Source organism: Periophthalmus magnuspinnatus, chromosome 11 (assembly GCF_009829125.3).
Source record: "Periophthalmus magnuspinnatus isolate fPerMag1 chromosome 11, fPerMag1.2.pri, whole genome shotgun sequence".
Lineage (NCBI taxonomy): Eukaryota > Metazoa > Chordata > Actinopteri > Gobiiformes > Gobiidae > Periophthalmus > Periophthalmus magnuspinnatus.
Genome location: NC_047136.2, coordinates 3,041,038 through 3,113,126, shown reverse-complemented (window position 1 = coordinate 3,113,126; position 72,089 = coordinate 3,041,038). Strand labels below are relative to the sequence as shown.

Here is a 72,089-nt window from a genome sequence, read left to right as displayed (position 1 = left end):
TGTCCTTAAATGCACCGTTCGCAGTGCTTGTCAAAGGGCACTTGCGTCACTTCCGGCGCGACAAGGGCTGTCCCATTTCGGCAAGATGGTGTCTACATTGAAGAGCGGACATTTTCGGCCCGGTACTTTGAAAGGTACTTCGAACGATGCATTTGACGTATAGAGACACGGCCTACATATATAAACGAACGCGCTTCTGGCTCCATCGACTCCAATTCACTTTCTATTGAAAAACTGCGGCTCTTCTCTCTCATTTTGGTCTTAAATGTTCGTATTAACCCGCCCTACAGGATCCTGGAGTTTTTGTTTCACTATTGCATCCATAAATCAAGATATGAACATTAAAAAAAGACAAAACAAGTTCCTTTTTTTTTCCTAAGGTCGCTCCTGCTAGCGTTGGCAACAGGTTTGATTGACAGTGTTGCTAAGCGCCTGCTCCCTGCTAAACAAGCGGCATGAACGGGAACAGCCTCGCTCCTGATTGGCTCTTTGGTTGCTATGATACTCATGAACGCTGTGGGTGACGTCGCACTCACTTAGATTAATTCGAATTAAGTCATTGAGAGTAATTGAGAATGATACGCTCTTTAAAACAGTAGACTCTCAGTACATTGCAAAAGAACAAATTGATGTTTTTAAACGACTCAAAGACACATTTTCGCGGTGGGCGTTGAGGCGGGGGTTGCGTCGTCAGCAGTGGTGAGTGTGTGGCTCGTACACACAGGGACCTCGCTGCAGACAGATCATCGTTTCTGTATTGACCCGGGCTCGGAGCAGAACCACATCATGGCTGCTCATTGATCGCAGGCCTGTGAGATGCCTGTGTTTGACGCCGACACATAACTGCTCCTGTGTATGTACAAACACACACTGAACACACACTGAACACACACTGAACACACTAATGACTCGAGACCCGGAGTCTGGAGTTATGTAATGTTACGGTAAAATACTGTGATCGACTCAGCACGTTCAAAATTATAAATGACTTTGTGTTTTACTTTTACACAGAGGCCAAACATAAAAATCAAGAGGCGTTGGACAGGAGCCTTATTGGGACATTTGTATTTGGATGAAAATGAGACGACACATTTACACAACATTAGACTATCCAGTTAGACCTGTTTTAAAATACAAAAATGATATCCTCATTATAAAAGACAAGGCAAGTTTATTTGTTCAGCACAATTTGTACAGAGTCATTCAAAGTGTTTTACAGAATAAAAAAAGACATTCAAATCACAATACAACTAATCAAAACATAAATAATTAATATAATAAAATGTATATTAAAGGAGAAAAGTGCAGAGTAAAAATCTTTCAGTGGTTCTGAGTCTGGATTTAAACATTGTCAAAGTCGAGGTCTGAGTCACATCTTCAGGAAGAATGTTCAGGTTTAAACTGAACAAAACAAACACTGATTCAACATGTTTAGTTCTGGTTTACTCCTGGTTCAGTCCTGGTTTAGTCCTGGTTTATTCCCACTTTAGTCCATGTTTAGTTTTGGTTAAGTCCTGGTTTAGTCCTGGTCTAGTTCTAGTTTAGTCCTGGTTTAGTCCATGTTTAGTCCTGGACTAGTTCTGGTTTAGTCCTTGTTTAGTCCTGCTTTAGTCCCAGTTTAGTCCATGTTTAGTCCTGGTTTGTGCCTGATTTAGTTCATGTTTAATCCTGGTTTAGTCCTAGTTTAGTCCTGGTATAGCCCTGGTTTAGTCCTGGTTCAGTCCTGGTTTAGTCCTGGTTCAGTCCTGGTTTAGTTCATGTTTAGTCCTGGTTTAGTCCTGGTTCAGTCCTGGTTTAGTCCTGGTTTAGTCCTAGTTTAGTCCTGGTTTAGTTCATGTTTAGTCTTGGTTCAGTCCTGGTTCAGTCCTGGTTCAGTCCTGGTTCAGTCCTGAGCAGCAGTGTTCTGGATGCTCTGCATTTGTCTTACAGTGAGAGGTCGTTACATTTATTTAACCTACTGGACACAAACACTCTCCAGTTTCTCCAAGTCTGATTTAGACAGTATATCTTTGATTTTTACAATGTTTTTAGACGTTAAAAACCTGCAGATGTTATTGATTTTAAATAAGTCTTTTCCAGAATCAATATTGCCTGTTATAAACACCAGAGACGTGACACTGTCCATTTTGTCCTGTTTTTTTTGGCACTTTTGATGTTGCTCTGTATATTTATGTTTATATGTCCACGCAGCCTTCATAACAGAGCTGTGACATAAGTAGTCTTTGACAAAAATATGCGTTGCACAAGAGCACAGCGTTGCCTTATGAAAATGTGTCACATAAGCCCGGGAGCAGCTGTTTCGTTCGCGCGCACTGGCTCTTTAAACGGCGGGCGTGGCTCCTCTACTACGGCCCGCCTTTTATGCATAACAGCCAAGTCTCTGTGCAACGGCTCTCACAGTGCAGTGGTCTGCTTAGAAAGTGGAAGCCCCATCCATCCTCTGACTGCGACCACACGGACTACGCGTTTATTGACAATCAGAGAAGTATTCCAAACGGACGGAACGCTTTTACGCACAGCTTTACGCACAGTTTTACGCACGGCTCAAACGGCACCGGCGTCATTTGGACACGTCATTTTTTTTTTTTTTTCCTCACAGCGGATCTATGAGGACGCAGACAGGTTTTCTGCCTCTTCCAGGTAAGCTGCGACTTTCTGAAATGGGATTGCTTCGTGGCAGTAGTTCTACGTTGCGCGCCTGCATATGTTTTTTTTGCGTAAATTTGCTATGCGTAATTAGCACTTTTCCTTCGCGCTGAGCTGTGGAAGGCGAGACCACAGACGCGCAACTTGTCCTCACCAATTGCTTAAGCTGACAATAATAACTTCTGTCTCCCTAAACGATCTACTTTGTATCTAATTAGATGAGCGTACTATCAGCTGAGCAGCCAGTGAGTGAACCCGCCTCTCCTCCTCCCATCTCCTCCCCCTCTTCCTCCTCCTCCTCCTCCCTGTTTGCCCGCCTGACACAGTACACTACTAAAACACTGTTATGTAATGAAACCCTTGCGAAACTTGAACTTCTCAGCGGCAACAAAAACGCGGTAGTTTAAGTTTAACTAAGGCTGGGAAGACTTTAGGGAAGGATATGAAATACCGCGGGGCACGCACTGGTACAAGAGACACAATGTTCTCGTGCGCACTGGAGTCTGCAGACAGTGGGAGCAAGAGTGCAAAAAAGCGCACGCTCCAAACTAATGTGGGAGTGCAGATGTGTGGTGTCTGAAGGATTTGGTTTTTGACGCACAATTCCAAACAGAATCGTCATAAACTCTTTTATCAGTCAGTCATAAATCAGTTTGTGGGTTTGTTTTTCCCGTTTCATCCTTACTTCATGTGACCCTGTGTGGTGGTGTTTGCAGACTTCAGGAACAGGGAGTGACCCCCTGCCTCCCTCAGCCTGCCTCATGCCGGGCGTCAGCTCCACCGCGCCCCACTATGACCACTGGGACATGGACCACCTGGACCACTACCAGCACTACTTCTACGACGACCCCGATGAGGATTTCTTCAAGTCCACCGCCCCCAGTGAGGACATATGGAAGAAATTCGAACTGGTACCAACCCCACCCATGTCCCCCATAAGGGCAGTGGAGGGGTCCGCTAAGGTTGGGATGCTTTACCCTACGCTGGGGGACAAACTGGAATGGGTGTCTCAGTTTTTGGGGCAGGATGACGAGGAGCAGGACACGCCTTGCAGAGTGGCCGCCTCCACGGAGTCTTTTGGGAACCTGAGCTCCATCATCATCCAGGACTGCATGTGGAGCGGCTTCTCGGCTGGACAGCATCTGGAGAGGGTGGTGGCGGCGGGCGAGCGGCAGGCCAAACTGTCCGGGGGCGCACCTGTTGTGGCGCCCCCTGCTGTGGGGAAAGGCGGTCAGTGCGGGGCTGGGGACGCGCCCTCGCTCAACGCTCTGACTGCGGACTGCGTTGACCCGGGAGCTGTGTTCACTTTTCCCCTGGGTGGAGTCAGTAAGAAGCAAGTGTCGTCTGGATCCGAGTCGCACTCAGAGTCTTCAGGTCAGTGGGTCGTTCAAAAAAATCACGAGTGTTGAATTTTTAAGCTGTGAAATGTCACTTTTTATCTAAATCTATATCCAAGTATAGTTAGATGGCACAACACAAAAGTTCTCTATACACTAAAAGAAAAAGCCATAATTTGATTTTTTATTATTATTTATTTGTATTATTATTACATTATTTCTTATTTATTTTAATTCATGATTTACATATAATTTAAATGGTTATTAGAATATTTTTTTTCAGTGGTAAAACATTTGCAAACCCAACTTTTTTATGTCACAGTTAAAAACCAAATGGACGACTCCTCCCTTCATTCATACATACAATATCTATAAATTTTACTACTTAGGCATAAAAAATCACTGTTTTAAGATCCTAATTCCCTGCACTACCCCCAAAAATCACTTAAGTGTCTTAACTTTCTACCCATCTCCTCAAATCTCCACTTTTTTGGATTTTCTAAACTTACTTCCGCGATATTTTATTGACCAGTTGCCATGCCGATGAGCCTGTAGCACATGATGACTGCATTGCGTTACCTTGGTGCATGCAACACATGCTTGAAGCTCCCGGAGTGACACGCCCATTCGAACATCTGCTGCCTGGCACGGCTCCAGCTCCTCCAGCTCCTCCAGCTGCTCCTCCTACCCCCCCCTCTGCTCCTCCAGTCCGACTTATGATAACAGAACCCTCCTCTCCGCCGCCCCACGCCTCTGATCCGACACCAGTTCAGTCAGGGCGCACTTAACAGGAACTTTATACATTTATCAGCTGAAGGAAAAACTCCAGGCTTTTGTAACATATTCATATTTAGTCACCGCTAAGACCTACTTTTCTTTTTCCGTGCCACATGCTCGCGTCTGGTATGGAGCCGCTGCCGTCATGTGATGTTGAGCCGTGTATAATGTGTGTGGAATGCTACAAAGGGAAACTTGTTGCTGCATTCCTGCGCTCCACAGGCTGCAGGGCCAATTGTGTCAGTGGGCCCGGGATGTGAATAGAGCGGATTAGACCGTCAGGGGCTGTATAGGCTCCTGCAAAGCTTTGACCGCAGTATTTCACACCGTTTAGGAGCATTATGTGTTTTTAAATGAGCGCGGGGGACAATGGCTAAGGTGAACTCCAGTGGTGCTATTACAGAGTCGGTGCATGTAATGTTAATGTCAGCTTTTGTTATTATATGTGTAGAGTTAAGTGTTGCTCGTTATAGGTTTAATTATTAATTCGACCAAGTGACAAAAGGCGTTTATTATTCAGGGGATGTGGATGAGAGTTGGGGGAAATGTGAAGGACCTAATTGTGACTTTTACACTTTTAAAAACAAAGTATAAAGGAGCTTTTTATAAGATGTTCTGCGCTGGAGGCTGTGGTCACTTTACTTTTGCTCATATTGTTTATATTCCCCATTATCTGGACTCTACAAATACTATTTTATGGGGGGTTACGTTCTAAAAGTAACCCGCAATAGGCGAAATCCGCGAAGTATCAGCTTAATTTTTTTATGATTCTATATATTTTTTGCTGTAAAACCCCTCACCACACACTTTATACACTTTTCTCACACAGGCGTTAATGTTTTCTCACATTTCTCTCTCGTTTAAACTCTCTCAAAGTTCAAACCTTCGTCGGAGAACGTTTCATCGACATTGTGGGTTTTGTCGAGGAGAAAACAAATTGCAAACGTACAGCACTTCAGAGTCACACTGCGATCCAATATTTACGTAAATGTTTGACAGGAAATGCGACATGGAGGAGATTGATTGGACAATGGTCTACAGTCCCTTAGCCAATCAGGACGCAGAACAAAATGCACATTCAGACGCTGTAAAAAACAAAAAAACATGAAAAATTGCACAAAAAAATCAGAAACAGTGAAACCGTGTTATAGTGAGGGACGACTGTAGAAAAGCAGCTCTCGAGGGATTTAACAGACGTGATAATTATAACGGTATTAAGCTAATCATCAAAACGACAACATTTCATGCACGCACAAGTTCTCGGTTTATTCCCTAGTGATGCAATTTATAATCTGGTAATGAGCTTTTATACAAATTCACCAGTTTTTAATGTTTTATATGGACTTTATGCTTGTTCTCATTGGGTTCTGCTGTCTAAATGAAGCTAAAGACGAAAGCTTACATCTGATTTCCTGTTTTATCGACTTTCGTGCTCATGTTGTGTCGTGTTTTCAGACGATGAAGATGAGAAAGAGGAGGACGAAGAGGAGATCGACGTGGTGACGGTGGAACACAAGCAGCAGAAGAGAAAGCCTCGTCGCTTGGTCAACAGCAGAAAACCTGTGACCATAACCGTGCGAGCTGACCCCCTGGACCTCGGCCTGAAGCGTTTCCACATCTCCATTCATCAGCAGCAGCACAACTACGCCGCGCCCTCGCCGGACTCCGCCCCCGCCGCCCCGGAACCCCCGAGAAAGAGGGTGCGACAGGAGACCGGGGCTTACGGGGCGCAGAACTCTCAGCAGCAGCAGCAGCCCCTCCCCGGCCACGCCCCTTTGAATCTGGACAGTAGACGGTGTCACGTGACCTCCGGCGCGGTCAGGTCGGAATCCCCCGACTTCAGCGCTTCCTCCCCTACCTCCTCCGCCGCCTCCCCTTCCTCCCCTTCGTCCTCGTCCCAGACCTCGCCCGTAAAGCACCTCCCCCCGTCCCACCTGTCCAGCCCCCAGTCGTCCGATTGCGAGGACACAGACAAACGCAAGGCACACAACTTCCTGGAGCGCAAGCGTAGGAACGATCTCCGCTCCCGCTTCCTCTCGCTTCGGGATGAGATTCCGGGATTAGCCGACTGCCCCAAAACCCCCAAAGTGGCCATCCTAACGCGGGCCACGGAATACCTCCAACAGCTTCATATGAGCGAGAAGCAGAAGAGCGCGGAGAGGAAACAGCTGAAGGCCAAGAGGCTTCAACTCCTCCACCGACTGGCCCAGCTGAAGCGCTCCTGAGCCTCACACTTCTTCTTCTTCAGAGACACTTAACGTTCACTTTGGGTTGATCACGGTAGAATGGTGCCGGTGGATTGTTTTTTGATTTTTGTGGTTTGCACATTAGCTTCTTGAGTGATTGACAAAGGCCATACAAAGCCAGGTGTAAAGCAGCGGACTGGGGAGCGTGGGCGGAGCAGATGAAGCAGATGTCCACGTTTCTCTCTAAAGCTTTTGTAAGAATTGAAGTACCCTAATGACAAACGGTTAAAAAGAGTTTAAAAAAATTTGCTACAGGTTTGCTGTTTCAGTACTGCATGGTCCGATCCGACGTCTGTGTATTCAAAAGCCAATTACGCTCAGTTGTGTTGCAAAATTTGTTTCCAGTGGGTGCGATGGACGGTATGATTGTAGCTAACAAACGGAAACGGTGAACAATAGGTGCGTTCGTTTCTGTTTAGCTAGCGTCTCCCTTCAGATACATAAAAGGCAGTGTCCAGCAGCAATCTGACCACAACTGATGAACCGATTGTAGCTAACAAACAGAAACCGTGAACAATAGGTGTTTTAGTTTGTTTTTGCTAGCATCACCCTTCAGATACTCATAAGGCGGCGTCCAACAGCACCAGAAGCGACTTCGACGAGCAGCGAAACATCTCCTACTCCTACAACATTTAGTAAAATATTCAAATCTGTCAACTGGACTACGGTATGATTGTAGCTAACAAACAGAAACGCTGAACAATGGGTGCATTTGTTTCTGTTTAGTTAGCATGTCCCTTCAGATACATATAAGGCAGTGTCCATTAGCAATCTGACCACACCTGAAAAGGCGATTTCGACAAGCAGCGAAACGTCTCCTCCTCCTACAACGTTTAGTCCAGTTGACAGATTTGAATATTTTACACCTCTATGATTGTAGCTAACAAACGGAAACTGAACAACGGGTGTGTTTGTTTCTGTTTAGCTAGCATCTTCCTTCAAATAGATATAAGGCAGTGTCCATTAGCAAACTGACCACACCTGAAAAAGCAACTTCAACGAGCAGTGAAACATCTCCTACTCCTACAACATTTAGTCCAGTTGACAGATTTGAATATTTTACTACAGTATGATTGTAGCTAACAAACAGAAATGGAGAACAATAGGTGTGTTCGTTTCTATTTAGCTAGCATCTCCCTTAAGATACATATAAGGTAGCGTCCAGCAGCAATTTGACCAGAAGCGACTTCAACGAACACACGAAACGTCTCCTACTCCTACAACATTTAGTCCAGTTAACAGATTTGAATATTTTACTCCACTATGATTGTAGCTAACAAACGGAAACTGAACAATGGGTGCGTTCGTTTCTGTTTAGCTAGCGTCTCCCTTCAGATAGATATAAGGCAGTGTCCAGCGACAATATAACGGCAACTGAAAAAGTGACTTCGAGCAGCGAAACGTCTCCTCCTCCTACAACGTTTAGTCCAGTTGACAGATTTGAATATTTTACTACGTTATGATTGTACTAAACACATTCTCAGGCTTCTAGCTGTAACAGAACTCCCAGGATTCAATGGGACTCGATGGGCCTGAAGCTTCCGTTGAAAGAAAAGACCGTTCGTTAGACCGTTTGGCGACCGCGCTTGGATCTCGTGGTAAAAGTCCCCCGTCTCTTTCCGTGTTAGTGTTTTTTTCTGTGTTTCTTTGTCAGTGGCTTATCTATTTAACATTCAAGGCAAGTGACGTCGCAGAAGGACTTTTTGAAACTTAATTGTTACGAAAATGTGACAATACACTCTGCACCTTTTTTGGAAAATGGTTGTGCCTGTCTGTTCTGTTGAAACTGAAGTGTTTTGTTGTTTTTTTTTTTTTTTGCATGTGGGATGTTGTCATAGCAGCTCCATGCCTGCAGAAACAGCCTGTTTGTAGCTCCGTTCTCGTATTTATTGCCACGTGGGCCAATCCTATTTAATGCAAAAGTTAAAAATTGTCTTTATTGTGCCATGGAAACCAGCCAAAAAATATGAATTGGCTTAAGAAACGAAACAAAATTCAAAAGCTGTTCTATATTTCACAATGAATGAACCCTAAGCCTATATTACGCCTATGTTATTTTGCTTTATTTTTGTGTTAGCGTAGCCGCATTTCTTGGATCTAAATGTACATAGCCCTTTATCGCCCAAAACTCACCTATAGGTTGTGGTTGGTCCGTTTCCTGAACCAGGGCCAAACTTGCTGGCATTTCAAAGAAAACTCAAAAGCTTATATATATTTTTGTTAAGAAAAAGAACTGAAAAAGTAAAATAAAACACTCATGATCACACTAGCCACTTTGTCACATTCTTTCGCGAAGCCTACTTTTGTTTTTCTCTCTGTAAGCTAACGAAAATTTGATACTATATATTTTCCTACAGAGCTACGTATGTTCTGAACCGTGTGAGCTAACGACTGTTTTGTTCTCGTAGCTGGCAGGGATGCGTGTGGTTTTGCGCCGGGAAAATTAGCGCACATCTTTTGGCCCTCTATGTGTGAAGAATCCAATCCCTTTAGCTGTAGCATTTACGGGTCGGGTGCAGGGGAAAGAGGATCTAGTGATTAAACTTTTGGCCGGGTGTAGCCCTAGTGACCTTTTACAACTGCTCTATTGTGTTCAAGCCATGTGACATACAACACTGTAGCCCTCAGACGAGTACTGTACCAATGACGGCAGAGTAGGCCACTGCTCATTCTCAGGAAACCGCAGGGAGCTTGTGAGGACAGATCTACGGAGTCTCCCACGTAGAGGGCCACTGCGATGTACGGTCTGCTAATGAACGGCACGAAACGTCATCAGCCCCGTTTGTTAATATTGTTGTTGGTTTTTTTTTTTATATTAAAGTGAACCCTCGGCGTTGTGGTTCATGGTGTGTTTTGTATGTTTTTGACTTGTTATCGTCTGCTCTTGGCTATGTCAGTGTAGCAGTGAACATTTGCTTACTTTAACCCGGTCATGTTCAGAGCCTTGTTTCAGCACTTTGTTTTTCTGTACCTCATTGCCTCTATATAAAGAGCTGGAAAATTAATAAAATGTAATTATTTGACATCAGCATGTGTCTTGTTTGTTTTCAATTTTGTATTTTATTCCAAGTTTTGTTGATACTACGAGTGGTAAGTCTGAATCATGAGCGTGAGAGTCATTTAGACTGAATGGGAGTGTTGTAGTCTTAGCTAGCTACACTCCTCGCTCTCTACATTCACCATTCACCTGCGCGGTCTCCACGGCAACACATGATAGCATCTTCACCATGGTAACAAGCGTCTTCAGCTTCTGCATAGATACACAGGAACAATTGGAGCCTGTTGTAATAAATGTTCTGGCTCATTTATCACCACATGCTAATCTCTTCAGAACGCTAATCTGTGTGTTCATAATGCTAACCTGTTCATAATGCTAATCTATTCATAAAGCTAAACTGTTCATAATGCTAAACTGTTCATAATGCTAATCTGTGTGTTCATAATGCTAACCTGTTCATAATGCTAATCTATTCATAATGCTAATCTGTGTGTTCATAATGCTAACCTGTTCATAATGCTAATCTATTCATAATGCTAATCTGTGTGTTCATAATGCTAACCTGTTCATAATGCTAATCTATTCATAATGCTAATCTGTGTGTTCATAATGCTAACCTGTTCATAATGCTAATCTATTCATAAAGCTAAACTGTTCATAATGCTAAACTGTTCATAATGCTAATCTGTGTGTTCATAATGCTAACCTGTTCATAATGCTAATCTATTCATAATGCTAATCTGTGTGTTCATAATGCTAACCTGTTCATAATGCTAATCTATTCATAATGCTAATCTGTGTGTTCATAATGCTAACCTGTTCATAATGCTAATCTATTCATAATGCTAATCTGTGTGTTCATAATGCTAACATGTTCATAATGCTAAACTGTTCATAACTTGTTCATAATGCTAACTTGCTCATAATGCTAATGTGTTCATAATGCTAATCTGTTTATAATGATAATCTGTTCATAATGCTAACTTGTTAATAATGCTAATCTATTCATAATGCTAACCTGTTCATTATAGTAATATGTTCATGATACTAATCTGTTCATAATGATAATGTGTTCATAATGCTAACCTGCTCATAATGCTAAAGTGTTCATAATGCTAATTTATTCATAATGCTAATGTGTTCATAATGATAACCTGTTTGTAATTCTTATCTGTTCATAATGCTGACCTCTCCATAATGCTAACCTGTCCATAATGCTAACCTGTTCATAATTCTTAGCTGTCCATAATGCTAATGTGTCCATAATGCTAACCTGTTCATAATGCTAATGTGTCCATAATGCTAATGTGTCCATAATACTAACCTGTTCATAATGCTAACCTCTCCATAATGCTAACCTGTTCATAATTCTTAGCTGTCCATAATGCTAATGTGTCCATAATGCTAACCTGTTCATAATGCTAATGTGTCCATAATGATTCTGAATCTAGTCTGGTCTATTTCCATCTTCAGTCACAAAGTCTCTGCTCTGACACCTTCAAATCAAAATGTTCTCACCACATTACGTGAGACACCATGCTCTGTCAATCAGCGTTACCAGAGCAACGCCTTCTTGTTGCTAGGTAACTGTGTTCGCCGCTCATCTCTGAGGCTTGTGCGCATGCGTCCTGCGGTCAGGTGGTACAGTGCGGAAGCAGCAGCATGGCGGCGTCCTCTGTGTGTCTGCAGCGCGCGGCGAGGAGAGCGATGAGACCGTCGTTGGTTGTGATTCTGGGAGCCACGGGGACAGGGAAGTCCAAACTGGCCATCGAGCTGTGCCAGCGGCTCCACGGGGAGGTCATCAGCGCAGACTCCATGCAGGTAGGACACGCGACAGGCCGGGCTGTCCCTGTCCCGGACAGAGGACAGAGCTGATACATGAGCTGATAAATGAGCAGAGAAATGAGCAGAAAAAATATCAGGGAATTTAACAGACACATGGGAGCGCGCAGTGTATAAAACCTGTGGAGGAGTTAACTTTTATTTTCTACAGATATAAGTAACGGGTGCTTCAGTCTCACAGCGAAAGTGTCGACTCTGGCCCACACGACACGGCCTGATCAGGACTCTGCTGTTTACCAGACCTGTCTCTCTTTTTACCTGTATGTCTTTTTACCAGACCTGTCCCTCTTTTTACCAGACCTGTCTCTCTTTTTACCAGACCTGTCTCTCTTTTTACCAGACCTGTCTCTCTTTTTACCAGACCTGTCTCTCTTTTTACCAGACCTGTCTCTCTTTTTACCAGACCTGTCTCTCTTTTTACCAGACCTGTCTCTCTTTTTACCTGTATGTCTTTTTACCAGACCTGTCCCTCTTTTTTACCAGACCTGTCTCTCTTTTTACCTGTATGTCTTTTTACCAGACCTGTCCCTCTTTTTACCAGACCTGTCTCTCTTTTTACCTGTATGTCTTTTTACCAGACCTGTCCCTCTTTTTTACCAGACCTGTCCCTATTTTTACCAGACCTGTCTCTCTTTTTACCTGTATGTCTTTTTACCAGACCTGTCCCTCTTTTTTACCAGACCTGTCCCTCTTTTTTACCAGACCTGTCTCTCTTTTTACCAGACCTGTCCCTCTTTTTACCAGACCTGTCTCTCTTTTTACCTGTATGTCTTTTTACCAGACCTGTCCCTCTTTTTTACCAGACCTGTCCCTCTTTTTTACCAGACCTGTCTCTCTTTTTACCAGACCTGTCTCTCTTTTTACCTGTATGTCTTTTTACCAGACCTGTCCCTCTTTTTTACCAGACCTGTCCCTATTTTTACCAGACCTGTCTCTCTTTTTACCTGTATGTCTTTTTACCAGACCTGTCTCTCTTTTTACCTGTATGTCTTTTTACCAGACCTGTCCCTCTTTTCAGCAGATCTGTCTCTGTTTTTACCTGTATCTTTTTACCAGGCCTGTCTTTCTTTTTACCTGTGCCTCTTTTTACCAGACCTGTCTCTTTTTCACGCGTTTATTTGTTTGTTATGCATCATTTTAAGAACACGCTCATTTAAAAACTCGCTTTGACACATTTGTTCTGATCATCTCCTGTCTTAAAGTTCACTACACATGGGGTGGAATGTTCAACAGTTTGGCATTAAACTTGAAAATCCTTAAAAAAACCCCATCTTTCATACTGTAAGCAAACTCACCCCTCCACAGATCTGACATCGTGTCGTTAGCCTACATTACGAGACTCAAATTGGGACTAACACAAGATGATTTTGACACAAGGAGAACAACGTAAACATCTGTGTGGTTATTGTTTCCAGGCCGACTATTACGTGTTTATGGTAATAATTTTGAGAAGATTTTAACACTAAAAAGCTCGTTTAGTTTTGAATTGTTGGGTCTAATTTCATGGCCGTGTGGATCATCATTGTGAACGTCAGGGCTGTTGTTATTTTGCAGCGTGACCCAAACCTTATCTGCTCCTCATGGACTGTGGCGACTTGATTAATGCTCATAAGTGTGTCCAGCCTATTCATCTATAGTTCAACCCATTGTATAACCTGTCTCACCCCAGCCCGAGGTCATCCATGTCCTGGAGAGCGTATCCCGCCGCACTCCCCTGCTCGTGGGTAAACTGGGTTATCATTTGTGCCTAGAATATCTGCACAGCTCTGGCTCTCGTGGTGAGAAACAGCGCCCTAGTTTCAACCTCTCCACAATCCCTGTCCCTGTTAGACGCCGCCGCCGCTGCTGCTGCTCGTGTGACAGGGAACCGAGGGAGACGAGCTAACAGACTACAGTTTAAGAAGCCCCCGTGAATGCGTCCGCGTACGGGCCAGAGCTGTGTTGTCTTTGGGAGAGGAAACAGTCTGAGCTTGTTTGGTAGAAGGCCACATTGTGCTGAGCTGGTGCATAGTCGTTGCATGCAGCACTGGCCCAGCAGCTGAGCGTGAATGCCTCACTGTGGCCATTGGGAAGTGTCTATTGTCCTACAGAGAATCGGTTCCCACACTCCCTAACGCTCCTATTGTATGCCCCCCCTCTCCGCCCCTCCTGCCCCTCCTGCCCCTCCTGCCCCGCGCTCATGGCCTCGACTCAAAGTCCATCAGACATGCTGGGGATATTATTCACTCATTAAATGAACATGGTATAATCCCTGGCGCACAGTATCTGTACTGTTAGAGCCTGAACTGGGACCGTGTAACTCTCAGCTCGTCTGGGTCAGCGGGCGTCCTACAGCGCCCCCATCGAAACTGTCTCAAATGTACGCCGCCGTCCTGATGTGTTCTGGTGATGTGTTCATCTTTAGGCCTGTCATAATAATAATAACTACAGCAACTTATCGTTCAATATGTGACAGATGGGACAGTAGTTTTTGGGGAGTTTGGTTATTTTTTCTGTAGTACAATGAGATTTGAGCTGGAGAAAGATGAATAAATAACTTCTATGACTCATTATAGACACAAACTAACTATTTAAGTGTTGTATTCAGCTCAAATTGTGCTAGTTTCAGTGTCGTTAGCTCCTCCCTTTTTTTTAACACAGGGATAATTCTGCTTATGCTTTGGTTTCAGTATTGTCTTTTATCGTCTGTATTGACTTGCAGTTATATCGCACTTCAAAATGTGTTATCGTTTCTCTGTAAACCTGGAGGAAGCGGCAGACTGGTTTGTTTAAATGTGTCCATGGCAACTGGACTATTGTGTTGTGTTAATGGCGTCTTACAACCCCATGAAAGGCCTGGGCATATTTGTATGCAGGACACAATAATAAAGTAGACTAATGTTTTTGTCTGTTACATTTGCACAAATAATTAATAACTTTGATTGGAAATGGTGAAAAACTCCAGAGGTTCTGAGTGTGTATGTGCAGCATGTGTACATGATAATGTCCATGTTAAGTTAATAAGGTAAGTAAATAATAAGACTGGAAATGGGACCAGGTGATTTAGCTTGAAAATGAAATTGTAATGACATTTTTTTTTTTTTTTTTTTTATTTTAATTTTATCATTATGTATTTATTTTATTTTATTTTAATTTTATCTTAATTTATTAATTAAATTTAATTTTTTAATTTTATCGTTACTCATTTATTTTTTATTTATTTATTTAATTTTTTTAAATTTTATCTTTATTTATTTATTTTATTTGTATTTATTTATTTTTTATTTTTATTTATTTATTTACGTCACTGATTTCAGGACAGCGCTGCTTGGCTTGATTTGATTTGAACTTGAAATCCGATTACAGTCGTCCCTCACTATATCGCGGTTCACCTTTCTCGACCTCGCTGTTTTGCAATTTTTCATGCTTTTTTTTTACACCATATGAACGTGCATTGTGTTCTGCGTCCTGATTGGCTGTTGGACTGTAGACCATTGTGTCGTGCGTCCTGATTGGCTGTTGGACTGTAGACCATTGTCCATCAGTCTCCTCCGTGCCGTGTCTCCTGTCCAGTACAGAATGTGTTCAGACAAATTTACATAAACGTTGGATCTCAGTGTGACTCTGAAGTGCTGTACGTTTGCAATTTGTTTTCTCCCCGACAAAACCCACAATGTCGATGAAACGTTCTGCACCGACAAAGACGCCTACGAAGGTTTGAACTTTGAGAGAGTTTAAACGAGAGAGAAATGTGAGAAAATGTTAACGCCTGTGTGAGAAAAGTGTATAAAGTGTGTGGTGAGGGGTTTTACAGACAAAAACATAGAGAATAATAGTCAAAAATAAAGCTGATACTTCGCATTGTGGGTTATTTTTAGAACATAAACGAGGGACCAGTGTAATTAAATTTTTTTGAATAAAACTGGAGATAAACTGGTCCAGAAACTTCAAACTTTGCGTGTGAGTGTTTTCAGAGACGAGGTAGAAGATGCAGGAGATGTGCTCTGAGACATGAAGTAATTTTAAAAAGTTTGAAATGTTTATGGTTTGTTCACACAGTTTTTTAAGACTTCCACATAAACTTTTATAAATGAGATGGAGGCCAGGACACTTCACTTAAAGATGTGTTTTGAAATCAGAGGTGAGGCTGGTGCTGCTGCTTGTGGGCGTCCCGTGCTGGGCTGTGGACACTGGGGCCGTGGCCTCTGGTCTCTGGGGTCAGTGAACAGGTCAAACATGGTGCGTTGTTGTGGTGTGTGAGTCTGGTCTTCAGGGCAGGGGACATATTGGTGAGTGCTGACCCCAGATTGAAGGGAACGGCCTGAAAGTGTCCAAAAGTGACACAAAAGCATCATTACTCAGACTGTGATTCATGGGATTCACGTGGGAATGAGATAGTGATGTGACATTCGTGAACGAGACGGCTCTTTTGAACGGCTCCTTAATGTGAACTGTTGGAATTTGATCTTGTTTTTTTAGGAGAAACAGATATTTTTCTTTCTAGTTTTATGCATTTTTATACTGATTAAACCTGAACCAACACAAGAATCAGAAACAGAGCAGGTGTCACGAGAGATTTGTCCACAAAAAACATGTTTGGCATCGTAATAACTTTATTTATTTATTTATTATTATTATTTTATTTTTATGTTTTTTTTAATTTATGTATATATTCATTTATTTTTTAATTAATTTATTTATTATTATTATTTTATTTTTATGTTTTTTAAAATTTATTTATATATTCATTTATTTTTTAATTAATTTATTTATTATTATTATTTTATTTTTATGTTTTTTTAAATTTATTTATATATTCATTTATTTATTTTTTAATTAATTAATTTATTATTATTATTTTATTTTTATGTTTTTTTATTTATTTATTTATATATTCATTTATTTATTTATTTTTTAATTTATTTGTAGTATTATTTATTGTATTTATTTATCTTATTGTATTTTTATTTTTTTATTTTTATTATAGTGCAGTGTCTTATTCTGATTGTGCATCATTTGAAAGCGTAATCCTCCTCCCACTCTCCGTCTAAACACATCTGAGCCGTGGTTGTTTCTTTCTGTCATTAGTTTGTTGTTAAATGAGTTTTCACATCGGCTTCTGTCGTATAAATAAACAGTAAAAGAGCCGGCCCTTTGAACGGCTCTTTGAAATGAATGGATCCAACAGATTCAGATCCCACAAAAGAGCCGAAAATCCCTCCACTAGAATGAGCTGTGTGTGATGTGATTTTACTCATGTTTCCTGTTGTGAGACTGAAACATTTTAAACTGTGCAAATTAATTAAAACAAATGGTGTAGCTGCTGTAGTTTCTGTAGTTGCTGTAGTTGCTCTGTTGCTGTAGTTTCTGTAGTTTCAGTAGTTGCTGTAGTTGCTCTGTTGATGTAGTTCCTGTAGTTGTAGTTGCTGTAGCTACTGTAGTTGCTGTAGTTACTCTGTTGCTGTAGTTTCTGTAGTTTCAGTAGTTGCTGTAGTTGTAGTTGTTCTAGTTCTTCTGTTGCTGTAGTCGTTGTAGTTGCTCTGTTGCTGTAGTTTCTGTAGTTCTTCTGTTGCTGTAGTCGTTGTAGTTGCTCTGTTGCTGTAGTTTCTGTAGTTCTTCTGTTGCTGTAGTCGTTGTAGTTGCTCTGTTGCTGTAGTTTCTGTAGTTCTTCTGTTGCTGTAGTTGTTGTAGTTGCTCTGTTGCTGTAGTTTCTGTAGTTCTTCTGTTGCTGTAGTCGTTGTAGTTGCTCTGTTGCTGTAGTTTCTGTAGTTCTTCTGTTGCTGTAGTCGTTGTAGTTGCTCTGTTGCTGTAGTTTCGTAGATGCTGTAGTTTCTATAGTTGCTTTAGTTGCTGTAGTTATTTTGCTGTAGTTGGTGTAGTTGTTGTAATTGCTCTGTAGTTGTTCTGTTGCTGTAGTTTCTTGGATGCTGTAGTTTCTATAGTTGCTGTAGTTCTTTTGCTGTAGTTGTTGTAGTTGCTGTAGTTGTTGTAATTGCTCTGTAGTTGTTCTGTTGCTGTAGTTTCTGTAGTTTTGTTGCTGTAGTTTCTGTAGTTGTTTTGTTGCTGTAGTTGTTCTGTTGCTGTAGTTTCTGTACTTGTTCTGTTGCTGTAGTTTCTGTAGTTGTTTTGTTGCTGTAGTTACTGTAGTTCTTTTGCTGTAGTTGTTCTGTTGCTGTAGTTTATGTAGTTGTTTTGTTGCTGTAGTTGTTCTGTTGCTGTAGTTTCTGTAGTTGTTTTGTTGCTGTAGTTCTGTTGCTGTAGTTTCTGTACTTGTTCTGTTGCTGTAGTTTCTGTAGTTGTTTTGTTGCTGTAGTTACTGTAGTTCTTTTGCTGTAGTTGTTCTGTTGCTGTAGTTTCTGTAGTTGTTCTGTTGCTGTAGTTACTGTAGTTCTTTTGCTGTAGTTGTTCTGTTGCTGTAGTTTCTGTAGTTGTTCTGTTGCTGTAGTTTCTGTAGTTGTTCTGTTGCTGTAGTTACTGTAGTTCTTTTGCTGTAGTTCTGTTGCTGTAGTTTCTGTAGTTCTTTTGCTGTAGTTACTGTAGTTCTTTTGCTGTAGTTGTTCTGTTGTTGTAGTTCTGTTGTTTCTGTTGTAACCTCTTACAGCATTTTTAACAGACTGGTTTTGTTTTTTCTTGTTTGCAGCTCATAAGTTTCCAGCATCACTTCAGTATCACAAAATGTTCATGGATGTCCTCAACACTTCCCACACGGGGCCGGATGTGCGCTACAGTTAGACTCTCCTTCCTTTCTCTGCTCACTCTATTCTGTCGTGCTCTCTTTCTCTCTCTGTCTCTCTTTTACTGGCACTCTCTCTTTACTAGACGCACACTCTCTCTGTCTCTCTCTGTCGCTCATTCTGTCTCCCTCTGTCTCTTGCTCTCTATCTCTCTCTTTATCACTAATTTCTCTGTTGTTCTCTGTTGCTCTCATTCTGTCTCTCTCTCTGTCGTTTCTTTTCTCTCTTCATCTGTCTCTCCCTCCATCTCTGACTCTCTCCCTGTCTCTCTCAGTTGCGCTGACAATCTCTCTCTTTGTCTCTCTTTCTCTCTCCCTCTGTCTCTCTCTCTCTCTCTCTCTCTCTCCTCTCTCTGTCACTCTGACTCTCTCTCTTTGTCTCTCTTTCTCTCTCCCTCTGTCTCTGTCTCTCTCTCCTTCTCTCTCTGTCACTCTGACTTTCTCTCTTTTTCTCTCTCCCACTCTTTTCCTCCCTCTGTCTCTCTCTCTCCCCCTGTCTCTCTGATTCTCTCCCTCTGTCTCTCTCTCTCCTCTCTCTGTCACTCTGACTCTCTCTTTTTCTCTCTCCCACTCTTTTTCTCCCTCTGTCTCTCTGATTCTCTCCCTCTGTCTCTCTCCTCTCTCTGTCACTCTGACTCTCTTTTTCTCTCTCCCACTCTTTTTCTCCCTCTGTCTCTCTGTTTCTCTCCCTCTGTCTCTCTCTCCTTCTCTCTGTCACTCTGACTCTCTCTCTCTTTTTCTCTCTCCCACTCTTTTCCTCCCTCTGTCTCTCTCTCTCCCCCTGTCTCTCTGATTCTCTCCCTCTGTCTCTCTCTCTCCTCTCTCTGTCACTCTGACTCTCTCTCTTTTTCTCTCTCCCACTCTTTTTCTCCCTCTGTCTCTCTGATTCTCTCCCTCTGTCTCTCTCTCTTCTCTCTCTGTCACTCTGACTCTCTCTCTCTTTTTCTCTCTCCCACTCTTTTTCTCCTTCTTGTCTCTTTCTCTCTCTTGTCGTTCTCTCTCTCAGTTCGTTCATCCTCTGTGACTCTGTCTGGCTTTGACGTGTCCTTGTGTGACGCGACGTGGACCCCCGTCGCCATCCTCCCACATCATCACATGTCGCTCTCTCGCTATCTCTCTATCTCTCCATCTCTCTGTCATTTTCCCTTTCTCTCAGTCCACTCCGGCTCTGACCTGTCTGTCTCTGACGTCTCTGTGTCTCTCTGTCTCTAAAGTGGACCCTCGTCACCCTCCTCCCACATCATCACATGTCTCTGCCTCTCGCTTTCTCTCTCCTTCTCTCCCTCTATCTTTTCCTCTCTTTCTCTCCGTCCGCTCCGGCTATGACCTGTCTGGCTTTGACGTCTCTGTACGTTGCGACACGGACCCCCGCCGTTCCCCCGTCCTCCCGCCGTCCTCCCCCATCCTCACATCAGACGCACAACACGCTCTGAACATGTCTCTTATCTTTATTCCGCAGTGTTTTAGACCGAAGTATTCCAGCCCGGCGCTACTGTAAAACGGTGATGAAGAGGAAGGGTGGAGGAAAACGGGAGGAGGAGGAGGAGGAGGGAACAGTGCTATGAATGATTTATTAGCCTGTTCCCTGCGGAGGGAGGAGAGGAAGATGGAAGGATGCGTTTGTTGAAAGACGGAGTCGTTCGGGACAAGCAGAAACATGATGGAAGAGGGTAGAGCGCATCTTGGTATTTAGTTGTTTGCGTAGGTGAGGAAATAGTTGATTTGAAGTGGAGGAAATACAAAATAAACATGACCTAGTTTCCACGTAGAGGTCATAATAAAATAAACCATTGTGCGGCTTTATATTGTTTCAGTTTTCTTAAGATTTTTGGTGGATCTGACTTACAATAGAAAGTCATTTAAAGGTTAATTTGTGTAACTTTTCTGGTTTAAAGAGCACCACACTCGCTGGGGCACCCTGTCAGGAGCAGTGGAGACCATTGACTGTATATATAAATGGACGTAGCTAACATGCTAGCCGCCGCCGTGCTTCCAGTTGCATCGACTCTGGCTTCAATTCACTTTCTATTGAAAAACTGCAGCCCCGCTCTCTGTCTCTGCTGCTGTCAGACTCGTCATTTTGGTCTTAAATGTTCGTATTAACCCTCTACGTGATCCTGGGGTTTTTATTTCACTATTGTGTCTGTAAATCAAGATATGAACATTAATAACAGACGAATCAGGCGCCTTCTTTCCCCGAGGTCGCTCCCGTTTGTGTTAGTAACAGGTTTGATTGACAGCGTTGCTAAGCGCCCGCTCCCCGCTAAACCAGAGGTGCGGGTGGGAAGAGGCGTTACCTTCATCAACCTCGCTCTAGGTTTGCTCTTTGGTTGCTATGATACTCGAAGTCGGCATTCCTAATATGAAACTCTGCTCCAAATTAACCGCTATAACTGCTAGCCTCGATTAGCTTCATTCGACTGAACGCTGTGGGGGGACGTCACGCTCACTTAGTCCACGTCTTTATACAATCTGTGATGGGGACGTAGCTCCAGATGCACCTCCCTCGCTCCATGGAGATGTTTACACGTTTACCTGTAATGTTCCACAGTCTGGCATTAAACTTGTCTGTCTACCAAGCAAGTGACTCTCCGCCTGAAAAGTTACAGTACATCGTGCACCTTTAAATAGGATCTCTGTTGAACTCATTTAATACTTTGTGTTCTTGTGCAATGTGCCAACGCTGTTTTATGTGCCGGTGTTAAGTGTCTGGATGTGACGGGACGTGTAACAAAATGCACTCGTTTGCTTTGGGATCCATTTAAAAATAAGGGCAGAACTCCTCTCTCTGCAGTATTGATACACTCTCAGTTGGTGTTTTTGGAAGTTGACAGAGGTTGGAAACAAGAAAAGTGAAGAAAAACTCAAATATTGGACAGTAATTTATGCCGTTGTAATACACCGTCTAACATTTAAGTGAATGGAACCTCCGCCCTGTTTGGTGTTTGAATTGTAGAGATCGACCTGTCACGAAAACATATTTTTAAGTTCAATATGTATTCTAGACGATGAACGATAATATTGAAACTAATTTATGCCACTGACACAACAACCTAATAGCAGATTTAAACCACAAAAACTATTATAAATCTACAATATTGTTAAAAATCATGAGCTGCAATAAATAAACAGCAGAATGAAACAGTTTAGTTCAGGGGTGTCAAACTCAAGTTCACAGTAGGCCAAAATTCACAGGTCAAACTCAGTATTTATTGAAAAATTGAGTGCACCTAATGTGTAATGTTTAACCTTTTCATACAGAAATAAACTTTAATTTTGCTTAAACACAAAGTCTGGAACAACTCAAGCTTGATATTACAAAAATGTGAGAAATTAAATTTGAAATAAAAGACACACAAGTAGTATTCATTTCTTATTTATGTCTCTCTGTAGCAATTAATTTGGCCGACATGACCACGCATCTTGGTTGCTAATGAGTTTCAACAGAAAAGGAGGGGCATTTCCTGGTCTCGACTGCAGCGCACTAGCAAAGCATTCTGGGATTTGTAGTATTAGTGTTACATGCACTATATACTCACGGGCCAGCTGTAATGCACATTTCATATGATCTCAGGGGCCAAATATAATTACACCGCGGGCCAGATTTGGTCCCTGGGCCTGAGTTTGGCATATGTGCTTTAGTTCTGTAATTCATCTGTAATGAGTCAAACAAGTTATTTATTCAAACGTTTACAACTTAAATCTTATCATATCATCAAAAAATAGTAAAAATGTGCCAGTACTGCAAATAAAAAGTACACATGATAAATATTGACCCCAAAAACTATTGTTCCAGCTTCATATCCTGAATTATAAGATGATTTTGTGATTATTGAGACAGACCTAAACTCAGGCGCCTCTTTGAATGGCCGCGCTGTTTCCAACTGGGGACAAACTTGAGATTTGTGGGTATGATAATGTTTCCCAGTCAAGCCTATAGTGTGGGTTCAGCTGCCTCCTCCCAGTCAAAGTGGTTGTGAATGGATGTCCGTGGCCAGTTTGCGTGCGAGTCCAAAGCATGTGTGTGTGTGTGTGTGTGCGCTCCTGCGGGTGTGGGGACAATGAGCGCAGTGTTGGGGCTCCGTGGAGCCTGCAGCCGGCCGGCCTGCCCCAGCCTTATGCCCTGCACGAGACAGCTGTTCCTCTGCCACATAAATAAAGAGGAGGCACTGCCCAAATAAAGCAGAGGGAAAAAAGAGATGTGCGCAGAACAAACACATGCATTCACCCAGAAGGAACACTGGACAAAGGGAAAGTATAGACACATGAGAACACATCGATTCATTTGGGGCTAGTAAAACAGCGCCTTGAAAGGTCATTTTAATAGAGATAAAGGCCCGATGTGCACGTTTTAGCGCATCAACTATCAGCTATCAACCTTAAATCTCCAACAAAGGCTGATATTTTGTTTTGGTTGAGCTGCCGTATATAAAAATCGACATAGCTAACCTGCTAGCTGCCACGTCCCAAATAAGAAGTGATCATGGGCGCGCTTCCGGCTCCATCGACTCTGGCTCCAATTCACTTTCTATTGAAAAACTGTGGCCCCTCTCTCTGCAACTGCTGCTGTCAGACTACTACCGCTCTTAAAATGTTCGTATTAACCCGCTCTACATGATCCTGGTGTTTTTATTTCGCTGTTTTGTCCGTAAATCAACATGAGCATCAATAACGGGCAAATCATGCGCCTTCTTTCCCCGAGGTGGTTTAAATCTGCTCTTGGGTTTTTGTTTCAGTGGCATAAATGAGTTTCAGGATTATCGATCATCGTCTATATTTACTTCAGTAATATGTCACACTTCAAAATGTGTTATCGTGATTGTAACCTGGATAAACCAATGAAAAAATGGAAGAAATTAGTTACAGAGTTTAGGTTACTTTTGGATTTTTCTACCTTTTTTTTGGTTGATTCAATAATTTTGAGGTGACTGCTGTTGTGTTTTTGGGGCTCTATAAAAAATAAATTGAATTGAAAATGTATATCCTATTAAATTTTATACAAAAATGCAAGATCTTATTCCCGCTATTGCGCTGTAAGACTTTTCTGTCACATAGACGTCGTAAACATTTTAAAGGGCCCATATTACACTAATGTTGTTTCCTCGTCACAAACAGACCTGGAGTTGTGTTTTTTTGTTTCATTCTCACATGTTTAACACACAAACCCTGCGCATTTAGCCTGAGTTGTTTTTCTCTTAATCTGAAAACGCTCTGTTCCACCTCGTGATGTCATCGTGTGGTGATACAGGAAGTGCCCCGCTGTGTTTTTAAACTCCACCCACCTTCATTTCTAGAATCATTTGGATCATTTCAGCTCTGGAATTTCCGATCTCCGTTGAGCAAAAAGGTAAAATGCAGCTGTAAACTTGAAAACTACCACATCATGACATCACAAGGTGGAACAGAGCATTTTGAGCTTTGGAGATGTAGACAGACTGATAATAAAGTGTGACTCAAACATGTGTGAATGAAACAAAACACAACTCCAGGTCTGTTTTTGAGGAGCTAACGTTATAACATGACTTGTAGCTAACAAAAGTCAATTTTGTGTAATACAGGACGTTTAAATTATGTGAAATTGCGTGTTTTTTACCCTCACTCTGATCCCTCCGTACTACTGCTACCTGTCATTTCAGCTTCTTTCAAATGTCTGACAAACTGAACCCATCTTTCATCTCCATTTTCTGTCATTTTCTCGCAGAGACCATACTGTTCTGTAAGAAGTACACACAGCTCTTTTGCCATTTCATTACTACTCATCTTGTACTGTATTTTAACACGTTCTAATACTTTTTTTTTTTTTTAAATGAATATTCTTCCGCAGTTCTCTGGGTCGATTTATACATAGACTGTATAAAGAAGTGGACTAATTAAGTGTGACGTTACCCGCAGCGTTCAGCTCCAGTCAAAATGAAGCTAATCGGGGCTAGCAGTTATAGCGGCGAATTTACAGCCGAGTTTCATATTTGGAATTCCGACCAGGAGTATCATAGCAACCAAAGAGCCAATCGGGAGTGAGGCTGTTGAAGGTAACGTCCCTTCTTGCCCACGCTTCTGGTTTAGCACAGAGTAGGCAGTTAGCAACGCTGTCAATCAAACCTGTTGCTAACGCTAGTCTCGGGGAAAGAAGGCGCCTGATTTGTCTGTTATTAATGTTCATATCTTGATTTACAGACGCAATAGCGAAATAAAAACCCCAGGATCATGCAGAGCGGGTTAATACGAACATTTAAGATCATTTTAAGATATTTTATTTAGTATTGGAGTAAAAATGTGCGTAAAAATTCAAATTTCGCCTCATTTTTCGGAGTTAAAACTTGAGAATAAGTCAGACTTGGAATTAGTTATGAAAAAATCCTTGTGTATGTTTTGACAAATCAGGCGCCTCAGTTGTTTGTTGTTAATGTTCAAATCATGAATCACGGACAAAAAAGCGGAATAAAAACACCAGGATCATGTAGAGCGGGTTAATACGAACATTTAAGACCAAAATGACGAGTCTGACAGCAGCAGTTAGACAGAAACTGGCCACAGTTTTTCAGTAGAAAGTGAATTGGAGCCAGAGTCGATGGACCCAGAAGCGCGCCCATGATTTGGAACGTGACGGCTAGCGTGTTAGCTATACCCATTTTTATGCACAGACTATGGTCCATCCCTACTCGCGCCGGTGTCGTGCAGAGGGGGCTTAAATTATTTAGTTGTTCTGCTCGGCCGTGTTCACCGCAGCTTGAGACGAGTTTATGTACAAGCAACAGCAAACAAAACAGCTTAATCCAAACTCTGCTCAACTTCAAGCTAAACATTGAAATGAAAGCAAGAAGCTAAAGGGTTTTTTTCTTTCATGCTGGTTCCAGGTTCACGCCTTTACCTTGGGATTATCGTTTATGATGCAAGGCTGTTGAAATGAGACTTGGAAGGTTTTCTTGGATCCAGCGAAAGTGTGCGTTTTACATCCGTCTTTTGAAATATAAAATGGGATTCACACAAGGACAAACCTACATACTGTAATACTGGGAGGTGGTCGATACTTTTACTCTTTAATCTTTATCCTTGACTACGCTTCAGTCAGAATAACCAATGTTTTTCCCACTCCTGAGTTCTTTTTAACGCAATTATAGGTGTTAATGGTGTTTTTTAACCTTTCAACTTGCAAACCTGTTCATTTATACACATCCAAGGCCTGGTTTAGTCACAATAAGTGCAATAGTCAAACGAATGTAATGAATTTAACATAAAACTGAACAACTAGGCATGGGATGATAACTGAAATTTGCTGTCGCATTTATCACGTTCAAAGTAATTACGATTAACGATAATATCACAATAATTATTAAAGTTTCTGACAGTTTAAAATGTTATCTATATGAATAATTATAATATTAATGTTATGAATAGGCTCCATGTTTGAACAGCTGTTATAGTATTGTAAAGTTTTATGTATGAGCAGGGCCGTCGCCAGAAATTTGGGGGCCCCGGGGCAAGAAGCCTCACATGGCCCCCCCTCTAATTCAAATTAACAACAGACCCATACCCGTCGACTCCCCCCGGTGGATAAGTACCTTTTCTCTGCACATTCTCGCGATTCTCACGATTATCTAAATGTCAAACGAGCGATTACGGTCGACCCTTTTTATCACGAGAAACGATATTATTCTTTATCGCCCCATCCCTACTTAGGCCTGTCAAGGTAATTACTCTATCGACTGGAACAACATATATTTTGGGACTGTATTCATCATGTGGACAATTTCTTTGCTAAAGTGCGGAGATTTCTGCCCTTTTTATGTAATTTGGTAAGAGTTGAGCTGTAGGGTAGAAAAAATAACTTCTACAGCTGATTATTAGTTCATTCTGCTGTTTATTTCTTGCAGCTCTGGCGTTTTAATGAAAAAAAAAAACAGTTTCATGGGATTATCCTGCTTTGTATCAGTGCCATTAAGTAGTTTCAATATTATAGTGATATATCGTGCTTCAAAATGGGTTATCGTGATGATCGATATGGGTTTTTCATGGCCGAATCCAGAGCAACTGATCGCTGATAAGATCTGCCGATATTTTGAGCCGATACGTCCGGCCAATTTGGATTATTTTACCCAAATTACTCACCCACCGCCCTCTTTTACAGACCTTAGTCACATATTCTGCAATTACGAATTTAAAGTGATAATATAAAGCTTTATGTGCACTAGGGATGGGATGAAAAACAATAATATCATTTATCGTGATAAAAAGAATTGACAATAATCATTTGTGGGACTTTTTATATAATTGTAATGATTGCCAACAAAGATAATCGTAATTATATCATCTGAATGTGCAGAAAAAAACAACTTATCCACAGGGGAGGTCGACAGGAGGGACAAACGGGTCTGTTGTCCAGGGCCCCGGGCTTTTAGGGGCCCCAAATTGGACCCTCTTCCTATTGATTTGTCTTACAAGGGGCCCGTGTGAGTCTTATTGTCCCGGGCCTCCAAATTTCAGTTGACAACCCTGCGCATCTATAATACTCTCTGTTGAATTTCATTATCATTTTATCATTATATAATTGTTAATCGCAATTATTATGGCGATTATTTTGATATTATCGTTAATCACAATTATTTTGTTCATGATAATCGTCACACAAAATTTCAATATTGTCCCAGGCCTAATATGTACTCTTTAGGCAGCAGATCGGACAACACTAAATATCGACCTGTGCTGGAGATTTAAGACTGATATTTTGGCAGATGTGCTAAAACGTCCAAATATCGGCCAACAGATATATTGGTCCATCTCTAATTAGTAGTTACTTACGTTACTTTAGGTTTAAATATTCTCCAGCTTCATCATGACCTCAGCAACAAACTAACTGCCGTGAACAGTCTGAATAATTCATAGCTGTAACCCGTTCTTCCACTTTGAATGTTTTAAAATGTTGTAGAGATATGGACACCGGCCTTGGTCTGTCGTCTCCTCTGGTCTTATTCACTTTACTCCGGAAGTTCCCGCGGGCGCCGCCGTCATCACTTGGGTTGTATTATTTAATGTGGAGCTGCAAATAAATTCTATCGGGACAGAGCCGTTTTGAAGCCTCCCGGAGAATCGCTGCAGCGTCGACTTGTTTTTGCACATAAACATTGAACATTTGACACGAACCAACCGACTTTATATAAATATTTCAGCGCTGAAACTTTTCCCAACTTCTCCATTGGAACCTGAAGTGTTACTACAAAGAAAGAGGAGTTTAGTCGCGTTTACGTGCGATGGAAATTTAAGTGTGCTCATTGTGTAAACGCAGAGGCCAGATTTTAACACGTGTAAAGGCTCTGTCCCGTCCTCCAGGAAAGTCTTTGTTGTCTTATTTGTCCTCAAGTGTAAAAGTTCATTATCTCATGGGTGTGAAACAAAAGTCACTGCTTTGAAATGTGAACCGCCTGGCCAAAAAAAAAAGTCACAACCTGGATTTAACTGAGCAAATAGGTCCGAGCGTCCTGCAGTTGGTCCGGTCGAGGTTCAGCAGAATGAGGTTAGCTGACACCGGAATATACTGAATGACCAGGTTATTACATCAGGGGATTTTTGGGAATATTCCAAGACGACAATGTGAGGATTTATCAGGATTAAACTGTGAAAGAGAGAGACAGGAGCATCAGAGAGAGAGAGAGAGAGAGAGAGAGAGGGGGGGGGGGAGGGGGAGGAAAAGGGAGAGAAAGAGAGGCTGAGAGGGAGAGAAAGAGAAGCAGAGAGACAGAGAGAGAGGGAAAGAGGGAGACAGAGAGAGAGAGAGAAATCAGAGAGAGGGAGAAACAGAGGTGGAGAGAGAGTACACAGTGAGAGAAAGAGGGAGAGAGAGGAAGAGAGAAATGGAAGCAGAGAGGGGGAGAGAGAAAGAAAAGCAGAGAGAGGGAGTGAGGAAGAGAGGAAGGAAGAGAGAGAAATGGAAGCAGAGAGGGGGAGAGAGAGAAAGCAGAGAGAGGGAGAAACAGACAGAGAGAGAGATGCACAGTGAGAGAGAGAAAGGGGGAGAGGGAGAAAGGGAGGAAGAGAGAGAAATGGAAGCAAAGAGGGAGAAACAGAGGCAGAGACAGAGATGCACAGAGAGAGAGAGCGAGAAAGAGGGAGGGAGAGAGAGAAGCAGAGAGAGGGAGAAGCAGAAATAGAGAGACAGAGAGAGGAAAAGACAGACATAATTTTCACACATGGATTGTCCACCACAGAGTCCAGACCTTAACCCCAGTGAGAATCTTTGGGATGAGCTGGAGAAGCTGCAGCGTCAGACTCGACCATCATCAATGCAACATCTTGGTGAAACATTAATGCAACACTGGATGGAAATAAATCTGTGACGTTGCAGAAGCGAAATCGAAACAATGCCACAGTGAATGTGCGACGTAATCAAAGCTAAAGGCGGAACAACCAAATATTAGAGTGTGTGACCTCTTTTTTTGGTGGCAACTTTTTTTTTTTGGCCAGACTGACTATTTATACCAGAATGCAAAGCTACATACACTGAGTTCAGCTGCTCTGGAGACTAAGGGCCAGGGGGGTGAGATGATGTACGACGGCAGAAGGTCTGGGCCTGTATCTGCTGTAACAAAGATTAAACCTTTTGTATTTCAAAACTCACCAGGCTTCACAAATGGATTATTATTCATCAAACTAGATATAGTCATTTTTCAACCACATAAATAAAAGTGCTCGGGGCAGAATAAGGTCAGTTCTCTGGGCTGTCTGGGCTGTAGTGGTTAAATGTTATGAGTTTTGTTATAAATGTGTCCATAGAAGGCGCTGCTCAGCCCATGACTGACACCCAGCTGTCACATTCCTACAGGGAGCCCCTCCACTGCATTATGTAAACCTGACAGAAGAGCTGTGTTAAACTCGTGCTTCACCTGGTGTGGAGCTGCCACTTCTGCTCCAACTGTTGCTCTGACACTGATCTCCACACACTCCTACGGTTACAATATATTAAGTTTACAAGCAGTGAACTTTTTTAGTGCCTCTTTTAATGGCGCATTACTGGGACATTACGTCTACACGCGAGAGATCGACGGACGCATGGGTTGGCTTTTTAGTGAATCGAGATGGCGGCACAAAATGTGACTGCACAGCTGTCTTATAGGTTTGTGGTAATAAAAGGCCTTGGGGGGAGTTTGTAGTCAATTTTAAACACGTAGTTTGGGGAAAGTAATCTAAATTAACCGAACATATTGTCCCAAAAAACTGATTATCGTATTTTCCAAAGTATAAGTCGCACTGGAGTATAAATTGCACCGCACCGGAGTAAAAGTCGCTCTGGAGTATAAGTCGCAAGTCGCACCATAGTATAAGTCGCAAGTCGCAGCGGAGTATAAGTCTCACCTCAGCCAAACTATGAAACTATGAAAAACTAAAAGTATAAGTCTCAAGTCGCTCTGGAGTATAAGTCTCAAGTCGCTCTGGAGTATAAGTCTCAAGTCGCTCTGGAGTATACGTCTCAAGTCGCTCTGGAGTATAAATCTCAAGTCGCACCGGAGTATAAATCTCAAGTCGCACCGGAGTATAAGTCGCAAGTCGCACCGGAGTATAAGTTGCAGCGGAGTATAAGTTGCAGCGGAGTATAAGTTGCAGCGGAGTATAAGTTGCAGCGGAGTATAAGTTGCAGCGGAGTATAAGTCGCAAGTCTCACCCCCAGGCAAACTATGAAACTATGAAAAAGTATAAGTCGCAAGTCGCTCTGGAGTATAAGTCGCTCTGGAGTATAAATCGCTAGTCGCATCTGAGTATAAGTCACACCCCCAGCCAAACTATGAAAAAAAGTGCTACTTATAGTCTGGAAAATACAGTACTGATTACTCTGGATTCTGTGAAAACCCATATTAGTCCATCTCTTCTACACACTAGAACTTACCTCCTTCAATATCAAAACAAAAGGACTTTGTAACTATCTTTGTCAGTTTTTTCCATAACAAAATGATGCCATGTTGAATTTGGTATCGGATTTTAGATTTTTATTATTTATGAATAAAAATTGTCTTTTGTGTTTGTTACCAATAATTTTCTTTTCATATACTATATTTTTGTTCACAGTGCCGTTGCCATTTCAATCAGAAAGTTAGACATTTTTCTAGGCTTAGGACTGATCTAAAATGTCTCAATGTCTCTTCCAGGTTTACCACGGCCTGGACATCATCACTAACAAGGTGACAGCGGAGGAGCGTGCCCAGTGCAGACATCACATGATCAGTTTCGTGGACCCTCTCGTGAGCACATACACCGTGGTGGACTTCCGAAACAAAGCTCTGTCTCTTATATCCTTTTCCCTGTTAAAATCCACAGACATCACTACCATGACTGACAAGGCAAGGTAAGGTTATCTGTACGGTACAAAGTAATTCAAAGTGATTTACAGAATAAGACAGATGTTAAAATCACAATACAGCAAATCAAAACATGAATAATCAAAAAAAATTTATATTGAAAGAGTCATTTCAGTCAATGCACAGATAAACTGAACTGAGTCTAGATTTAAACATTGTCAAAGTAGAGGCCTGTCTCACATCTTCAGGAAGAATGTTCCAGGTTTTAGCTGCACAAAACTGAAACGGGGAGTCAGCCCCATGTTTGGGCCTGGTTTAGTCCATGTTTAGTCATGTTTTAGATCATTTTAGTCCTGGTTCATTCCTGGTTCAGTCCTGTTTTAGTCCTGTTTTAATCTTGTTTTAGTTCATGTTTAGTCCTGGTTTAGTCCTGGTTCAGTCCTGCTTTGGTCTCTTGGTTTTGTCCTGGTTTACTCCTGCTTTAATCCTGGTTCAGTCCCGCTTCAGTCCCGCTTCAGTCCCGCTTCAGTCCCGCTTCAGTCCCGCTTCAGTCCCGCTTCAGTCCCGCTTCAGTCCCGCTTCAGTCCTGCTTCAGTCCCGCTTCAGTCCCGCTTCAGTCCTGCTTCAGTCCCGCTTCAGTCCTGCTTCAGTCCCGCTTCAGTCCCGCTTCAGTCCCGCTTCAGTCCTTCTTCAGTCCCGCTTCAGTCCCGCTTCAGTCCTGGTTCAGTCCCGCTTCAGTCCTGCTTCAGTCCTGCTTCAGTCCTGCTTCAGTCCTTCTTCAGTCCCGCTTCAGTCCCGCTTCAGTCCTGGTTCAGTCCCGCTTCAGTCCTGCTTCAGTCCTGCTTCAGTCCTGCTTCAGTCCTGGTTCAGTTCAGCTTCAGTCCCGCTTCAGTCCCGCTTCAGTCCTGCTTCAGTCCCGGTTCAGTCCTGGTTCAGTCCTGCTTCAGTCCTGCTTCAGTCCTGCTTCAGTCCTGCTTCAGTCCTCAGAGTATGAGATGGTTCATGACTCTCACATGTGATAGCTGAACCTGGTGCACTTCTCTCTTCACCTGTTCTGGGTCTGGCTCATGTGGGTGGTGTCTGTGCTGTGCCCTTGTTTAGCCATCGCTGCTACAGATGCTGCAGTGAAAAAATAGAGATCACTTGGGATGATTTTTTTTATTTTTTCAAAATAAGTTCTCACATCGGAGGCAGCCCACCCCTCTCAGTGCTCGCTCCCATTCTCCTGCAGACACCGGCTGTCACACAGATGTGGGCAAGGAGAAGCGATAACTAGAGATGGTATTAATAGATCTGCCACGCACGCACACACATACACACACGCACACACACACACACCCCTACACACCCCCACATACACACACACACACACATATGTACATACATGCACACATACATCCACAGAGGTGTGGCGTGAGGATGCGGTAAAGCTCCAAGAGTAGTTTGTTTAGATTTTTATTTTTGTATTGGTTTATTTGAAAGGTCCCGCTTTAGTCCCGCTTTAGCTCTGTTTTAATCCTGGTTCAGTCCTGGTTTAGTCCTGGTTCAGTCCTGGTTCAGTCCTGGTTCAGTCCCGGTTTAGTCCCGGTTTAGTCCCGGTTTAGCTCTGGTTTAGTCCTGGTTTAGTCCTGCTTTTGTCCCACTTTAGTCCCGGTTTAGTCTTTAGTCCTGCTTTAGTCCTGCTTTAGTCTTGCTTTAGTCCTGCTTTAGTCCTGCTTTAGTCCTGCTTTAGTCCTGCTTTAGTCCTGCTTTAGTCTTTAGGAGACACTATACAGCTAAGCTTCCAAGTTTCGTCTTTTATAGTTTAAAAAGCAGCACAAAAAAAAAAGAAGTAAAACTGAAGAGGCCATATCGTGCTCTCTACAAACGCACAAAGACGCACACTCGCTGCTGGATGGAGGGATGAGAGAACTGGAATGATGTGCACAGATTAGCGAAGGACAATCGTAAATCAAAGAAGAAGAAGAGGAGGAGGAAGAAGAAGAAGAAGAGGAGGAAGGCAGGGAGAGAGAGAGAGAGAGAGAGAGGGAGGGAGAGCCGAAGAGAGGGAAATGCCCTCTTAAACGCAAATAACGGACATAATGACGCATCATCAGCTATCAATCGCTCGCTCAGCAACGCCGGCTATTCCCGTGAACTCCCTCCTCTGTGGTCAGCGCGCTCTCAATCACAAGGTTCAGTTTTGTTTTTGTTTTGGGTTTTTTTTTTTTTTCGCTTTCTAGTTTCAACAACCTCCCGCACCTTATCCTGATGCAGACAGTGATGCGGCAGCCAGTGTTGTGTCTGTGCGAGGGAGAAGGAGGGAGGGAAGGAGAGAGGAGAGCGGAGGGAGGGAGGGAGCGAGGGAGGGAGTGTGACTGGTGGCAATTGCCTTGATCTTGTAAGAGTGCTTATTTAATTATGCCTGTAAGAGAGAGAGGCGGCGCGGGGATCCAGAGAGAGGGGGAGGAGGAGAGAGCGAGAACTGCGACAACAGAGCCATTTTTGATCTGTTCTTAGAAATGACGGAACGAAAGCAGCTGATTAGTTAAAAGCCGTTTGATTGTGCACATATAGCACATTCAGTCTATACGGGACGTCTTCCGTTTGTACGTCGTGGTTCTGATGAATACTTAAACTTGTTTCAGATCGTCATTCACTCGGCGTATCTCAAACTGCCGGCTGGTTCAAGAGTAGAACTTATAACCCGACCTGCGAATGTCGAGAAACAAAACAGCTATTCACCAAAAATCACTTAAAACAAATTAATACAGCTCCATATTTTTAAAGCGCAAATGTCACGGTGTTTTCTGATTTATGTTCTAATGTTTCCTCCGTCAAAAACAGACCCGGAGTTGTGTTTTTGTTGCATTCACACTTCAACCCTGCGTATTTAGGCTGAGTTCTTCTCTCAAAACGCTCTGTTCCACCTTGTGATGTCATCGTGTGGCGATACAGGAAGTGCTCCGCTGTGTTTTTAAACGCCACACACCTTCATTTCTAGAATCATTTGGATGGTTTTGAGCTCTTGGAATTGCCGATTTCTACTAAATAAAAGGTGAAAGGTTGTTGGTGTTAAATGGAGAACTACCACTTCGTGACATCACAAGGTGGAACAGAGCGTTTTGAGCTTTGGAGATGTTACAGACTAATAATAAAGAAACAAAACACAACTCCAGGTCTGTTTTTGAGCAGGTTAACAGCATTATTGTGTGTTGTCCTCATATGTGGATGACACATTTTGGGTTGTCTAGGCCACAATGCAAATTTTTAGAAGAAGAAGAACAGCTACAATGCAAAAATGTTCAGTTTAGATTATTTTTAAGAGTTTAGAATGTTCAGAATGTTTTTTTTTTTGTAAAAGCATGTGTCTTCCTGCTCCTGTCAGCAGCTCTTCATATAAGACACTTTGTTCCAAGAGCCACAGTTGTCGTCTCTCATTTTGTTTTTACTCAGGACAAATGTTGCTGTGTTCAGGCACTTCATAAATAGTTTTTGCAAATCATTATTCAAACGTTTTATCAAACTGATTAAAACGTAGAAAGATTGTCCTCATATGTGGACTTCATTTTTCTCATAATGTAAAAAAGATAATTATTTGTTTTTACACTCATCAGGTCCAATCAGCCCAAATAACAAAGAGAAATTAATAAAGTCGTGTAAGAGCTCGGGTCCTAGGAGGATAATATAGGCCCTTTTAGAAGGACGCTACCCCAGACGGTATGTAATCTCTCAACAACAGACTGAACTCCTCAACACATGTGCTGTGATTGGCCCCTACACGGCTCTGATAGTCCTTCTCTTAGCACTTCTATTTTAGTTTATTGAGTAGCTGAGGCTTTTACCCTTGATTGGCTGCACACTGTGTTAATAGCTTCAGTCATTTGTGCGCAGTTAACATCAATTTTCTACTTTGTATTCTATATTAAACTCATATGATTAGTATGTTATGAGCTGTGTGCTCTCCAAAGCCTGTACAGCAACGATAATGTGATTTCATCTGTCTAAAAGTGATTTAAAGCAGACACATTGCGCTTCTGTGTCGCTCTAGTTATAATCTACGACACCCGTGGGTCATTATGTTATAATTTGCACGTTTTAAAGCGCAATATTCATCTAAAAACGGCTTCATAAAAGAAACAATGCCCAACGGGAGCTGACGTCGCCGTAAACGTCATCATAACAAAGCGCCGTGTAGCTGTCGGCGCCCCCTATGGACAGCTGCACGTCACACTAGAGAGAAGCCAGTTTGATTTGTACCAAAATGACGACGCGACGCTGCTAAATCCTACGAGTGTCATCGATTAAGAAAATAAAACTGGAGAAGGAAGTGCGTACGTAACAGCGGGCGTGTTTCGTGACGGTTAAATCGGGAGTTGATCGGCAAAATGGTGTCTTGAAAATAGTTACTCCTCACTATATCACGGTTCAGCTTTTGCAGACTTTTGCGTGACTCTGAAGTGTTTGAAGATGTTTGCAATTTGTTTTCTCCCTGACAAAACCCACAGCGTCGATGAAACGTTCGAAGGTTTGAACTTTGAGAGAGAAATGTGAGAAAATGTTAACGCCTGTGTGAGAAAAGTGTATAAAGTGTGTGGTGAGGGGTTTTACAGACAAAAACAGAGAGAATAAATTGTAAAAAATAAAGCTGATACTTCACGGATTTGGGCTTTTGCAGGTTATTTTTAGAACGTGACCCCCGCGATAAACGAGGGACCACTGTAAGCGATTAAAAATGACTCAAACATGAATCTCTCCAAATATAATTTCGAGAGTCAATGAGAAAAAATCAACTATAACGTGGTCAAAAGCTCTGAAAATATTGTCTAATTTTGCAGATTAAGTCAGTTTAAGCATTTTTATTTGATTCATCTTTTAGTTTGCATCTTGTAGAAATGAAACTTAAACCAGTGAATCTTTTTTTCCTTAACTTGTTCTTCAACATTGAGGATATGCACAGTAGAAACACGCTGCCAATTGTCGTGGGAGGAACAAACTATTATATCGAGTCTCTGTTGTGGAGAGTTCTGCTGGACACAGGCGTGAGTCAGAACAACCAAACCACTTAATGGCAAAAGGTGATTTCCTTGTTCCTTTGTTTTTATTCTCGACTTTACCTCTCGCCAGGACAATGAGGACTCAGGTGATGGCGAAGACGCGGTGCCCAACAGGAAACTGGAGCTGGAAAAACTGGGTGGAGCCGAGTTACATAAACAACTGATGGAAGTCGACCCCACCATGGCCGCCATGCTGCACCCCAATGACAAACGCAAGGTCGCAAGGTAAACATGGGGGTCGGTTTGGTTAAAAAAAAGTCATTTCAGCGATGATGTGCACATATTGATTTATTATGGTTTGATTTTTTATTATATTTTTATTCATATTACATAAAATATTGCCTGTATTTAATTAAAAAAGACGTAATTCACATTTGACGGTCTGTTTTATGATCAATAGCCACATTTTTATGCAGCGATTTTCCACCTTCAAAGCGCTTTACGTGAAGGAAACACTCACACATTCACACACTGTATGTAAACACTGGGGGTGAAGTGTCTTGCCCAAGGACACAATCATAGCGTTCATTTGTGGGAGCTGGAATTGCACCGCCAACCTGTGGGTCAGTGGATGTGACCGCTCAACCAGTGATGTTTATGTCCAGAGCGGGATTTGAACCTCTAACCTTCAGGATCTGAGCTACTATTTATCAGTTTAAAGTGTAAAACATTTTATAAATTACTCATTAAATATCTCATTTGGGAAAAATTATATATATTTTTCTATTAACCTGGATGCTAATGCCTTGCTCATAGTTTGTGAGTGTTTTCATTTCAAGTTAATATCATTTTTTTTATTTTCGTAGTAGCTTTAAAAACATTCTTCTCAAGGAATTTCTTTTAATTAATGGTCCTTTATTACGCAGAATTGACTCTCGTGAGCGTTAAGCCATGTTATAATGCTGTTACCTCCTCAAAAACAGACCTGGAGTTGTGTTTTGTTTCATTCACACATGTTTGAGTAACATTTTATTATTTGTCTGTCTACATCTCCAAAGCTCGAAATGCTCTGTTCCACCTTGTGATGTCATCAAGTGATAGTTTTCAAGTTAACAGCTCCTTTTACCTTTAGTTCTATAGAGATAAGTGGCAATTCCAGGGCTGAAATGATTCAAATGGTTCTATTGAAGGTGTGTGGAGTTTAAAAACACAGTGGAGCACTTCCTGTATTACCACATGATGACATCACAAGGTGGAACGGAGTGTTTTTTTTCAGTTTGAGAGAAGAACTCAGCCGAAATGTGCAGAGTTTGTGTGTTAAACGTGTGTGAATGAAACAAAAAACATAACTCCAGGTCTGTTTGTGACAAGGAAACACATTAGAACATAAAAAACAGCTTGATACGGGCCGTTTAAAGCCTGCAGTTCTTCTTACCTAAAGAGAAGCGCAGGTGTATCCGTCCATTTTGTTTCTCCGTCTGTCACGGAGCTGATGAGGAGTCGTCCTCTGAGTGAGCAGGTTAGGTTACCCTGCTCTTATGCCTGACAGGAGATGACAGGAATGGTCTTGTCTTCATAACCTCAGGGGCAGTGAAGCGCGTTTAAAAGGGCTGACTGGGATTTCAAGATCAGTGTTTTAAAAGTTTGTGTAGGTTTGTTTTAACACAGGTCATGTAGGCCTGTCAGGATGATTACTATATCAACATATCATTCCATATATTAAAGCTGGAACAATATTTTTTAGGGTCAGGATTTATCTTGTGTGCTTTGTCGTTGCGCTACTGGGAACATTTTGGTAATTTTTTTGCTATACGATAATATTTAAGATGTAAAAGTTTGAATTACCGTATTTTCCAGACTATACGTCGCTCTGGAGTATAAGTCGCACTAGCCAAAAAATGCATAATAATGAAGATAAAAACATGTAAGTCACGTTTTTTTGGGAAATTTATTTTACAAAATCCGAGACCAAGAACAGACATTTTATCTTTAAAGGCAAGATATAATAAGAATAAAATAGAGAACAACAGGCTGAATATCAGTACATCACGCTAACGCTAACGTAACATTTATATTTATTCAGCGACATGAAGCACAGACAGAACTGAACACGTGTCTGGTTTGTTAACGTAAGATATTAACAGTTAATCAGATAAATAAAGCAGAAAAAACAAGCAACACGTTTACTCTGGATCTCACTCCAAATCACTAAATCCGTTGAATTCTTCGTCCTCGGTGTCGCTTCTGAACAACTCCACCAACTCCAGAGGAAGATGAAGCGCCACTTCCTCTCCACCTCTTTCTTTCTGCTGCTCGATTCACATTTTTGGCTGCATATTTTACTACTTGCAGCTTGTAAACTGCAGAATACAATTTTCTTTTAGGGCATTTTTGTTCAGTCTTTCTCAGATGTTAATAATGTTGAAATTTTGTGGTGTCAGTGTGACAAAAACGAAGATGTGAAATTATATATTTTAATAATTTCATATATAAGTGAAAATATATATATATATAATATGAAAAAACGTCCCTCTTATAGTCCAGAAAATACAGTACACATACAAACTAAGTACTAAAGTGTTCTGCTCGTTCTGCTTTTTATTCATTGCAGCTCATGATTTTGAACAATATTGTCGATTTAGAGTCGTTTTTGAGGTTTAAATCTGTTATTTTGCTTTTGTGTCAGTGTCATAAAGTTTGAATATTATCGTTTATCATCTGTATTTACTCCATTGATGCATCACACTTCCAAACGTGTTATCGTGACAGGGCTAAGGTCACGCCAGTTGAGAGAAAAAGGCGAATTGCGACGGCTGTTCCATTATTCACACATGCTAACCGGTGTCGTAAGAAGCTAATAATCACTCTTAACACACTCAAGTACGCTGCGGCGCTGGCTTTGACCTGAGATTATATTAAAAGTTCAGCTTCTGTTCATTTTAATTGAAACAGAATGCTTCAGTGATCCCATTATCGCTCTTACTGACGTTGGCGGTGCTTTGTTGGCGTCAGTCGGGCGGTTTTGTTTGTATGTCGAAACACGGCTAATCTTATTAACTTTGACTGGTCAGTTATTCAAATATTCATTAAGTAATTTGATAATTGACGTGAGCTGGAGTATGTTTACATCTGCACATTTGCCTTCATCTTAACACGATAAAGACTATATCGACATATTGTTCAGTTTATTTAAGTTGGAACGATATCTTTTGAGGTTTAGTGTACAATTTCTTTGCAATAGTGTGCAGATTTTTGTGATTTTTGTTGAAATATGATGAGATTTGAATTGCAGAGGGTAGAATACATAACTTTTTATCAATCAAACCTGTTGCTAACGCTAGCGGGAGTGACCTCGGGGAAAGAAAATGCCTTGTTCACCTGTTATTAATGTTCATATAGTGATTTACGGACAGAATAGTGAAATAAAAATGCTAGGATCGTATAGAGCGAGTTAATACGAACATTTTAAAGACCAGAATGACGAGTCTGACAGCGACAGTTACAGAGAGAGGGGCCACGGATTTTCAATAGAAAGCGAATTGGAGCCAGAGTCAATGGAGCTGGAAGCGCGCCCGTGTTCTTTTCCGAAATCTTCCATCTAAAGCAGGGGCGTCAAACTCATTTTCACCCAGGGCCAAATCAGCAAAACGGCTGCCATCAAGGGCCAGATGTGACTGTGCGGCAGGATAAATGTCACTAACTGTGAACAAATGTCATGTAAAATAAATGTAACTACTTTTAAACTTGTTGAATAACTGTTTCTGTATTTATTACTTATTCAAGTTGCAAATATTACGTGTCTGTAACTCCGTGTAACTGTGTATTTCCTGATAAACAGACATTTTTAAAAGTGTGTATCTCGACTTTTTTAGCCTTTTAATTATTGGACAGTTTGTTGTTTTTCTTGCAGACTCACTTTTTCATACTTAGCTCCGTGTTTGGTGTCAAAATGTCGACGTAGATTGTACCGCCCCCGCCTCATAACACAAAAAACATACAGATTTTCTCCTTAAAGCACAAACTTGTATTCACCTTTAGCGTCTTTCTTGAAACTGCCTTCCACGCCGACAATTTTCCTCTTCCGGAACAATTTGTGATGATTATTTGCAAATATTTCTCAGTGTCACTTGTTGGGAAAATCTCATTAGTTTATTGTCAATGCACACATTAAAGCAGCAAAGGTTTATTTTAAAATGACGCCTTAATTTACCTTCTCGCGGGCGACATAAAATGACGTGGCGGGCTGCATTTGGCCCCCGGGCCTTGAGTTTGACACATGTGATCTAAAGGAACGGGATTTCCACTTAACCAGAAGTGCTACTACAAAGAAAGCGCGGTTTAGTTGCATTTACGGGGCGGAATAAAGTCAATAACCAACACTTCCGTCTCCAGGAGTCTGCAGATTCACCAGGAAACGGGCATCCCTCACAGTGTGTGGCTGGAGGAGCAGAGGAGGCAGGAGGGTGGAGGAGGCCTGGGGGGACCACTGCGATACCCACACCCTTGTATCTTCTGGCTACACTCTGATATGGAAGGTAAAGTTTACTCAGAACTGACTTAAATATTGTAGTGATGTGGCATTTTGTGTTTAGTTCAGAGTTGGCACCTTTTGTTGTTCATGTCACTGCTTTTGTGTGTGGCACTTGGTTGCTATGCCGACGAGTTGATGTGAAGTTTCGATTACTCAGGTCTGTTTGGAGCATCGACTGTTTATATAAATGGACATAGCTAACCTGCTAGCCGCTACGTTCCAAACAGGAAGTGATCATTGGCGTGTTTCCGGCTCCATCGACCCTGGTTCTAATTCACTTTCTATTGAAAAACTGTGTCCTCTCTCTGTACCTGCTGCTGTCAGACTCGTCATTTTGGTCTTAAATGTTCGTATTAACCCTCTACGTGATCCTGGTGTTTTTTTTCTCGCTATTGTGTCTATAAATCAAAATATGAACATTAAAAACAGACAAATCAGGCGCCTTCTTTCCCCGAGGTCACTCCCGCTAGCGTTAGCAACAGGTTTGATTGACAATGTTGCTAAGCGCCCACCCTGTGCTAAACCAGCGGTGTGGGCAGAAAGGGGCGTTACCTTCAACAGCCTCGCTCCAGATTGGCTCTTTGGTTGCTACGATACTCGCAGTCGGACTTCCAAATATGCATCTCAGCTCCAAATTCACCGCTATAACTGCTCTAGCCTCGATTAGCTTCGTTTGACTGGAGCTGAACGCTGTGGGTGACATCACACTCACTCAGTCGACGTCTTTACACAGTTTGTGGTCACTGGTCTGTTTTGGAGACTGGCACTAGGAGTTAAGAGGCTCTTGTTTCGCTCTTGTTTTGGCGTGGGTTACGGACTACAGTAGCCCCTGTGTTCAGAAAATGAACGTCCAGAAGAAATTCAGCACAGAACGCTACAATATTTTCTACTGACAATCTCTTTTAACATTGTTTTAACATTGTTTGATGAAATGACCTTAACTTGTTCGATCCCCAGCTCTGGACAAACGTTTGGACGCTCGGGTGGATGAGATGCTGACGGCAGGACTCATAGATGAACTGAAAGACTTCCATGTTCGCTACAATCAAAGGAAAATCCAGGATGAGAGGTAACAAGCAAGTATGGACCAACCCTTTCTTTCCATTTGCGTTGTATATTGAACAGTTTACACCCCGTTGCACAGTTTATAAGCTCGAAATATTGCTACAAAGATATACAACGATAAACGGTACTACTGAAAGTACTTTATGCCGTTGATAAAATAACAATAACGCAAGATAATCCCTGTACACCATTTTTAAACAGCACTTTTTCAACCCTCAACAGCTCAATTTGTTCCCTTAAATAGGTATAACTTCTTCAGACGCATGTTTTCAGTATCAGCTGGTCTGGCAAAGGTCTCGGCGTTCTAAGACTGAGATCATCTCCCACCCACTCTGTGAAGTAATGCCCCAGACATGTGTCCACACTCAGAGTAACTCCCCTCTTTGTCTGTGTAACTCCGCTATTAACATTAAGTGAACCCAGCCAAGCAAGTGTCTGTGTTTTGTTTCTACTCTTCGCTGGGACGGGTTAGGCTGTGCTTTTTGGTTTTTAGACAAAGCTGGCAGTGTTGTGGTTTTTAAGACAAGTGGGAGACATATTTCTTTTGGTGTTATTGGGAATGAAATGTTGCTAAGCCTGATTTTAAACCGTTAGCGTGAGCAGCACCTGGGTTTCCTCATAGACTGTACATATAAATGGACAAAAAAATACAAATAAAATGAAATATGTTGACATAGCTAACCTTCTAGCTGCGGCGTTCCAAATACGAATTGAGCATTAGCGCTTCTGGCTCTTTTGACTCTGGTTCCAATTCACTTTCTATTGAAAATCCATCACCCCTCTCTCCGTAACTGCTGCTGTCAGACTCGTCATTTTGGTCTTAAAATGTTCGTATTAACCCACTTTACATGATCCTGTTTTTTTTTTATTTCACTATTATTCACTATTTTCACTATTTTCACTATTACTATATCACTATTTTGTCCGTAAATCAAAATATGAACATTAAAAACAGGTGAACAAGGTGCTGTCTTTCCCTGAGGTCACTCCCGCTAGCGTTAGCAACAGGTTTGATTGACCGTTATTTAGAAAGTCATGTATTCTACCTTCTACCTTCAAATCTCATCATATTACAACAAAAATAGCAACAACCTCTGCACTATTGCAAAGAAATTATAGATGAAAGTAAATGTGTAGATGTAAACACAGTAATAAAAATAAAATACATTGACATAGCTAACCTGCTAGCTGCTGCTTTCCAAATAGGAAGTGAGCATTAGCGCGCTTCCGGCTCTTTTAACTCTGGTTCCAATTCACTTTCCATTGAAAATCCGTCACCCCTCTGTCTGTAACTGCTGCCGTCAGACTCGTCATTTTGGTCTTAAAATGTTCGTATTAACCCGTTCTACACGATCCTGGTGTTTTTATTTCGCTATTGTATCTGTAAATTGAAACATCCACATGAATAACAGATAAATCAGGCGCCTTCTTTCCTCGAGGTCACTCCTACTAGCGTCAGCAACAGGTTTCAAAACCAAAATTGCTATAAACCAGTGGTGTTGGCGGGAAGGGGGCGTGACCGTCAACAGCCTCGCTCCGGATTGGCTTTTTGGTTGCTATGATACTCACGGTTGGAATTGCGAAATGCGTAACTCTACTCCAAATTCGCCGCTATAACCGTTAGCCTCGATTAGCTTCATTTGACTGGAGCCGAACACTAATCCACTTCTTCATACTGTCCATGTCTCAGCCGCAGGAACGACCCCCTCTCTCTGCTGTATACATTGTTGTCTGGTACAAGTCGATGTTTAAATACGTAATTGTGTTAGAGATTGATTTGGTAATTGTGTTACTGCGTCAGGACAAATACTGTGAGTAATCCTGACATTTCCCCACATTATCTTTAGTCCATTGTTGTCTGCAGATATGGATCCACTGCCATAGATTCCAGAGTACATTTCTTTGACTAAACCTTTTTCAGTGTTATTGTAAGAACAAAAGAGAACAGATGTCTAGCAGTTTTCCAAATGCATGAATATTTGCGGTAAGATATTCAGTTCAAAAGTGTTGTTTGTTTGGTGGACGTAACATAAAAATAGTAAAGTACAGTAAGTATACATTTTAGGCAAGTGGGTACTTTTTACATCTGCTCCACTACACTCGAGAGCAGTATCTGTACTTTCTACTCCACTACATTTTAGAATTGGACTGAAAAGTTAAAGTATTTGTTTTAATTTTTGTTTGCTCAAACTCCAAATGTGTTAAAAAATAAACCTCTCAGCCTTTTCAGCAGGTTTCAAACAATCACAGAAAAACAGCTAGGAAAAAAATATTGATTCAGTTGTTTCTAGTGAATAAAAGTCAGCACAAACCTTTGTCAAAATCACTACATTTGAAGCTTTGTAATACCTCGAAATCAGCGTGAAATACTCCGCACACACTTCCGCACACTCGCATCTGCGCACGCATGCATCCACACACGCACACGCACACATGGGCATCCACACACTCACATCCACACACTCCCATCCACACTCACGTCCACACACACATTCGTACTTACATTTGCACTCGCATCCGCACTCACATTCGTACACACACACATTCCTACTCACATTCGCACTCGCATCCACACACTCACATCCGCACACACATTCGTACACACACACATCCACACACACATTCGTACACACTCACATCCACACACTCGCATCCACACATACATTCGTACACACTCACATCCACACACTCGCATCCACACATACATTCCTACTCGCATCCACACACTCACATCCGCACACTCACATCCGCACACACATTCGTACACACACACATCCACACACTCACATCCACACCCACATTCGTACACACTCACATCCACACATTCGTACACACTCACATCCACACACTCACATCCACACACTTCAAAAAAGCCCTGAAAACTCACCTGTTCAAAATTGGCTTAAAACACAAATGAACGAAACAGTTATTTGCTCTGTCGTGAAGTTGTTGTAGTCGTAGTTAGTGTTAGTAGTAGTAGTAGTAGTAGTAGTAGTCGTCGCAGTCGCAGTCATAGTTTTAGTCGCAGTCAAAATTTAACACACATTTTTATTTCTCTGCAGAGGACATAACATTAGCTACTAATTAACTGTAGCCTTTGTGATTCGCTGATTCTGACCACTGGCTTTTCCACGTGAGGCTCTGAATCTCGCACAAACGCCTTAAGAACAGAAACAAAGACCTTTTTTGTATTTTATTATGCTGGTTCTGAATTACTATCCTGTATGTGAATAAAACGCCTCATAAAGTCGACAATTCTCCTCCCATTACCTTAGCTAGCCTCAGAGGACCGCAGCCTCCTCCACACCGTCCTCCTCTTCCTCGGCCACTGTTTCACTTTGAGCAATTTGATAGCACGCACACACACACACACACACACACACACACACCTCCTCAGTGGAATCCTGTCTCCTCTCGGCTGCTGTGGCGGGACATCAAGGTCAAACACTCAGACTCAGTGCCCTCCATTGACTCAACATTTCCTGTTCTCCGTGGCCCGTCTCACATTTCAGCCTCTTCTGTTTGGTCTCATTTGTTTTAGCTGTGACTGTAGCGTTCTTTGGGATTTAGGACTTTAATGGGTCAGTGTGTCAATATCTTACATCCTTTTCACGGAACCAGAGTCGATTATCTGTTCAACTTATTCAAAAATCAAAGTTATAACATAGACGATCTGAATTTAAAGCCAATTCTGAGCGTTTACTTCAAAATATGTTGTTTTGTAACGGTGTAAAAGAAAAGGTGTTACGCAACCACAGCGTTCGGCTCTAGTCAAATGAAGCTCGCCGAGGCTAGCAGTTATAGCGGCTAATTTGGAGCCGGGTGCCATATTTGGAGGTCCGACCGCGAGTGTCATAGCAACCAAAGAGCCAATCTGAAGAGAGGCTGTTGACGGTAACACTCTTTCCTGCCCGCACCACTGGTTTAGCATGGAGCAGGGGCTTAGCAACGCTGTTAATCAAACCTGTTGCTAACGCTAGCGGGAGGAGCGACCTCGGGGAAAGAAGGCGCCTCATTTGTCTTTTATTAATGTTCATATCTTGATTTACAGACACAATAGTGAAATAAAAACCCCAGGATCATGTAGAGGGTTAATACGAACATTTAAGACCGAAATGACGAGTCTGACAGCAGCAGATACAGAGAGAGGGGACATGGTTTTTCAATAGAAAGTGAATTGAGTCGATGGAGATGGAAGCGCACCCATGATCACTTACTATTTGGAACGCGGACTTTACGCTTGTACCAGTATGAGTTGTTCAGAAGTGACACTGAGGATGAAGAATTCAGTGGATTTAGTGATTTGGAGTGAGATCCAGAGTAAACGTGTCGCTTGTTTTTTCTGCTTTATTTATCTGATTAACTGTTAATATCTTACGTTAACAAAACCAGACACGTGTTCAGTTCTGTCTGTGCTTCATGGAGCTGAATAAATATAAATGTGTGGCGTTAGCGTGATGTACTGATATTCAGCCTGTTGTTCCACATTTTATTTTTAATATTATAACTTACCTTTATCGATAAAATGTCTGTTCTTGGTCTCGGATTTTGTAAAGTAAATCTCCCTTATAGTCCAGTGCGACTTGTATATGTTTTTTCTTCATTATTATGCATTTTTCGGCTGTTGCGACTTATACTCAGGAGCGACGTATAGTCCAGAAAATACAGTATATCTACAGTCTATCTATGCAACATTATCCTCCTGTCTAATATTTCCATGTTCCTGTTCATACTCTGTCTATAGGTTATACACAAATGCTAAGTTCATGGTCAAATAAAACTTCTCCCTTTACCATCTCGGGTAGTTACACATCCTGAGCAGTGTGGCAGATCAAAACTAGTAGAACACATTTACACAGAGAATAACTGAGTGTCTATAGCCAATATAACTCCATAAACGTCCTCGCTTCTCTCCCGTGTCTTAAAATGCCATTCTGCCACTGTCCCCAAAGGGCCTCATCTGGTCACAGCTTAAGATTGAGCCGAAATGATTGAAAGAAATGGCCAAGTGAAGATGGAAAGTAGAGAAAAAAAACTCCTCTTTTTCCTCTGCTGTGCTCTCAGTCAGGACTATCAACATGGGATTTTCCAGTCCATTGGCTTTAAGGAGTTCCATGACTACCTGATCGCTCCAGAGAGCAGCAGCCAGCAGGAAAGAGACGCTCTGCGCAAAAAAGGTCAGCGAATCGGCATTAGTCAAAGATTAATATTGATGGAGGAATGTAATAACCGTATGGCCTGCTCTCGTGTAGGTATAGAGGCTTTGAAGATCGCTACGAGACGCTACGCTCGCAAACAGAATAAATGGGTGCGGAACCGCTTCCTTAAACGTGAGTATTCTCGAGATAGGGTGTTCAAGGGAATCCGGTTTGAGCACAAGTAAACCCAGGAGAGTGGTGCGAGTTATCCCGAGTACGAAACGTCTCGCTGAAGACTTGAAGCGGTTTAAATCTGGTTCCTTCCTAATCATTTTGACACAGCCTGTAAAGCAGAAGTTGTAGGATTGTTTTGTGCAGATCGTCGCATAACGAAGTCGCTAACCAGCAGTTCAGTTTTCTCAAGTCCATTTTGAAGTTTGATGAGGTAATAGGCGTTGGTCATCATATAAATTGCTCAAAGGAATCGAAATGAATAGATTGGTTGTAAACATAGACTGTATAAAGAAGTCGACGTCACCCACAGCGTTCGGCTCCAGTCAAATGAAGCTAATCGAGGCTAGCAGTTATAGCGGCGAATTTGGAGCCGAGTTCTGTGTTTGCAATTCCGACTGAGTGTCATAGCAACGTAAGAGCCAATCTGGGGTGAGGCTGTTGAAGGTAACGCCCCTTCCCGCCCGCACCGCTGGTTTAGCAGGGAGCGGGAGCTTAGCAACGCTGTCAATCAAACCTGTTGCTAACGCTAGCGGGAGCGAGGCACCCGATTTGTCTGTTATTAATGTTCAAATCTTGTCAAAGTTATACTAGAAACAGCGCTCGGATGTTTACCGCAGGCTAAATATCCGTCTATAAAGATTGCGCTTGTTTTAAAAAAATATATAGTAGTAAAATATCTGCTGCGTACATTTGTTTTATCAATGTGTTTACACCCCGGAGATGCTTTTGAATGGCTGTTTTACAAGTTAGATTAAAACATTTCAGGTCATATTTTGGTCATATAAATAGAAACACAATCGGACAAGGATCGACAAATACAAGTCGCCATTAGCTGAGCCCAGATACATCCACTCCACATCAACTCAAGCAGCATTTTTCCCAAACATAAATAAGAAAGACGTGACAAAATGGTGTCCTCCAACGTCCGAACTCCTCTCAAACCCACACGCTTTTCATGACGGGGAATGTGCAGTAGACCTCTTGATTAAAAAGACCCAAGCGTATCATTGACGATTAGAACTGTCTGAATCTCCATCTCGATTAATTGCACGGCTCTAACGGCTTCCCGGGCAAATATTCCAGCTCAATATTCACATCTTACAGTTTAAAGAGCCCATATTACGCAAAATGGACTCTTGTGAGCTTTAAGCCTGTTATAATTGAATTGTGTTTTGTTTCATTCACGCGCGTTTGAGTAACTCTTTCAGAAAACGGCGTAATCCGAGCCGTTTAAACGACATGATCTGGTACGGGGACTTTCTCAGGCCGCTCCAGACGTCTTGCGGTCTTTAAATGTAGACGTCTGCCCACGGGAGCTTGCCCTGCAGTAACCCAGCCGTCTAATCTCTTTAGGCCCAATTGGCTTAGGTCCCACCAGACCCAAAACCTAATGCCTCCTCCTGAGAGATGCCTGCCCACGACTCACCATATGGCCACCGTCACATGTGCATATCTGCGCTAGGCGTGTTTACCGTGTAGAAAAAGGACTGATCCAGAACATGCTACGCTAAAAGACCAGGGGCTGTCGTCTGGTTTGCTTTTTGTGACGTAGTTAAAACAGGTTTAAAGGGCCCGTATTATGCTGTTTTCTGATCTGTTATAAACGCAAACACACCTAGAGTTGTGTTTTGTTTCATTCACATGTTTAAACCCTGCAGATTTAGGCTTCGCTCAAACAGAAAACGCTCTGTTCCACCTGGTGATGTCATCATGTGGTAATACAGGAAGTGCTCTGCTGTTTTTTTTTTCTTTTGTTTTAACTTCATACACCTTTCAGCCTTGGAATTGAATTTTACCTTTTGTTTATTAGTGATTGGCAATTCCATTTATTTTTCAATCCAATTTATTTTTTGTAAAGCCCAAAATCACAGCAGCAGCAGCAGCAGTCGCCTCTTAGGGCTGAACATGAGAATTGATTTAACTAAACAGAAAGTTAGAAAATCAACAATGAAACAGAAACAGACAAGCAAATTAATCAAACAAGTAAATGGAGAAGCGTCTCAGAACATCCCCCTGTCCTTAAATCCTCCTTCTTGACAAGGAAAAACAAAAAAAAAAACCCGGAAAAACAAAAAAAAAAGGAGCTGTTAAGTTGAAAACTACCACTTTATGACATCACAAGGTGGAACAGAGCGTTTTGAGGTTTGGAGATGTTACAAACTAATGATAAAGAGTGTGTGAATGAAACAAAACACAACTCCAGGAATGTTTTTGAGGCGGTAACAGCATTATAACACGACTTAAGCTCACAAGAATCAGTTTTGCGTAATATAGGCCCTTTTAAATTTTGTGTAGTTTGCGCTTTTTTACTTCCTGTATGTTTCTGTTTATGACTTGCACCAACATTTTCCCCACATGTATCTGTCGACTGCTGCTCTGGATTCAATAAAAACGTTATTCGTATCAGCCATGAACAAAGAGATGCAATATTTGGAAACAGATATGACAGATTTTGATCGTTTTACTGAACTTAAATGACATCGTATGAGATTACAATGATCTAACTGGCTGTTTAGATAGATTTTTTTATTTTATTTTACGCTGGCTAAGGCACCTGTTTCATAAGAACTCTCTCTTCTTCATGCTCAAATCTTCAATGCTCCGACATGTATTCAAACTGTATTGTTGTTTGAACCTGTTTCACATTAAATTGTACATGTATTTCCTTTAGTTTGGACGTCGAACAATCAAAAAAAGTGCAAATATCAGCCATTCATAATGTGTAATACGAGGCCCCTGTGCGTTTCCAGGTCCACTTTGATTCTAACCAGTACAGACTGTTATTGCTACTTAACTGCGTGAGAGAATCTGGAAAAATTTTGCTCTCGTAGGCTCCACAAATGTGTTAAACTAGTTCAAATCGTCCTGCTCTGTGGCCACGGGGACGGTCCCAGGACGTGCTGTGCTCTATGCCCATTTCAGACCCAATGCACCAGACGATAAAACAACAGTGCTCGGGTTTTTGGAGGATGAAATGTAAAGTTTCATGTCTCTGGAAGATATTTTCTATCATATCATTTTTATCTGCAGTGGAGTCATAATGCCCGTCTAATTCAAGTTATTTGGCTGAGCGTGTTTTGAATTTTTAGCATAAGATAAAGTTTTTTGAGATAAGTTTGGTATTTCAAGGTCGTTATTTTTTGTGAAACATGCGTGGGATTCTTTATTTGTAAAACACAGTTGCAGTTAATACCTGTGGTGGAGCGTAATGAAGTAAAAGTGGTAAAAAGTACTGGACTTAAGTAGAATTTTTAGGTACATTTTACAGTGGGTACTTTTTACTTTTACTTGACTACATTTGAGAGCAGTATCTGTACTTTCTACTCCACTACATTTTTGACTGAAAAGTTAAAGTATTTTTTATTATTGTCTGAGATTTGCTGAAAAGGCTGAGGGTTTATTTTAAAATGTTCATTGAAAATAAAGTAAAAAAAAAACAAACAAAAAAAACTACAAAAAAAACAAACAAAAAAACTGGTAAAAAAAACAAAAAAAAAACCCAACTTTAATTCAGTTGTTTCTGTTTTAAAAAATTCAGCTGAAATCTTGATCAAAATCACCACATTTGAAGCTTTATAAGGCTCAAAATGCGTGAAATACTTTTACTTTTCACTCTTAAAGTACATTTTTAAACTGTACTTTAATACTTTTACTTAATTCGATTTTTTCAGGTGATACTTTTACTTTTATGTGAGTATTTTTTTTGCTCGGGTATGTGCACTTTTACTTGAGTAACACAACACTTTTTTTTCTTTTTCTTTTCATAGTTTGTCCGGGGGTGCGACTTATACTCAGATACGACTTATATGTGACACTGACAACCTGGCAACCTCGTTTTTTTCCTTCATTATTATGCATTTTTTTGACTTATACTCAGAAAATACGGTATTTCTTCCACCTCTGGGCAGCACACACAGCTTCTTTACAGTTCATCTATGCGTTTGTTTAGTTTCTGTGCTCAGCGGAGTTCAGTTTATCTCCGTCTGTTATGAATAATCATATATTTGATTTGCATCGCTCTATGACACAGTTTCTCTACAGCTGTGACCTCATTAATTACGTGAATGGCTTAACGTTTGGGTTCAGTCGGGGTTAAAGTTCGGCCGCGCGTTTGTAGCGGTTGCGTAGCGCTCACCTTATTGTCCTTAGGTGCCTGTTCTCCCGTCTCTTTCTGTGACTGTTGACCTAATTTTTCCTTCTTGCGTCTGAGCCGAGCGCACACAGGCATTCCAGGAGGCCTCAGCTGAGCGGGCTAATCTCTTGAAGCATTACAGAGCCGCCGGGAAAATGCCCCCGACCACACAAACCCGGGTGAACGGGGTCAACAGGGGCTGCGCCGGTGACCCGAGCGTATACAGACCGGCGGGTCACAGGCGAGGCATAAATTAGAAACGGCGCTGTCAGCTCGGGACAGTGAATTAGGTTGGCGCGGGGGCAGAAAGCGACCTGATTATGGGGCTGTAATGTAAACGTACGGGTGGAGACGTGGAAACAGGGAGAGGATGAGTGTTTAAAGGGAATAAAATGAACAAAATGAACATCAGATACAAAAAAAATCTGAAATATTTCTGGAAAAAAAGTCACATTTTTCACAAATCTGATCCACACAATTGATACAAAAAAGTGTATGGATACGAATGTTACTTAAAGGGATCGTCTTACGCCATTTTCTGATCTATGTTATACACTGGTCCCTCGTTTATCGCGGTGTTACGTTCTAAAAATAACCCGCAATAGTCGAAATCAGTGAAGTATCAGCTTTATTTTTTAATTATTCTCTATGTTTTTGTCTGTAAAACCCCTCACCACACACTTTATACACTTTTCTCACGCCGGCATTAACATTTTCTCACATTTCTCTCTCGTTTAAACTCTCTCAAAGTTCAAACCTTCTAGAGTCCAACAGCCAATCAGGACGCAGAACACAATACACACTCGTATACTGGGAAAAAAAAGTAAAATTGGACTTTAAAAAAAAATCCATGGAACAGCGAGGCCGCGAAAGGTGACGAACTGTAATAGTGTTTCCTCATCACAGACCGATCTGGAGTTGTGTTTTGTTTCAATCACACATGTTTAACACAAACTGCCAAACTGAAAACACTCTGTTCCACCTTGTGATGTCATCATGTGGTGATACAGGAAGTGCTCCGCTGTGTTTTTAAACTCCACGCACCTTCATTTCTAGAATCATTTGGATCATTTCAGCCCCTGGAATTGCCAGTCTACTACAGAACTAAAGGTAAAATGAGCTGTTAACTTGAAAACTACCACTTAATGACATCACAAGGTGGAACGGAGTGTTTCAAGATTTAGAGATGTAGACGGACTAATAATAAAGTGTAACTCCAGGTCTGTTTTTGAGGAGGTAACAGCATTATAACATGGTTTTAAGCTCATAACAGTTAATTTTGCATAACATAAAACCTTTAAACGACATATTTAAATATGTTTGCAATATTCAAATTCAACTATGCTAATGTGGTGCTATGCTAATGGAATTCCAAAAATCATAACACAACATGAATTACAAAAAAGATGGCACGTTCAATCTTAAATACTTCTACCCTTAAAATATAATTAAAGGTCTCATAATGTTTTTTTAATTGAGCAGCGAGCATCAGCCATTAGACGACTTTCCCATTATGTTCTGCAGTGTTTCGCTAATTATTTGGGAATCCGTGTGACCGGAATACGCGCTGTTTTCCTTGCTACTGGAGTCGTGGCTGAATGGATTTAGAGGTCATGGGTCAGATAGCTCAAATTAAATCAATCAGTTTGTCTGTCCTTTCATGTCTGCGTGAGTGTGTCTGCTGTCTGACTTTCAATAGATTTAACCGGCCATAAAGACGAAACGTTCTCCTTTATACAAGTGTCTGCTCTGATGCAAATGGAAACTACCGAGGGGGTAATTTAGTACGGCAAAGTGGTGGAAGCTGGAACCGTATATTTTGAGGGTCAGTAGTTCTAGTGTGTATAATTTCTTTGCAATAGTGAGGAGATTTTTGCCATTTTTATTTGAGGCTGAGGAGAGTAGATTACATAACATCTATGGCTCTTTATTGTTTTTTTTTCTTGTATATTTGCAAAAACTGTGCTGTATTTTCCGGAGTATAAGTCACACTTTTTTTTCATAGTTTGGCCAGGGATACGACTTATATTCAGATATGATTTATATTTGAAATATGTTTTTTTGTTGTTGTTATTATTATGCATTTTTTTGGCTGGTACAACTTATACTATGTGTCAAACTCAAGGCCTGGGGGCCAAATGCGGCCCGCCATGTCATTTTATGTGGCCCCGGACAAGGTAAATTTAAATGTATGACTGTCTTAAAATGTCAGTGTATCAGGAGTTACGCAGTTACACAGACATATTTTTTATATCTTTGCATAGAAAATAAATAAATGAATAAATAAATAAATGAAAAAAATGAATAAATAAATACAAATAAAAAATGAATGAATAAATAAATAAAATAATAAAACAGAAAATAAATTAAATAAATAAAAATAAATAAATAAGTAAAAAATAAACAATAATACTATCAATTATAGGAATAAATCAAAATACAAAAAAATATACTATACAAAAAAAAAAAAAAAAAAGTACAGATAATATGAGTGTTCCCTTCATCGAGAGGTGTTTGCAGTCCCTCAAAATAATTCAAAAATGGAGTCCAGGTCTCTAAAAACTGCTGTGTGATTCTCCTTAAAGTGGATCTAATTTTGCAGCTCGCGTTTTTTTATGAAACTCTTTAAAAATTGGTTTCATGGGATTATTTTGCCTTACGTCAGTGGCATGAAATAGTTTCAATATTATCTCGATGTTTCTCTGTATATTCAAAAGTCGTTATCGTGACAGACCTGTGTGTGTTAGCGGCAAAGTTTATTTATGCTGATACAGAAGATGTGGCTAATCTCTGTCGTTCAGGTCTGATCCATCGCAAAAGAAAAATATAAAATCTCATCCAAGCCTCTTCTGGTCAGATGCTGGACGCTGCTTTATATCTGAAGGAAGGAGCTTGTTTAGTTTTCAGATGCAGAGTCCAGTTAATTACAGAGATAAAAAGAGGTGGGGAGAGTAGTCAAGAATGCTTCTGAAGTAAAAGTTACTGTTACTTCAAAATGATTTCAGTTGAAGTAGTAAGCAGTGGTGGAAAAAATTAAGAAGTAAGCGTTAAAAGTATTTAAGGAAACCACTACTCAAGTAAGAGTAACTATGAAAGTAACGATCTGGACCTAACATCTGATTCATAATGTGATAATGTGAAATAATTAGGATGATCAAATAAATTAATAATGTTCATGAATTCCATAAAATACTATTGATATAAAGAAAACTGTAGGTTTCATCATTTGTTCATTTATAGTGAGTGACGCGGCCTAATTCCTTTCTGTGGCGCTCTGTCCCAGGACGCTCCAGGCATCGAAACTTGTCAGCAAAAGACACATTATTTGGTATCAGCAGGAGAGTCGATGTGGGCGGGGCCCGGGCCCCAGGGTTTTAGAGGCCCAGAATTGGACCATCATCCTATTAATTTATATTAGAGGGGGGCCCCATGTGAGGCTTCTTGCCCCGGGCCCTGGAATTTCTGTTGATGGGCCTGGTTATCGCTAGGACCTTACGGCTAGGACCTTACGGCTAGGACCTTACGGCTAGCACCTTACGGCTAGCATCTTACGGCTAGCACCTTACGGCTAGCACCTTACGGCTAGCACCTTACGGCTAGGACCTTACGGCTAGTACCTTACGGCTAGCATCTTACGGCTAGCACCTTACGGCTAGCACCTTACGGCTAGGACCTTACGGCTAGCACCTTACGGCTAGCACCTTACGGCTAGCACCTTACGGCTAGCACCTTACGGCAAGGACCTTACGGCTAGTACCTTACGGCTAGCATTTTACGGCTAGCACCTTACGGCTAGCACCTTACGGCTAGCACCTTACGGCTAGCACCTTACGGCTAGGACCTTACGGCTAGCACCTTACGGCTAGGACCTTACGGCTAGCACCTTACGGCTAGCATCTTACGGCTAGCACCTTACGGCTAGCACCTTACGGCTAGCACCTTACGGCTAGCACCTTACGGCAAGGACCTTACGGCTAGTACCTTACGGCTAGCATCTTACGGCTAGGACCTTACGGCTAGGACCTCACGGCTAGCACCTTACGGCAAGGACCTTACGGCAAGGACCTTACGGCTAGTACCTTACGACCTTACGACGGACCTTTATCGCTAGCACCTGTATCGCTAGCACCTGTATCGCTAGCACCTGTATCGCTAGCACCTGTATCGCTAGCACCTGTATCGCTAGCACCTGTATCGCTAGCACCTGTATCGCTAGCACCTTTGCCTCCAACGCTTTTACCGCTAGCTTCTTTATCGCTAGCACCTTCACTTTTCTTGCTTACACACACATGGATACATTTTAATGGGGCAGATTTTATCCTTAACATGATTTGCCATAGGTTTAAAGCCAGATGCCCTTCCTGACACAACTTAATTTGTGGTATAAGTATATTTTGGTTTATTCTAACTGTATTTGAGCCTCTCCTTAAATAAACAGCCCTAACTCTGCCGTCGTCTTTAAATAATCGTCATCGTTTCCTCCTCTTGTAACCAGGACACACAGGTGTATTTGAGCGGGGCCGTGTTAAGTAATTACGTTAGTGTTAAGTAATGAGACGTTGCTGTTGTTTAGGCAGACGTGATCGTAGACAGCAGCTCGTGGGCGGGGGGGGGGCCGGATGGAGAGCGAAGAAACCCAATCCCGCCGAGCCGACAGGTGGGAGAGCGGCGACGTCCACCCTCGACCCTGGAGTCACAGCTTTGAAACCGACGCAGGAAAATAACACAAAAAGTTAAAGCCAAAGTGAGCTCCTCCTGTCGAGAGAGCGTCAAAACACTGTGTCTGCTGCCGTCGCCATGGAGACGCGACTGCCCATGGCTTTGTTTTCAGTCAGGAACATTTCAGTTTAAGGAGTAGAGACAGTTTTCTTGCAGATGAGCGTCTTAAGTGATGATGTGGTGGCAGTTATGTGTACTAGAATCCAGAGGTGGAAGTACTGCATTTTGTTAAGTAAAAGTACAGACAATGGAGCAAAAAGTACTCGAGTAAAAGTGCCATATGAAAAAAAAATAAGTAAAAGTATTAAATTACCTGTTTAAAAATGCGATTAAAGCGTAAAAAAGGGTAATTTGCGTAGTTTTTGAGTCTTATAAAGCGTCAGATGTAGTGATTTTGATAAAGATTTGAGCTGAATTTTGTTCAACAGAAACGATGGAAGTCATATTTTTTTTCTGTTTTTGTTTATTTTTGTTTTTTCAAATTACAAACGTGATAAAAATAAACTCTCAGACTTTTCAGCAGGTCTCAAACTATAATGAAACATACTTTTACTTTTCGGCCATGTTCAAAAATGTAGTGGAGTAGAAAGTAAAAAGTATCCACGTTTACTTAAGTACAAATACCTAAATTGTTTACTGAAGTACAGTACTTCTACTTTTACTAAGTTTGAGTTCTGTCCTATTTATTTTAAGCATAAACATAACAAAGTGCTTCAGATATTCATCATTAAAATGTAGTTTTCGTTTATATTCAGACACATTTTGATGAGTACAGTCAGTCTCATAGGTTTTATTTTTCCTTTTCTTGCAGCGTCTGAATAGGAAAAAATCTTTAATTTCAAGAAAACCATTTGGAATCTCTCCTGCTGTTCAGTCGCATAAAAATAAGGCGTTTTATGTGTAAAAACAGCCAAAACGGACCATTTTTGGGAGATTCAAAACAGAAACATGAACAGAGCCAGGTTTAAATGTCTTGCTTCTTCTTTTTTTGTCGTATTAGACACTTAAAAAAAAAAAAACGGAGATGATTTTGGATCTTATTTAGTTTTTGAGTAACTGAAAATTTGTCCCAAAAAAAAATCAAATTTTGCCTCAATTTTTTGGTTAAAACTTGAATAAATCAGACTTAGAATTAGAAATAAAAAAATCCTTCTGTACGTTTCATCTAAATCTTGTTAAATACGACGTTGTAAAGTTTGGTGTGTGTCGGTGCTACTTTAAGAGCTGATTTTTATGTTTATGTGGAGGAAATGTATTTGGAGAGAATGACCTTTGAACCTTCAGTGTCTCATATATCTCTATGGAGGCAGGTGGACTAAATGAAATATTAAAACATGTTTCAGAGACCAAAAAACAAATAAATTTAAAAGAATGAGTTACGTCTGTAGTGTCTAACCTTAAGTTCAGTAGTTTTTGTTTTGTTTTTTTTACCGTGTTCGTCCCGTCCTTTAAAACTGCTCTTATTTGAGCCTCTTTTGTCTGGATTTATTTCAGTTAATTCCATTAGTTTACTCAGCGGACCTGTAAATAACCCAGTGTAATACAAGCAAAACATTTATCATGAAACCAATTACTCAATCAAACAATTAGGAGAGCACACACAATACGAGCACACACACACACACACACAATACGAGCACACACACACACACACCCCATACGAGCACACACACACACACAATATGAGCACACACACACACACTATACGAGGCCACACACAAAAAGTGACCGAGGGCCCAGAGATTTAACAGGACAGACTTCAATGGAGGCAGCTGCTGCGGCCGAGAGGTGGACGACAGCCAAAGACACACAAACACACACACAAACACACACACAAACACACACAAACACACATATATACACAAATATACACAGACACACACATATACACAAATACACACAGCTGGGACGGACGCACACAAACACACACAAACACACACATATACACAAATACACACATATACACAAATACACACACAAACAGACACACAAACACACCCCAACACACACAAACACACATATATACACATATACACACAGACACACAGCTGGGACCGACGCACACAAACACACACATATACACAAAGACACACAGCTGGGACGGACGCACACAAACACACACATATACACAAATACACACAGGTGGGACGGACGCACACAAACACACACATATACACGAATACACACAGCTGGGACGGACGCACACAAACACACACAAACACACACATATACACGAATACACACAGCTGGGACGGACGCACACAAAGACACACATATACACAAATGTACACAAACACACACATATACACAAATACACACACATATACACAAATACACACAGCTGGGACGGACGCACACACACACATATACACAAATACACACAAACACACACATATACACGAATACACACAGCTGGGACGGACGCACACAAACACACACAGATGCTAACCCTCTCTCACACACACACACATACACCCCCCCCCACCCCGATGCTAACCCTCACACACACACACAGACACACCCCCACCCCCCCCCCCCCCCCCACACACACACACACCCACACACTAACCCTCTCACACACACAGACACACACACTAACCCTCTCACACACACAGACACACACACTAACCCTCTCACACACACAGACACACACACTAACCCTCTCACACACCAAACACACGGCACACGCAGAACTCGACAACAGGTGGACTCAGTTTCACCGCACACACTCGGGGCTCGGCAGCTGTCGGCCGATACGTGGGGCTTTTCTTCGTGGCAAAACGATCTCCCCTTTGCGCCTGAAATGTATCCGCCTCCTCTACGGGCGCGCGTGTGTGTGTGAGCCGCCCACCCGCCGCTTTGTCTCCGGAGCCGCTCTTTTCTCATCGGCCCACATTCGTTTGAGTGGATTTACAGAGTTGGATTTCACGACAGGAAAACGTCTTCATTCAACATCTGGTGGTTTAGTGTCGCGCTCTCTACTCCGCCTGTGGGAGGAGCCAAAAACTGAAAGATAAGCGCACAAAGGGATCGCTCGCAAAGTGAATTAAAACACCTTTATAAAGACGACGTGTGCGTCCGCTCGAGGTGCACCAACCACCTGCCCGGTATTGTCCGACTCGCATAATAAGTGTTCCCCCGTGGAGCGTTAAACAGAATCGAGAGCCGCACCAGCGTAACCCGATTCTTTGATTAACACCGGTCTTTACGATCATACACGCAACGTTTTAGCGAGGGAGTCACACGCAGGTCAGCACGAGCACACGGATTATCAACGTAACGCCAACGGTTGTGATAAAAAGTGTCGACAATAATCAATAATCCTGGGATATTTGTTGAATTTTGATGAAGATAAACACCGTTAAATCACCTGAATGTGCAGAAAAACACGACTTTTCCACAGGGGAGTTGACAAAAGGGACAATGGGGGCTGTTGTCCGGGGCCACAGGGTCTTAGGGGGCCCAGAATCGGACCATCTTTCTATTAATTTGTATTACAGGGGGCCCACGTGAGGCTTATTGCCCCGGGTCTCCGAATTTCAGTTGACGGCCCTGCTCATCTGTAATATTCTCTGTTAAAGTTATAATTGTTCATATTTATAATAACTTTAATCATTATCGTGATGTAATTGTGGCCATGATGATCGTCACACTAAATTTCAGTATCGTTCCGTGTCTAGGTTCCATTTTACGCTATTTTCTGATCTGTTCTAATGTTTTCTCATCACAAACAGACCTGGAGTTGTGTTTTGTTTCATTCACACAACCTCACAAGAGTAAATTTTGTGTAGTATAGGAACGTGAGAGCGCTCGGTGGACGATCTTCGGGCGACGGCGGCTCAGATGGTAGCGCGTTCGCCCACCGATCCGAAGGTTGACGGTTGAAATCCACCATCATCTGCAAATGGGAGTCTGGTTCTTTGACGTCAAGCGCTTTGAAAGCCTCGAAGATGGAAAAGCTCGGTATAAAAAAGTGACCGTTTACATTTTCCCATCATCATATCCAACCGATAACTGTTTCAGCCTCTTGTCTACTCACTTTTCCTGGACTGTATTGAGTAAAGGATATTAAAATATTTATGGTATTTTTAAATAAATGGGGAAAAGAACTGTCTTCCCTTTCAGTTCCCACCTTCGCTTTATGAAATATCCACGTTTAAAAGTCCTTAACTGGCCCTTGTTTGCCGGCTCCGCACATCACAGTCGAATGATTAAGCCGTAACCGAACTGGCAAAACATACTTTAAAGGTTAACGTTGTGTTTTGACGACAGGATCTTGATTTGCACTCTTCTTCTATGGTTTATTTCGTTTTTCTATAGGCGTGGCATTGTCCCCGGGTCGAGCGTATACAGACAGAGAGGGCAGAGCCGAGGCCGGGGCTGGCAGACTGCTGACCGGGGCAAAATAAAACCCGACCGGGGGTGAGGTTGGAGCGAAGGGGGAGGGGTGGGGGTGAACGACAGAGCAAGAATGATGTCCAGAGGGAGGAGAGGGAGAGAAGAGAAAGGGAGAGTAGAGAGAGAGAGAGAGAGACATTATTGAGCCAGTGTGAGTCAGCAGGTTGACAGGGCTTTGGGGTGCGGCTCCAGCACATCACCGCTCTGTTATATTTTCCACTTTGTGCTCCACCACCGCTCCAATCACTGCTACAGCGGGACCTCGGCTAATGTTCTGCACTGACGTTACATTCAGCTGCCATTATCTGGTTCAGGTTTTGCGTTATTTGCGATTTAAAAAAACGGCAAACAAGACAAAAACGCAGTGTTGTTAGGGCGTGAGTGTCGTCTTAGCTTTCAGAAAATCAAATAAATGATAAGACTTGCAAAAGAAATTGATAAAAAAATAAACAAATCATGACAGGAGATTATAATTTTGCTCTAAGTCGAATAGTAAACGTATAAATTGATTATGTTGCGTCCAGGGGAAGCATTAAACTTACTATTCTACTTTCTTTTTAGCACGTCAACGCTTCTATTTGCGACGTTCGAAATGGAACTTACTGAAACAAAAGCTCTGGAGACGCAGTGTCTCATTTTCAAGAGGAAATATGGCACAGCTCCAGATCAATGAAAAGAGGTGTGCTGCTAAGAAGTAGTTCGATTGGCAAAATGTAACGCTGATATTCCTCCACGGTCGTTATGGCTCTATATTTATCCTCGAGTTAAATTTCTAAAGACGCTGATGTAACCGAACGTCTGCTGGAAGTTTTCCTCCATGTGTTGTGCTCGTGTTTGTGTACAGGGCCAGGTGATGGAGTGCCACCCGTGTACAGTTTGGACGTGAGTGATGCGTCGCGGTGGGAGGAGTCTGTGCTGACCCCTGCACTGCAGATACTGGCCTCGCTCTGTAAGGTGGGGGCCCAGTGCCACTCCTGTCTCCTGTTTCCTGTTCAGTCTTTTCCAGCTTGGATTGAGTTTCTGTGTAGTTTCACCATCTACTTATCATAACCGTCAGGGAGTTTAGAGTGTTTAGAGATAGGACGATATAGGTTTTTCTTTCCGATACCGATACCGTTTGTTTAGAATTCTGAGACTCACCGATGGCTGAGAAGATCTGCTGATATTTTTGTTCCAATACATGGGTTTGATTTTGATTTATTTTCCCTAAGTTATGTAATTTAAATTTACAACACACTCTTCCCAAGCCCTTTTTTTTAAGCACAAACATTTAACAGAGCTGTGTAGTCACGTTTTGCACATTTCTCTTCGTATTAAAGTGTTAATTTAAAGCTTTGTGTGTAATTTTTAGGCAAAATATCGACCTGTGCTGGAGATTTAAAGTCGATAACAGATACACTAAAAATACCGGCCTATCTCTAGTTATGTTTTGTTTCTTTCACACATGTTTAACACACAAATCCTGCATATTTAGACTGAGTTCTTCTTCTTCTCAAACTGAAAACACTCTGTTCCACCTTGTGATGTCATCATGTGGTGATACAGGAAGTGCTCCGCTGTGTTTTTAACCTCCATGCACCTTCACTAGAATCATTTGGATAATTTCAGCTCTGGAATTGCCGATCTACTACTGAACTAAAGGTAAAAAATCAGCTGTTAACTTGAAAACTAAAGCTTCATGACATCACAAGGTGGAACAGAGCGTTTTGAGCTTTGGAGATGTAGACTGTTAGGGAAATAATGAGTTTTGGAGTTGTAAAGAGATACCGGAGACTCTGGATGTCTGGGTCCCTTTGACTTAACTATACTCAACACCTGGACGTTAGTATTTTCCATTCAAACCTGACTACGCTTCCACTAAAGGAGTTTTAAATAGGAGCTAAGAAGGACAGTATGGAGACAAGATGGCCGAGATAGCGTGAGAAGAGCTAGCATACCGCTTCTGTGAGACGAGTTGACCAAGGAAACCGATGAGAAGGACAAACTACGTAACCGCTGGATGACGACAGAGCTAACCACAAAGAAATGTCAACAATGAGCTGGAGGTGTCCTTGCTAATGCTAATGTTTCAACACGCAGGGGGAGGAGCCCGCTGTTTCACCTCTGAGACTGGAGGGCGCAGAGTCGAGGAACAAGCGCAGCCGACACACCTGTGATCTCTGCGACAAAGTCATTATTGGAGATCTGGAGTGGACGGGTGAGACAGACACACTGGGACTTGTATTTTACGAGCTGATGGGGTCAAAGGTCATCACTGCTCCCCATAGTTTCATTTTTTTAAATAAATCCACAGCTGCGTGGCGACAGATTAGAAGTCGCAGTGTCTCTTGTGCTGCAACTAGTGAGATATTTTGCTGAAGTAAATATAGATAATAAACTATAATATTAAAACTAATCTATGCCACCAACACAAAACTGAAAAGCACATTTAAACCACTAAAACTATTCTGACTATTTGGGTTAAGTGTCTTGCCCAAGAACACAACAGCAGTATTCATTTGTGGGAGCTGGAATTGCACCGCCAACCTGTGGGTCAGTGGATCTGACCACGCAACCCACGATGTTTTATGTTAAGAGTGTTTGTCTACTGATCTGAAGGTTGGCAGTTCGAATCCTACTCTACCAGCTGAGCTACTGTCTCTCCCTACTGTCATTCCCTACTGTCGTTCCCTACTTTTGTTCCCTACTTTTGTTCCCTACTGTCGCCCCCTATTGTCGTTCCCTACTTTTGTTCCCTACTTTTGTTCCCTACTGTCTCTCCCTACTATCTTTCCCTACTGTCGTTTCTTACCGTCGTTCCCTACTTTTGTTCCCTACTGTTGCCCCCTATTGTCGTTCTCTACTGTCTCTCCCTACGGTCTCTCCCTACGGTCTCTCCCTACGGTCTCTCCCTACTGTCGTTTCCTACTGTCGTTCCCTACTGTCGTTCCCTACTGTCGTTTCCTACTGTCTCTCCCTACTGTCGTTCCCTACTGTCGTTCCCTACTTTTGCTCTCTACTGTCGCCCCCTATTGTCATTCCCTACTTTCGTTCCCTACTGTCGCTCCTTACTATCATTGTCTACTGTTGCCCCCTACTATCGTTCCGTACTATCGTTCCGTACTATCGTTCCGTACTATCGTCCCCTACTGTCGTTCCCTACTGTCGTTCCCTACTGTCGTTCCCTACTGTCGTTCCCTACTGTCGTTCCTTACGGTCGTTCTATACCATCGCCGCCTACTGGCTCAAATCTTATCACGTAGCCAAAAAAATAACCAAAAATGTTCCAGTTTGATTAGATTCTTTATTGTAACAGGAATGTCTCCAGCGCGGCCTAGGGACAATGAAGGTTTTCCTGTGTCCTTTTTTTTTTTTTTTTTCATTATTACCATGGAAATAAATCATAGTGCTAGTCGGGCGTGTACATGATCAAAGACTAGCGTGCTTCACTTTACTTCTGAAGTGATTCTCCAGATGTCCAGTTGAAGCTCCTGACCGTTGTGGATAAATCCCTCCCTAAACTCTCGCCCACGCTCACACCTAAATGTTTTTCTTTTGCAGCGCACCTCAAGTCCAAAAAACACTACTACCACGTGAAGAAGAAGAAGAGGAAGACTGAGGAGAGCGGCAACCAATCACAGAGCCCGGATGCCTCTCAGGACCCGCCTCTCGCTCCGTCCTGCAGTGAGCGTCTCCAGGAAACACATTGAGAGCAGCGTTTTGACGGCGTTTGGGGCAATTAGCAACACACGTGTCCTCTGGGGGCTTTACTCCAGGCCCAAGGAACGTTTCATTTGGAAGGACTGCGTTTGTATTCTTAAGGACGAATGTTTTCATTTTTGGAATTTTGTCACCTATTCATTGTTTGGAATGTTTGGGAATTTTGTACGTTTATTTACGATGGACAGTGAGAAGATGGTTATTTTTCTACATGTTCCCAGTGTCACGTCTTGGACTGCTCGACTTGCAAAGACGATTTTAAATTAATCATGATAAAATGAAAGACTGTCGCTTTGGAAAAATTTAAACCAGTATTTTTTTTTTAGTCCAGGGCTCGGCAATCCGCAGCTCTTTCGTCCTTACGCTGTGGCTCCGCGCCGTTTGGGAAAATAAATTATAAGTATTTAATTGAAGTGTATTTTATTTGTGTTAGTTCTTTTTTTATCGTAGTTCTAAATTGTAACATAACTGTAATCTTGAAATATTAAAATAAAGTTATATTTTATCATTTTACGTTGCTCAAAATAAGCGTCACACTCGTGGAAGCCGATATACAGTTCACCTTTCTCGGTTTCTCGTTTCGCCGATTTTTTTGGTGCAATTTTACATGTTTTTTTTACAGCATATGAGCGTGCGTTGTGTCCTGCGTCCTGATTGGCTGTTGGACTGTAGACCATTGTCCATCAGTCTCCTCCGTGCCGTGTCTCCTGTCCAGTACAGAATGTGTTCAGACAAATTTAGGTAAACGTTCGATCGACACAACAGCCGAGCGACGCCAGGACGAAGAGTCACAGTCAGAGGAACTGTGAAATACACGTGAGTCACTATTAATTATTTAAACAAGAGAGACATGAGAAAATGTTAACGCCTGTGTGAGAAAAGTGTATAAAGTGTGTGGTGAGGGGTTTTACAGCCCAAAACATATATAAAAACTGTAAAAAATCAAGACTTCCCATTCCGACACCGACATAAACATGAAGAAATCTGCTTTTGGAGTCCTTCAGATCCACAGACGTGCATGAGCAGCTATTCTCCACCATGAACTACGTTAAACACAAACAGCGCTCATGACTCACAGACGACAGCTACAGTCCTGCAGAAAGATGAACGTGACTTCGCACATCCGGAGGTTCAGGAGCAGATGTCCCTTTAACCAGGTAAAATAAACATTTATGCAGATATTTTGCACATACTATAATTGTTTATACAGAGCGTAAAGGTAAAAAAAAAAAAACAGTATACACAGTGTTATCTTAATCTTAAATGTCAAAGTATTTGCAGCTTCCAATGTTTTCTTTTACGTGAAAACCGGGTCCAAACGGCTTTTCAGGTGTTGGATGTTGTCGACTCCTGATCTAGACACACCTCCACAACAAGAGCTGAAGATTCGGAAAAACGCTGGTTGTCCTGCTCGCATTTTTTAAAACGTTAACTGGACAAAATGTAAATTAAAATGAGATAACTCCACCCTCTTACTCGCTGTAACAGTGAGGAGTGAGCTGATACTTTGCAGTGACGTCACGCTGGGGCTGTTCTGCCTGTATGCTCGTGGCGGAATGTTCAGCGGTTGCCATGGTGATGCAAAAACTACCAAAAAGTTTTAACACGGTCTGAAAAAAACACAAAACGGATTCAAACGGCACATTTTCAGAAGCGTGTGATCAATCCGTGCGTTCGTAGACCTGTTTAAGAGTTTGATTTTCAACAAAAAAAAGGTGAAAATCGAGAGAAAACAGTTTGGCTAATGCTAATGCTAGCTTGTGACTGTAATGTTACGTGAGAGTTACTTGTTTAACAGCACAAATCAGCTCAAATGTTGTCGTTCCAGCAAGTCAGATCTTCGGGGTCAGACTGTGTTCAAACAAAGCTCAGATTAAAGTCTTAACTTGAGTAACAGCTTCAGACAGAGCAGAGCCTCCAGTTAGCATCACACCCTGACAGAACGCTAATGAATGACATCACCCGCAAAGTATCAATAGAACGCTTTAGAAGACTATTTACTTTATTGACTTCACCTGTTTTTCGGAGCAAATGAGGGTTTTTTTTAATAAACAAAACCAAACGTGCCGCAGTGTTACGCCTGAGTGTTGAATATTCCCCCGTGAGTCACCGAGTCCCGAGCGTAGAGACATATTTCGCGCGACGCTGATCGGGTTACGGTTAGTCAGTTTGAACACCTTCCCTGCCAAGGTGCGCTAGCGGCCTGCTGCTGCCGCCGCCGTCTAACCTCTTACACAACCTCTGGCTCGTCTCCAGAGGTCTGTTAGCGCCGTCTTTGATTCGCGCTTTGATTCTGAATAACCGACCTTTTGTTAAGCGTCTGCGATCTGTGAAGCGGTCCACGGGCCAAGTTTTACCTCGCTGTGTCAGGAGGTTATCGTCACAGGTTGCGTTCACGTGTTCCCGCCGCTTGACCTCTCGCGCGTTGTTAAAACACACATTTGCAGGGCTATAACGAGGCTAAATGTGCGTGTATCTGTCCCACATTTGTGTTATTGTAAGTGGGTCAGGCGCGGCGCTTGCAGGGGGCTTACATACACTATGGGAGTCATGCTGATACCAAAGGTCACTGTGCAACTGGTGTCTGCCTTTTTGTTTTTCTTTCCTACTGTTATCCATTTTGTCAGAAAGTTTTGTATCATCGGGGGAGTTTTTACACGACCCGTATTATGTCATTTTCTGTTATAATGTCGTGTTTTTTTGTTTCATTCACACATGTTTAACGCACAAACCCTGCAAATTTAAGCTTGAGTTCTTCTTCTTCTTCTTCTCTCAAACTGAAAACTGTTCCAAATTGTGATGTCAGGAAGTGCTCCACTCTGTTTTTAAACTCCATACAGTCGGTCCCTCGTTCGTCATGGGGTTACGTTCTAAAAATAACCAGCAATAGTTGAAATCTGTGACGTATCAGCTTTATTTTTTACATTATTCTCTCTGTTTTTGTCTGTAAAACCCCTCACCACACACTTTATACACTTTTCTCACACAGGCGTTAACATTTTCTCACATTTCTCTCTCGTTTAAACTCTCTCAAAGTTCAAACCTTCGTAGGCGTCTTTGTCGGTGCAGAACGTTTCATCGACATTGTGGGTTTTGTCAGGGAGAAAACAAATTGCAAACGTACAGCACTTCAGAGTCACACTGAGATCCAACGTTTATGTAAATTTGTCTGAACACATTCTGTACTGGACAGGAGACACGGCACGGAGGAGACTGATGGACAATGGTCTACAGTCCAACAGCCAATCAGGACGCACGACACAATGGTCTACAGTCCAACAGCCAATCAGGACGCACGACACAATGCACGATCATACACTGGAAAAAAACATGTAAAATGGCAAAGAGCGAGACCGAGAAAGGCGAACCGCGATATAGTGAGGGACAACTGTACAACTTTGCTAGAATTATTTGAATTGCAGATCTCTAGGTCACATGTGTTAAACTCAAGGCCCGTGGGCAAAATGTGGCCCGCCAGTTCATGTTATGTGGCCCTCGACAAAGTAAATTAAAAGGTCTGACAGTTACACAGACATTTTTTCATATCTATGCGAATCCATATGCAATATTTGTAACGTGAATAAGTAGTAAATATAGAAAAAGTCGTTAAATTTATTTTACATTACATTTGGTTACATTTATCTTAGTTGCATCTGGTCCTTTGAGAGCGACCATTTTGACGACGGGGCCCTCTGTGAAAATGAATTCGACACACCTGCTCTAGGTAAAAGGAGCTGTTAGCTTGAAAAGTACCACTTCATGACATCACAAGGTGGGACAGAGCATTTTGAGCTTTGGAGATGTGGACAAACTAATCATAAAGTGCGACTCAAACATGTGTGAATGAAACAAAACACAACTCCAGGTCTGTTTTTGATGAGGAAAAAATGTTCTAACGCGTCTTAAAGCTTCATTTGGACGTTTAAATACTTGTTAGTTTACACAGTTCATGAGTCTTTGTGTGTTTTTTCGAGTCTCCGCCGGCAGCTCCAGGCGTCTCTGCTGAATCATTCCCCTTTAAAAGAAGAAAGGAGCTTGTACAAACGTATGACATAAGATTTGAGCTGTTGAACTGAGCGTCCTCCCTTCGCTCACAGAACTGGAGAACTAGGGCAGAGTCTGCGGTCACAAGGCTAATTAGTGATTTACACACACACACTGCCACAGGAGGAGCGTCTTTGAACACACACACACACACTGACGCACACACACACACAGGAAAGCGCACAGACACATACACACACAGGCACAGATACATATACAGACAGACAGACGCACACAGACACACACAAGAACACACACAGACGCACAGACACATATACAGATATAAACACACACATACATATACAGACACAAACACACATATACACACACACATATAGATATACAGACACACACAGATATACACAGACACAAATACACACATAACACACAGACACATATACACAAGCACACACACACAGACACATAACACACAGACACAAACACATATATACAGACACACACAGACAAACACACATATACACAGACACATACACACAAACACACACAGACACAAACACCTATATATACACACACAAATACATATACAGAGACACAAACACACACATATACACAGACACAAATACACCCCAACACACACATAACACACAGACACAAACACACCCCTACACACAAACACACACAGACACAAACACATAAAAGACACAAACAGACACAAACACATACACGTAACACTCATACACACACACACACAAAAACACACATAACAGACACAAACACACGCATAACACACAGACACAAACACACACGTACACACAAATATACACACAGACAGAAACACACATAAAAGACACAAACACACACATATACACACACAACACACACAGACACATACACGTAACACGTAACACTCATACACACACAGACACAAACACACACATAACACACAGACACAAACATATACACACACACACACACACTGTAAAACTGTCTCAAATATCTTCATGTTTATTTCCTCTCGTGATGAAATAACAAACTGTAACATCTTTTTATCGTGATAAGAAAAGTCGACCGTAATCACGAGAATCAACAATGAACACAAACACCATAACATCAGCAGAACGTGCAAACAAACGCAGCTTATTCACAATGTTCCCCGCTCGATCAGAGTCGTATTTCACCAACAAAGTCCAAGAATAACATGGAACTTACTCGTAACATTAAAATGATTCACATCCATAACATTTTGATAATCATCGTGATATAATCGTTAATCGACAATAACACATTTTGAAACACGACGATATTGAAAGTACTTATTAGATTTAAATAATCCAAGATAATCCTGGTAAAAGTTCTTAAATAGAGACATGAGCTGCAGCAATTAAACGGCAAAACGTAGCAGTAATTAGAGATAAAAGACGTCTGTGTGATCTCTGAGTCGTCCAGGTCTGATCCAGAGTTAAAGAAAAATATAAAATCTGTCAACTGGACAAAAACTTTTGCCGTTTCAGATTATTAAACAGTATTATTAGGCAGCGTCCAGCAGTAATCTGACCAGAACTTGAAGAAGCGGCTTGAATCAGCAGCGAAACTCCTCCAACTTTTGATCCAGTTGACAGATTTTCCATTTTTCTTTTACTATCGCCATAAAAAGCGACTTACTCACGCCTCTACGACTCAAATCTCATCGTAACACAACAAAAAGCACCCCAAATCTACGCGGGTTTGCAAAGAAAAAGCGCACAAAACCAGCAAATATCTTCTCCTTTCACACACGAGAAGGATAACTGGATGTAGTGATTATCGTGACGTTTCCGTATCGCGTCGTGCTTTATTTCCACTCATTGTCGATATGGAGTGTTGCAGTTGTGCGGCGGTTGTGGTCTGCGCGGCGCTGCTGTGGTTGTGTCTGCACAGAGCACACATTGTCCTATAGATGGGGCCCTCTACGGGGACGCTGTGGGCTCGTTTATGTAATCCACGCTGCAGCCTATACATAGATGACCAGTTTACTCCTGCGCTGCCCTCTGCCACTGACTCTATCGCTCCTATTATCTAACTGTGTACGGGCAACGGAGCGGACGGGACGAGCTCGAATTAACGTGTCAAAAGAACCATTTTACGTCATTTTTTTAGCCGTATTTGACTGTTTCCTCGTCACAAACAGACCTGGAGTTTCTGTGGAGTATCACCATCTACTTCACATAACTGTTAAGGACTTTAGAGGGTTTAGAAATGCGTTTTTTCTTTCTGATTTTGATTATTTTCCCCAATTTATGTAATTTAAATTTACTGCAAAGTCACCCCCAAGTCTTTTTTTTTTAAACACAGACGTTTAAGAGAGCGTTGTACTCACGTTTTGCACATTTCTCTTTGTATTAAAGTGTTAATATAAAGTTTTATGTGTGTTTTCTTTAAGTGAAATATTGATCTGCGCTGGAGATTTAAGGCCGATAACTGAGACACGGCCGCAATCGATAGGAAATCTCGCCCTTTCCCCCATCTGAGAGTATGACATCATCACACTCTAGGACAGGGGCGTCAAACTCAATTTCACCGAGGGCCACGTCAGTAAAATGGTTCGTCTCAAATTTGCAAATAAAAAAATGTCTGTGTAACTGCGTAACTCCTGATACACTGATAAGTTAAGACAGTCATACGTTTAAATTTACCTTGTCACGGGCCACATAAAATAACATGGCGGGCCGCGTTTGACCCCCGGGCCTTGAGTTTGACACATGTGCTCTAGGATCTAAAAACAACCAATAAAATGTGACGTCATCTGAAACCCAGAATCATGTGTTATTATCCATCCATCCATTTTCTTCTGCTTATCCGGGGCCGGGTCGCGGGGGGAGCAGTCTAAGCAGGGACTCCCAGACTTCCCTCACCCCGGACACGCGTTATTATGTAGTTAAAATAATTTGCATAATCACAGTTACATATAAAAAGTACATATAAATGTCCATGTCGGCGTGTTTTGGCGTTCTCCGCGAGCGTGGGCTGCAGCGTCACCCACTCCTCTCATTGTTGCTCTTGATGAGTCTGAATATTGCTAAAGTGAAACAACCATGACCTTGTTTTTTTGTTTGAAAACATGTTTTTCTTGACATGTTGTTGAACTCGTTTGAGCGGCGCACGTTTAGCTCTGCGCTGTAGTAGTGTGTCATCCAGTGACTGTGCGTCGGGCTAATTTGAAGTCCACTTAATCCTAATCTGTAATCCCATTTGACTAAACATTCTCTGCCATCTGGACCTGGCAAGACTAAAAAAAAAACAAAAAAACTGGCTGGCACGGACCTACGCGCGCACGGGCAAAGCACACACGGGGGCCGCTGTTGTCGGAGACGCTAACAAAAGCTTTGCGAACAACACGACTGCGTTTGCTGATAGGGCGAAGGTCAAGAATCACACGGTAGACATGACAGGGACTCGTAATCTCAAAAATGCAGAATGTGAAGGTCTCCATTTTGTTTATGGATCTAAACCTTCAGCCCATGACGCTGTTTCTTTTAAAATGATTTTCGGTAAAAACAAAAATATAGATACTGTATTTTCCCAGCGCTTTTGAATGGAGAAAGTTGCATCATTTACTTCAAAATCATAGACGGAAACGATATATTTATTCTTTCCATCGTGTTGTTTTGCTTATTCAATTTCCAGTCGCTAACCCGAACGCTCGCCAAAAGGTTAGCTTCAGTTTCATCACTTTTTGCGAGTCGCTCTTAAATCTCACACGAATCGATTTTGCGTAATATAGGAGCTTTACGACATGTTTTAATAATGTTACCTTGTTCGCACATGTTTGAGTAACTCTTTATTATTAATCTGTAACATCTCCAAAGGTCAAAACGCTCTGTTCCACCTTGTGATGTCATGAAGTGGTAGTTTTCAAGTACAGTGTATGAACGTGCGTTGTGTTCTACGTCCTGATTGGCTGTTGGACTGTAGACCATTGTGTCGTGCGTCCTGATTGGCTGTTGGACTGTAGACCATTGTGTCGTGCGTCCTGATTGGCTGTTGGACTGTAGACCATTGTCCATCAGTCTCCTCCGTGCCGTGTCTCCTGTCCAGTACAGAATGTGTTCAGACAAATTTACATAAACGTTGGATCGCAGTGTGACTCTGAAGTGCTGTACGTTTGCGATTTGTTTTCTCCCCGACAAAACCCACAATGTCGATGAAACGTTCCGCACCGACAAAGACACCTACGAAGGTTTGAACTTTGAGAGAGTTTAAACGAGAGAGAAATGTGAGAAAATGTTAATACCTGTGTGAGAAAAGTGTATAAAGTGTGTGGTGAGGGGTTTTACAGACAAAAACAGAGAGAATAAATTAAAAAAATAAAGCTGA

At 41.9% G+C, this 72,089-nt stretch overlaps 2 protein-coding genes across 3 annotated transcripts; both read left to right on the top strand.

Annotated features, from left to right (window-relative positions):
* Positions 1-2,379: 2,379 nt before the first annotated feature.
* Positions 2,380-10,034, top strand: myclb (MYCL proto-oncogene, bHLH transcription factor b). The gene is made up of 3 exons (XM_033975401.2): positions 2,380-2,640; positions 3,363-4,020; positions 6,216-10,034. Exons 2-3 carry the CDS (start codon positions 3,408-3,410, stop codon positions 6,983-6,985), a joined length of 1,383 nt encoding a protein of 460 aa, XP_033831292.1. The 5' UTR covers positions 2,380-2,640; positions 3,363-3,407; the 3' UTR covers positions 6,986-10,034.
* Positions 10,035-11,653: 1,619 nt separating this feature from the next.
* On the top strand, positions 11,654-64,037 carry trit1 (tRNA isopentenyltransferase 1). Of its 2 annotated transcripts, XM_055225144.1 has the most exons (11): positions 11,654-11,825; positions 30,690-30,832; positions 35,764-35,860; positions 35,946-36,100; positions 40,208-40,350; positions 41,304-41,415; positions 46,476-46,588; positions 46,664-46,741; positions 60,877-60,986; positions 62,112-62,229; positions 63,573-64,037. In XM_055225144.1, exons 1-11 carry the CDS (start codon positions 11,667-11,669, stop codon positions 63,719-63,721), a joined length of 1,377 nt encoding a protein of 458 aa, XP_055081119.1. In that variant the 5' UTR covers positions 11,654-11,666; the 3' UTR covers positions 63,722-64,037. The 2 variants fall into 2 exon arrangements, with proteins under 2 accessions (XP_055081119.1, XP_033831686.1); XM_033975795.2 differs by lacking the exons at positions 30,690-30,832; positions 35,764-35,860.
* The last annotated feature ends 8,052 nt before the right edge of the window (positions 64,038-72,089 follow it).

Coding starts and splice junctions, on each gene's coding strand:
- myclb (XM_033975401.2), top strand. CDS start 3,408: ATGCCGGGCGTCAGCTCCACCGCGCCCCACTATGACCACTGGGACATG. Junction 4,021..6,215: donor GTCGCACTCAGAGTCTTCAG/GTCAGTGGGTCG, acceptor TCGTGTTTTCAG/ACGATGAAGATGAGAAAGAG.
- trit1 (XM_055225144.1), top strand. CDS start 11,667: ATGGCGGCGTCCTCTGTGTGTCTGCAGCGCGCGGCGAGGAGAGCGATG. Junction 46,742..60,876: donor GCGGAACCGCTTCCTTAAAC/GTGAGTATTCTC, acceptor GTTTGTGTACAG/GGCCAGGTGATGGAGTGCCA. Junction 60,987..62,111: donor TACTGGCCTCGCTCTGTAAG/GTGGGGGCCCAG, acceptor TTCAACACGCAG/GGGGAGGAGCCCGCTGTTTC.